This window comes from Aethina tumida, chromosome 5 (assembly GCF_024364675.1).
Source record: "Aethina tumida isolate Nest 87 chromosome 5, icAetTumi1.1, whole genome shotgun sequence".
Taxonomy (NCBI): Eukaryota; Metazoa; Arthropoda; class Insecta; order Coleoptera; family Nitidulidae; genus Aethina; species Aethina tumida.
Genome location: NC_065439.1, coordinates 5,700,844 through 5,772,932, shown reverse-complemented (window position 1 = coordinate 5,772,932; position 72,089 = coordinate 5,700,844). Strand labels below are relative to the sequence as shown.

General features: G+C 36.4%; 2 protein-coding genes and 4 long non-coding RNA genes across 6 annotated transcripts; 3 read left to right on the top strand and 3 right to left on the bottom strand.

Annotated features, from left to right (window-relative positions):
- Positions 1 to 36,227: 36,227 nt before the first annotated feature.
- On the bottom strand, positions 36,228 to 36,652 carry LOC126265541 (uncharacterized). The gene is made up of 2 exons (XR_007548034.1): positions 36,603 to 36,652; positions 36,228 to 36,536 (listed from the first exon to the last, which is right to left on the bottom strand). It is a non-coding gene; the product is annotated as an uncharacterized LOC126265541 (long non-coding RNA).
- Positions 36,653 to 39,168: 2,516 nt separating this feature from the next.
- Positions 39,169 to 43,008, bottom strand: LOC126265519 (uncharacterized). Its single transcript, XR_007548007.1, has 3 exons — positions 42,673 to 43,008; positions 42,263 to 42,428; positions 39,169 to 39,845 (listed from the first exon to the last, which is right to left on the bottom strand). It is a non-coding gene; the product is annotated as an uncharacterized LOC126265519 (long non-coding RNA).
- Positions 43,009 to 43,682: 674 nt separating this feature from the next.
- On the top strand, positions 43,683 to 45,880 carry LOC126265524 (uncharacterized). Its single transcript, XR_007548014.1, has 5 exons — positions 43,683 to 43,916; positions 44,127 to 44,252; positions 44,459 to 44,585; positions 45,047 to 45,142; positions 45,868 to 45,880. It is a non-coding gene; the product is annotated as an uncharacterized LOC126265524 (long non-coding RNA).
- Positions 45,881 to 52,169: 6,289 nt separating this feature from the next.
- Positions 52,170 to 54,467, bottom strand: LOC126265585 (uncharacterized). The gene is made up of 3 exons (XM_049967494.1): positions 53,668 to 54,467; positions 52,459 to 52,621; positions 52,170 to 52,377 (listed from the first exon to the last, which is right to left on the bottom strand). The coding sequence occupies exons 1-3, from the start codon at positions 54,167 to 54,169 to the stop codon at positions 52,170 to 52,172; spliced, it is 873 nt and encodes a 290-aa protein (XP_049823451.1). The 5' UTR covers positions 54,170 to 54,467.
- Positions 54,468 to 58,255: 3,788 nt separating this feature from the next.
- Positions 58,256 to 59,297, top strand: LOC126265507 (intermembrane lipid transfer protein Vps13-like). The gene is made up of 2 exons (XM_049967261.1): positions 58,256 to 58,597; positions 58,661 to 59,297. Exons 1-2 carry the CDS (start codon positions 58,439 to 58,441, stop codon positions 59,027 to 59,029), a joined length of 528 nt encoding a protein of 175 aa, XP_049823218.1. The 5' UTR covers positions 58,256 to 58,438; the 3' UTR covers positions 59,030 to 59,297.
- Positions 59,298 to 71,105: 11,808 nt separating this feature from the next.
- On the top strand, positions 71,106 to 71,998 carry LOC109608261 (uncharacterized). The gene is made up of 4 exons (XR_002192283.2): positions 71,106 to 71,338; positions 71,400 to 71,618; positions 71,673 to 71,763; positions 71,821 to 71,998. It is a non-coding gene; the product is annotated as an uncharacterized LOC109608261 (long non-coding RNA).
- The last annotated feature ends 91 nt before the right edge of the window (positions 71,999 to 72,089 follow it).

Genomic DNA, 72,089 nt, shown 5'->3' with positions numbered 1-72,089 from the left:
AAAATCTTAAAACTAATGCACATCACCATTCACTTAACTACACAGTCTTGGTTCTTTGCAGTCTATTTTATTACACAGTCTTTTGGATGGTTGTCCTGGCAGATGAGGGTAGACATGAGGTTCATTGGTTGGAATCGCTGGATGATGTTTTTCCAAAAAAACGGCCTCCTCTTTCGGTGCTGATGCAATCACTTCCTCTAGTGTGATTGGTTGAACTGGTTGATCTGCCCTTGACAATTGGATCAAATATTTGTGCACAAGATTCTGCCATAGACTCGACAATAGAATCTTCTTCCTTTTTGGATGGTCCTCTGTTAACTTTTTTAGAGACAAGTAATTGTTGATTACATTTGTTATATATATTACTAAACAAAATGCGGTATAACAGAAACTACAAATTGAGAATATATTTCCCATCCATGATAAGAATCCCCAGACTTCTTCGGCTGCAGATCTGGCTAGATTCTTGAATTCCTGCGGTGTGAACACATTAGGCAAGTAGAAACTATCTGACGTTTGCTTCCCAATAATCCTTCTTGCAATTGTGTTGGTGATAGCCCTTTTCTCATTTGGAAACAATAGTGTTTGCTGGAACGTCTGCATCTCTTCTTTTGTATATATTCCGTGTGAACTTATCGGTGAAATTCCACTCATTTCTATCACGTCCTTTTCTTCTTTGGGATTCAAAACAAAAGCTGGATCAGTCTTCTGGATTCTAGGAGTTATTTCAATCCATCTATTGTCAATGAAAAAGTTTGGAGGAAGTAGAGGTTGGCAATCAATTTCGGTTCCATATGATGTCATGATGTGAGTCAACGATGTCCTAAACATGGATTGGTTTTTGTACGTAACCGGTAGTTCCTGATAACACTTGTCTGTTCTCCTGATTTCAACAATTACAGGTTTACACTTAGCGATATATAATACTTCTCCCATAACTCTGCTAATAAAACCTGTTGATTGTTTAATCAAATTACCCACTGCATGAGGTGTTTGTAATGCAAGGGTAATCCTATTTTTAAGTACCTTTTCCCTGAGACGGCACCTCTGGATTATGCTTTCATAGACTAACTCAGAATTGCTTTTTAAAAATGCTAGTTCCAAGCATAGCATTTTACTGAGATATTGTAATAACATGTCTATGTTTCTGCTTAAGTTTTCCGATGGTTTATAGTAAAACTCACGATTATCATCTCCAAATAGAACCAAAACTCGATTATCCTCTGTCTGCCATGCCATTTCGGAACACAAATCTTGCTTCTTCAGCAGCTTTAGTGCAAATACACGATGTTGGGTATTTACAATGATATACTGGTCGATTGGATTCTGCGTTACAGTGAGAAGAGTAGCATTACCTTCATAAAGTACATCAACGCCATAGCTACTGCATACATTTTCTGGTATGTTCTTATATGCGGCTTCTCCTTCAACATCATCGAAACAGTATTCATCAATAAAAGGGCAAATAGTTCCGGTTTTTAAATGTACTTCATTTCTGTCTACATCAACCGTTGTGCTATAATCATTTAAGGTAATGGAAACAGCTGCTGATACCACAACATCCTTGTAAGTAGTTCCTTGAATTGTGAAATTTTCTCCGTGGCATTCACCTCTTAAATTCAAACTTCCTCGAAGTGTGACATACTTCAGTTGTTCCGTTTAACAGCAGTTGTGACAAAACTCCTGCTCCAATCCCGCTTAAGTCCAGTGTCCGGAAACGATGGGCCTTTATGCAGTTTTCATGCCCAACTAGATGTAGTTGTTTTCGAGTTACGCATGGTTTCAGTAATTGATGAACTGCGAGAAACCTTACAAGAATGAGATTTGAGACAAGAATCAGATGACTGACAACCACTTTTGATGTTAGGATGATTTATTGAATGAGTACTTTTTAAAAGGAAAAAATCATCCGATTTATTTCTTTTCTTGGTCTTCTTTGTAATATTAGCCAGTTGATCTATCTTATCTTCACTTGCTAGGCATAACTTCAGTCGATTCACATGCACTTTGTCTGTTTTCTTCCATGTATTTCTTGAATATGAGCCGCAACATCCTTAAGATCCGTGATCCTGTAAGGTCCTTTCCATCTTTTCATTAGTTTTCTATTTAATCCTTCCTTATCTGAAGGATCATACACATATACTCTATCGCCAACTTTAAATGTATGTTCTACTGCTTTTTAACATATTGTGTACTCTTACTAATATTCTCCATGGCATTTCTGTGCGCGACTTTCATTCTAGCTAGAAACTCTGAAACATAGTTGTCATCGTAATCATACCTCACTCGCAGAGGTTTGAATATTTCATCGTACGGGTAATCCATATCCCGTCCAAATAACAAATAAAATGGACTTTCCCCTGTGGCAGTGTGTGTCATGGAACTATAAGAGGCAAGGGCAAATGGCAACCAATCATCCCAATCTTTCTGATCATCTCTGATGTAATGAGAAAGTAAATCCTTCAGTGTCCTATGAAATCTTTCTAGAGCTCCATTGCATTGTGGTCGATATGCCGTCGTTTTGAGATGTTTAATTTGTAAAACTTCACAGACTTTTTCAAATAGTTTTGAAGTAAAATTGGCACCTAAGTCGGTAAGTAATTGTCTAGGTGTTCCATGTCTTAGAATAACACCCGTCACAAAGGTTCTTGCTACTGTGTCTGCTTTCTGATCAGACATTGGAAAAGCTTCAACATATTTCGTCAACGCGTCCTGAATAGTAAGAATGTATTTGTTACCTTTAAATGTAGTAGGCAAAGGTCCCACAACATCCATTGCTATTCTGTAGAACGGTCTAGATGGAATACTAAATTTTTGCAAAATTGTAGGTTTCAAATGTGACGAAGTTTTTCTTTTAGCACACGGTACACATGCATTCACATACGCATTGATATCTTTTATCATTTGTGGCCAATAAACCTTTTTTCTTATCCTGTCAATTGTCTTATCTATTCCAACATGTCCTGAAATAGGTAAGTCATGATAAATGTTCAGTATGGATGGTATCATTATTGATGATTGTTTTCATTTCTTTTGTATAGTACTCCATCAATATCGTAATAAAAATCTTTTTCTTGATTTTTCCTGATCTTCTGGAAAATTGATTTTAAATTAGGATCTTCAAGTTGATATTGTTTAATCCGTTTTCTATCCCATACTGGTTCCCAAATTTCTTTAGTATTTATATTACGAAGTACTCTTATCCTTGACAGTGCGTCTACATTTAAATGTTTTTTCCCTGGTCTGTATTCAATTGTGAAGTTATACTCAGACAATGCTAATGACCACCGCATTAATCTATTGCTCAGATCTTTCACAGACATCAGCCATTTGAGGGGTTGATGATCACAATAAACTACAAATTTTGTTCCATATAAATATGTTCTGAAATATTTTATTCCCCAAAGTAATGCTAAACATTCTCTCTCGGTTGTTGAATAATTACATTCCGCCCTCGACATTTGTTTAGAAGCATATGCAATTGGAAGTTCTTTTCCATCATGCATTTGACATAAAATAGCTCCCAATGCAAAAGTTGACGCGTCTGTCAATAAAATAAATTTCTTCTTAAGATCCGGATACTGTAGTATCGGTTTCTTAATTAAACAATTCTTTAAAGATTCAAAAGACTCTTGATGTTGTTGAGTCCAGTTGAATTTAATTTCCTTCTTTGTTAATGAAGTTAATGGAAGTGCTGTGGCTGCTAAATTATTAATGAATCGTCTATAATACCCTGCCAATCCCAAAAATGATTTTATTTCAGTGACATTTTTCGGTACCGGAAAATTTTTAACACAATTAATTTTTTCTGAATCTGGTTTAAATCCAGCACTAGTTATTATGTGACCAAGATACGGTCGGCGTCAGATCTGCAGTTGCACCTTGAAGGCTATATTCGCTTGCGACGAGTGTGTGAGAGTGGAGGGGATAGTAGTAAAAACTGTGCGAGTGTTCAATTGCGACACAGTAAATAAATGTTTTTAGATGTGTTATTGCGACAGATTCGCATCATTAATATTTGACAAATTAAGAAAATTGCTTGTTCACGTTATATATTTTGAATCGAATAATAATGTATACAACTTTTTTATAGTTACAGTTCTTATTGCTTAATTCGTATAATAATTGTTGTTCTAATTCTAATATATTTATTCTAAAACGTATTTTACTCAATTATCATATAATATGTTGGTAATTAAGAATTATACTCTATCATACGAAAGTTTTTACCATATCGTATTCGTATTAAAAGTTAAATGTATAATTAAAGTAAACAAATTCAAAAATAAGAATGTATTTAACAAAACTAAATATTAGTATTAAATGTCTATTTGAACAAAATATATTATGAATAAATTAATGTAATAAATAACTCAAATATCCACTATTGTTTAAAAGTTTAAACACCGCCTAAAAATTCATATTATAAATATTAATTTTAATCGCAAGGTAATGATTAGGGAAGCAATTGAAATCCATAAACACGGAAACAACTTCAACAGAAAAGAAGCATTGAAGCTGGGTAAAATATGGGCACTACTGCTCAAAAACACCAAAATCGCTAAGCAAGTAAGTACGGCCAAGGAACATAACGAAATTTCTAGAACATCAATTCTCTAAGTTGTCACTTAGTTGTCAATCAGATCTCAAAGTGACATGAACCAAATCAGACCTTTGAAGATGCTAACCATTCCAACAAACGTCGACCAATAAACCCAAACAACTATAGATACGAAAATAGTAGTTATTAGGGTTAATTAGAATTTTAAATTTAATAAAATAACAAGGTTTTAAGTTTATTTTTCCGAACAGGATACATTAATCTTTCACGAATTTTAAAAAGATATTAATCAAAAATTTCATGATAATAAATCATCATTGTATTTTAAAATGTGTAAATATATTAAAAATATTTATAATTTTGAGAGATTGATGACCAATTAACATGTTTAACTGTTAGACAATTAGATAAAATGAACTCATTTATAATGGATTTTAAAACAAGAGAGAAATTTTAATATTGGAAGTAAAAAAGTATCGAGTAAACAAGTAGTATAACCCTGAACTACATGTAGTGGCACACTTCCTCCGCTACATAATAAGTTCACTAAGAAATAAAATAAACAAAATTAATAATTCATGCTTTTCCCCAACGTTTTCACAATTTTTCTTACAGATACATTGAGCTGACGACATATCTCTGTATTATTAATCCCTTGTTCGTGTAAAAATATAATTCGCATTCGCGTTTCATCAGGAATATTGCGAGGCATCTTTTCCTTTCGGCAGTGCAACGTCGACTAATTGTTTTTTAATCAGTTATCAAAAACACACGGAGTGTGCAGGGAGTATGTGGTGGGGGCCGGCCGACAATGCACCGCAAGCGATTTTGAATTCGAGGTGTAACTGCAGATCTGACGCTGACTGTACTTAATTTCTGTTTTCAAAAATTCACATTTGTTCCTATTTAATGTCAATCCTGCTTCTCGTAGTCTGTCGAAAACAAGCTGCAATTTTCCAATTTGCTCTTTTATGTTGTTTTTGGAGAATACAATTATATCATCGAGATATACAAAACAATGGGTTCCATGTAATCCAGTCAGAACAGAATACATTAATCTTTGCCATGTTGATGGTGCATTAACTAATCCAAATGGCATTCTATTACATTCATAATGACCCCAAGGAACAGAAAAAGCTGTCTTTTCCTTATCTCTTGGATGTACTTCTATCTGCCAATATCCTGACTTCATATCCAATTTGGAGAACAATTCAGCTCCTCCTAATGAGTCAATAGTATCGTGGATATTCGGAATAGGAAAGTAGTTTCTTTTCGTTACAGCATTTAACGCTCGAAAATCTATATTTTGTCTCTCCGGTTTCAGATTTCTTCTCTACCAACACTACAGGCACGCTCCACGGACTTGTACTCGGCTTAATAATTCCATCTTTAAGCATGTCCTCTATATGCTCCTCTAAAATCTTTCTCTTTGCCATTGGAACTCTGTAGGGTGCCTTCGTTATGGGTTTATCCGTCTCAGTAACAATTTCGTGTCTAACTTCGGCTGCCAGGCTCACACCATCCGTTCTTGAAGCAAAGATATCGAAATTTCATTCCAAAAATTGGTTCAACAAAGAATCTATCTCCACTGACTTTCCGACCACCTGCGGGCAACCTGTCAAATCCTGTACCCATCGAACAGGAACTCCGCGCGAAGCATTTACTTTTCTTTCCTTATATTCCCAAGGAGCACCAAAATTACTACCCTTATCACTAGAAGGCGTAGTCCTACCAAACTCTCTACCTTTAAAGAGAGAGCGTACAAAATTACCCGGAAGTGCCAAGTTTGTTATTGGGGTATGTCTTTTAATTGTCTGAGGTATTGGAGAAACATTAAGAAATCTAACAACAATAGAACTATTTTTACTGTTTGTTTTTTCTGGTATTTGAACTATTGAATCAACAAAAACAACGCCTGTTGAAAGATGATTGAGCGGTTCACAAATCATAGTGCCAGGTACTTACGACCCGGGCATCAGCCTTAACACTAATATCGCAACCATGAAATGCTGGAATAACCAAGTCTTCAGATAATCTCACCACATTCGGGTGTTTGGAGCTAATACCAAATGTACAGGAATCAAGATCGGCCAAATCTTTACCAACATGAGAGTCTCGAAGAGAAAAACTATTATTAAACCTGATATTGTTAGATTCTTTTGGGCTATTGAAAACCAGATTTTTACTGTGTGGCACTTCAGAAGACTTTCTAATGAGAGAAGATTTTTGCTTGATCTTCTCCCCGTCAAGAAACAAAGACACTGAACGTTCATTGAGCAGATAGTCTTCTGCTAAGTTACAATTGACTGTAACTTCCCGGCATAACTGTGACGCTTCCTGCAGGTGTCTTTTGTACTCATGCAAACCAAACAAATTCCTCTCGAAATCCAGAACAGGCTTGAACTTTTCAATAAAATCCATTCCGAGTAATTCCATCTGTTGGAAACTTTAAATTCCTATCACAAATTATAAAAGTATGACTAATTTCAGAATATTTACACTTTAAATCAAATCTCAAACTAAGTGTAGTTTTTCCCAATTTATTTAACTTTTGACCAGAAATATCTGTAATAATTGAACTTTTTCTATTTTATGGTGAAAAGTTTTTAAGAAATTAATTTTTACTAAACTAACGCAAGCACCTGTATCAATTAGCCAACTAGAAGGTTTATTATTAAGGAATAAAGTTATATATTTAGCATTTTCTGGATTTAATTTTAGAATTGTGTTATTAGTTTCTAACTTCTTGTTCTTCGATTGTGACCTTTCCTTAAAAAATTGCAATTTTGAGTCTTTTGTCTGGTACTATTACACTTTTTACAACACTTTAATGGACAATCTCGACTATAATGACCTTTTTCACCACAATTGTAGCATACATCAAATCGATTAGCAGGACGTTTATGGGAAAATCTTGATGTTGATTATTTTCATATTGCATTGTATTAAAGTTATTGGGTGGATGCTGATTATATGAATGTTGATTGTGCGAATGTTGATTATGTGAATATTTATTATTTGAGTATTGGTTATTCGAATACTGATTATGTGAAGGTTGTTGAAGTCTCGGATTTTGATCAATAAAATTAACTTTTTTATTATTGTTATAATTATGATTAAAATTTCTGCTTCGACTATTATTTTGTTCTAATATTATTCTTGTTCTAGACATATTATCTTCATAATCATCGTTCTCTTGTTCTTTTTCGAATCTACTCATTATTTCTTCTTTTTCACATGCAATTTTGAGAGCTTGATCAATGTTTAATAATATTCCTTCAGCTCGAACTTGATTTGCTATTTTAGTCTCTATTCCGTCTAAAAATTGTTCTGCAATTAGTGCTCTTTTGTAATAGGCGAATTCTTGGACTTCAGTGTTTGAATTAATATCTTCAGCTAATATTTTTAATCTACAGGCAAAAGCGCCTAGACATTCGCCAGCTTTTCTTTTACATTTGCGTAAATTTGCCTTTGCTTGTGCAAAACCAACTTTTCTTGGGAAAATGCTGCCTAACCAATCACTCATTTCAGAAAGTGATTTTGGTCTTTGATATGTATCAATCATATGATAGTATTCTTTAGCGATGCCTTTTAATTTTAACTCGGCTACCGGTACCATTTGTCTCTGAGTCCAGCTGTTTTCTTCGCCAAATAGTCGTATATTGTTAATGAAAAGTTTATAATTGCCTTCTCCATTGAAGTCTTCAATGTGGGCTAAATTAGTACCTATATTTAATTAACCAGGAGATCCACGAACCAATATTGCAAATTAATTAATCATAAAATTTCCGAAAATATTATTTACCAAATACAAACGACCGATGAATGGATCGGAGTGTTTCCCCAAGAAACTTCAATAAAACTTCAATGTAACCTACAAAAATCTACCCAACTGGTCCAAGGAACTTACTTAATGACGTTACCAAAGAACTGTTATGTTTCCACGCCAAATGAAGTTGTCTCAACCGAAGAGAGGTTATTTAGTGAAAACGACGAATTGTTACAATTTCAAATAAATAGGCCGAAAGTCCTCCCCATGAAGGTCAATATTCATGCCGATTATTTTAAAACAAAAACCAAAGAACTACCTGCAGTATCTGAAAACTTCGATTACATAGAAACATTAGATTTTCACCGACGCATCAAGATTTGGACGATTGTTACATGGTTGCTATGTGCTATCATAGGACTCTGATTGTTGTGTAAACTTTGTAAAGTGTTATGTACCCGAGTTTTCATGTGTCAACGATATATCACACCGAGGGAAGAAGCAATCTCGATGCACACAGTTTTCATCCCTCGAGCATCGTTTTAAAGAGTGAGGAATTACCGAATATATAAACAATAACCTCCTTGTCTTTTATGCATGTGTTGCACTTCTGTGTTTTGTTCAATTAGCACGAACCTTTCAGTAAAGCGTAGGCTTGTAACGCTGCCTAATGCAGTACTAGAGTAGTCGTACACATAATAATCTCAATCTTTGTGTATTTTTAAAACGTATTTTACCGCCTAGAACCTCATAATTCACTTAATTTTTTTTCTTCTTAGATAATAAGCCACAGACGAACTTTTGAAAATAAACTCGGAACTTAAAAAAGACAACTTAACTTACCTTTAGATAATACTAAAGACAATATTCCAAAATTTTTAAATATAATCAAACTAGATGCACACTAATCAAATTCTAAAATAATATTTGTATTAAACATTCCGACAGTCCAAATTGAATCGTTTAAGTTATATCATTTATTTTCCCTTTCTTTAAAAGATTCCCGAACCAAACTCTTTCACACCATTCTGAATTCCCATAAATAATCACCTCCGATTTTAATCGACAATACGTGGAGTGGTAAACGACATAGACAAATGTCAAAATTTGGACAAAAAGACAAAAATATGCAAAGATATCGTTTTATACCCTGTGGATAACAATGCCATTTGTGAGGATAAAATCCTATTGAACCCAACAAAAACCCCGGAAATGTGTGGAGTCTCAACATTCGATTATCAAGATTACAATATTCAGCTTTTAAATCCTAATAAATAGTGACAAGTAATCCATACTCCAACCGAAACAGAATTTATCAAAACTAATGTTATTATCAAACTAAAACCTATGTGTACAGGATACATAGGTGAAGTTAGAATTTCATCTAACTATGAAAGAGCAGAATCTAATTACTCAGATATTATAATAACACCACAGGTACCTTTTGAATGCTGTCTATACCTACCGAAGCAAGAAAAACTTCCATAACTAAAACCTTAAAAATCAATAAATTCAACTTGTATGAACTTAAACTGGCAGAAACAAAATTAAATCAATACCAAGACCAACTTGACGACCTAATCAATGAAACAGTCATCTCAAAACATTGGCCGTGGTTCACTTACTTATCAGTAACTATTGTCATTACTACCATCGTTATTTATATATGCTGCAAAATAAGAAGAAAAAGCAGCAACCGAATAACCTCTTCGAGTCAACCTCCACCACCGTCTGGACCAGCAGGGAGGATTCAACCCCTTCTTTCGAGATCACGACGAAGATTTCTATTTCTATTTCGCGAGTGTGCGATTCTAATATCGAAGAAAATGAACTGTCAGAAGTGGTATTTAATGACGATAACAGCGTTAAATTTGTGCCTGTTTAGACTATGAACTATTATAAACTTCTTTATATTTTTTTTATGATTTTTATTCTTCGTTAGAATAAAGCTCTTCTAAAACGGGGTTATTATATCAGATAGCTAAGCAGTTATATTGTTTATTTACGCAGTAGAATATACTATACTCCTTTGTATATTGTTAAATATTTCTTAATTGCAATTTAGATGATTATTACAAGATCATACTCTAGAATTAGAACATCTTAGTCTGTAAAATATATTTTCCTTTGTTAAATTAAGTTATAAATAAGAGTAGCTTACTGTATTCATTTTAATTCATTCCAATATTAGACTTTAAGTTTATATTATGATTTCTACTTTATCAATATTATAAATAAAAAAAATCTGCGTTTTTTTGACCTCATTTCAAAGAAAAACCCTCGCATTAAGCGCTAAGCAAGGTGGCGGAGCAGGTTATTCGGACTCGGCTTGAGGAATTTATGGCTGACCAGCACATCCTGCCGAACGCTCAGTTTGGATTTCGTCGAGGCCATGGTACCGGTCATCAGCTTTTGCGAGTGACCGAGGACATGGCTGGAAGGCGTAACAAGGGGCAGCATGGTACCATGTTGCTCCTTGATGTCAAGCAGGCGTTTGACAGGGTCTGGCACGCTGGTCTAATACACAAACTGGCTTCGTTAAACTTTCCTTCTTATCTGATCGGCACTATCCGCTCTTTCCTTTCCAACCGCTCCTTTCGTTCCAGGGTTGGAAGCGAGTTCTCTTCTTCGAGAACTATTACCGCTGGTGTCCCGCAAGGCTCCAAACTATCTCCTACTCTCTTCAATCTCTATTGTAGCGACATACCATCTTGTCCTAGAGTTACTATGGCAATGTATGCCGGTGACGTTGCCTTAATTAGCTCCCACAGATGCATAGTTTATGCGGGGATCCATATTAGGAACTTCCTGCCTAAACTGCTCTGTTGGTACTCTCGATGGAGATTGGAGATCAATCCTTCTAAATCCGAAGCTATCTTCTTCTCAAATCGACGAAGGTTGCCACCTAAATTCGATATCAATGATCACCAAGTTGAGTGCAGTCCCAGCGCCAAGTACCTGGGTGTCATACTTGACAAGAAACTCAGTTTCTCTCGCCAGGTCGCTTTGGTAAAAGGGAAAGCTCTAGCAGCCTTTGTTGCTTTGAAATCTTTCTTCCTTTCTAAACGTCTTTTCTCTTCTCTTAAGCTGCGCGTTTTTAACGCGACAGTCCGCTTTCTCTTCACCTATGCTCTTCCTATATAGGGCACCGCCGCTCCTTGGCTCATTAGGTCCCTGCAAGGGACCTACATGAGGCTAGTGAGGTCGGCCCTTGGTGTCCCATATTATGTTCGTAACAGACAAGTCTGTTTCGAATACAACATTTCCTCTCTTTTGGAGCTGCGGCGCAAACATGCCCTCAATCTCCGGAGATCTATCTTTCAACACTCTAATCCGGAGATTGCATGCTTGCATGACATCCAACCCTGTGAATCTGACAGATGCAAGAGACCTTGTCTCTTGGCTGTCTAGACCTCTGCGTCCCTCTGGGACATCTTTTCTTTAGTATGTGGCGGTTAGCCGCAAACCTCTTTAATTTTTTCCTTCTCTCTATTTTCCTAAACCTATATGGTTATACTCTTAGGCCATGATCTTCGGATCGGTGCCCGGAGAGGAGTTTTTAGTCGGTTAGTCCGACACTGCCTTCGACTTCCACCAGAAGGCGTCTTGTTTTCCCCTCTTTGACCCAATAAAAAAAAAAACTCGCATTAAGTGGTTAATTAGCGCCCCGAAATAAATCGACTTCCATGGCCTCCACGATCCCCAGACCTCAATCCTATTGAAAATCTTTGGGGTTTGACGGTTCAAATGTGAGAGAACAGAAATGAGCGCACCGAAGAGGAACTGTACAACTATTGTACGCGTGTGTGGGAGGAAGCAAGAGGGCGCAATTATTGCCAGAACTATGTTGCTTTCATGGACCAACGGCTTCAGGCAGTAATAGATCGCAACAAGATTAATTATCGATTATTTATCGTGGCAAAAGAATTACAGAAGTTTTTCCCATTATATAAATTGTCAAAAAATTCATATAAATATTTAATTGAAACTGTAGCACCCGTGATCCAGTATGCAAATACAAACTTTTTTTTTTTCATATTAAGAAATAATTTTAAACTTTATATAATAAAAAAAATATTTCTAAACTTTTATCTAATAACAAAAAAAATTTGTAAATTTTATTATATAATAACATGAAAAATATATCTATTTCTGTTCTGTTGCCCTTTTTTATACATCTTATATCTTAAATGTACGTCCTTAAAGTTTAATTGGTCTAGTATCATGCTATGTAAAAAAATTAGATCAGAACAAAATATATTTTTTATATTTTAATATAAAAATGTGCATTTTATAAATTAAAATGCTCTATTTTTTTAAAAATAAAAAAATGTGTATTTTATTTGCTTGGCGTTTTTTCCACAAATTGTGCGATTTTTTGGTGTGTGTTTACGTGTTGAGTTAAAGTGCTATAAAAGACATATTAAACTATATTAAAGTTCATTTTATATACTATATATATATATATATATATATATATATATATATATATATATATGTTAGCTTACGTCATCTTCACCGATGGACCGATGCGACGGGCTCACATCTATTTAGACTATTTTGTATTGTAAACAAATCTGAAGGATTTGTTTATATTTGATAATCGGGGCAGTTTTTAAGAAAGAACCGGGCAGTCAAGCTTTAGATGTCGAGGGTTAAACTACGTTTGTTGTAATAAAGCGTATTATTGTGAATTTAGTGTTTTAATCAAACTAAAAAGACAGATTAACAGTCGCTAATCTATCATCAGAAGTGGGATATCTTCTCGTGAATTATTTCCGGAAGAAAGGACCTAAAAAAATAATTTTTTTTTTGTGTTTCTTTGTGAACAAACAATGGCAGACAATAGTGAAAAACGCGACCGCGCAGTGAGTCCGAACGTTGTGAACAGAAAGGCATCGGAGAAAGACAATGATATGGCGTTATTATTCAAAATACAGCAAGAAAGTAACAACAATTTCCAAAAACAAATCATGGAAATTTTGTCGACAATGGCCAACGCCCAAACTACTCAAGCAACATTGAGGGTGGCTGCGCAGACGCAACCTGTTTCCGCTTCAGTATCAGAAGGTGTAAGTGCGGCGGCGGCGCAGTTTCGACTTGCAAGTTTTGACCCAAATGATACACCGTTTACTATGGTTGAGTGGATGGATGATGTTACTAGGATCCAACAGGAGCTGGAAATATCCGATACTCTTATTGTTTTAAAAGCTGGTCATGCTTTACGAGGACGTGCAGCACGCTTTTATCAACATTGGAAACCTATTGTTAGAGATTGGGCTTCTTTTCGACGAGATTTTGAAATTGCGTTTCCTGAGTTAGGTACTCCTGCTACTCGTATCAGAAATTGTTTAGCAATTAAGAGTTCAAGTTTTGATTCACTAGTAGAATACGGTAACGCCAAATTAACAGCAATTAGAAGATTTTATTCAGACTTTCCATGGAATGTTGTGTTAAGTCTTGTTGAATACGATATTCAAAACACAGAAGTGAAAAATCGAATCTCCTTGCTAGCTCCTACATGTGACTCTGAACTATTAAAACTGTTGGCTACCTGTGATGCGAATAAATTGAACGCTGGCGAGAGCGTGAATTGTCACGAAAACGACCGTATAGCTTTCGTGATCAGCGTTCGTTTCAAGGAAACTGCAGAAGATGTCAACGCTATGGACATAAAGCAGTGGATTGCAAAAATGCGGAAAAAGTACAAAATATGTCGGAAAAGGTACAGCCGGGTCCTTCTGGAGTACATCAAAGAAATTTTTCGTCTGGCAACAACACCTCAGCAAATAAGAAGTTTTGTAACATCTGTAGAATGAATGGCCATTCAGAAGATACATGCTATAGTAAAAAACAATGACATGGGCATCAAAACGAGTGCTCCTGGCAAAAAAACACTCGTTTTATCCGTTCATTTCCATCAGCTACGGTCACTAACAATTCCATGATCAGTTCAATAGCATACTTAGTAGACACAGGTGCAGATGTCTCAATACTTCACGAAAAAATAGCGAAAGCCTTAAACTTGCAAATTCAACCGGATTGTCAAATACTGTCTGGTGTAGGAAATTGTGTTATGAAGCCTCTGGGTCGCAGTAGTGTTGTGATCTGTACACCAACCATGACATTAGAAATTGATTTTCTAATTGTGCCAGATGGATCAATTCCGGGATGTGATGTTGACGCTTTAATTGGACTTGATGTTTTAAAACGACCAGGTATTAAAATTGAATTTAATGCAAACAGTGTAGACATTGTATATGATCATAGTGATAGGCAACGAATTTGTGCTATATACGCGTTTGAAGAAAATGACTTGAATTTGTCAGGAATGGACGAGTGGGTTACGAAAGAAATAAAAGAACAACCGAATGCCGTTTGATCTCATAAACTCCCCATCGTGTTATCAAAGTGCCATCGATAAAGTCCTTGGACCACTTAAAGACGATATTGCGTTTGTTTGCGTTGATGATGTGTTGTGCCCCTCTCGAACCATTCAAGAAGGTCTTAAGAATTTAAGAAAGGACATTGACGCCCTTAAATATACAAAAATGTAACTTTTTCCAAACATCTGTGAAATATTTAGGTGTGATCGAAAAAGGACTGGCTGGATATTTTAGACATCTTGTGAAAAACTTTGCAACTTTAACAGCACCGATATCTGCACTGTTACGTGAGGGAAAATCTTTTGAATGGACATGTAAATGTGACCTATATGACCTTACATCCTTTCTGTCCTTATCGGGCTCTTTAAGGAGCAGAATAACATTACTTGATTTCCAATTGTTAAGAAATATACACTTAACAATACATTCATTAATCAGCCCCAATAGATATTCGGAACCAACACACAGAAGACATTCTTCCTGCAATACCTTCCAAACCAGAAGTCTTTTTATCATTCATTCGAACAACTGCAATTTTTACTTCTTCCTGACTTACAGGGTTCACCTGATTTATAGGTCACTCTGACACTCTGGCAAACGTCCGTGAAAATTTTTATGACAGGTTGGGGTATTGTACCACTGCGTATGGAGACGTTTTTGAACACCTTATTTAATTGTTTTTAGTTTATTTTATTTTCCAATATCTCCTCACTGTCTTCCGATAGTGCCTCGGTGATGATTGGAAGCAAAAATTCATTTTTTTCACGACTTAGTAAGGCTTGTCCTAACGCGATTAAACTTCCTTGCCCATCATACATGCAATTTAATTGTAAAAATTGCTTGTAAATAAATGCCATCGTGGATTCAAGAAGTAGTAACGTTCTTAATTAAATTTGTGCGTAATAGTCCGTGTTAAGGCCAAAATGCCTTGTACACACAAAAATTGTATTTAGTTTAATGTAATGTAACCCATTTGTGTTTATGCGCACGGAAAAGGCGCAAGAGGTACCTCTGCCGGCGTGCAACAGCGAGTCGGCCTGTAGAGATGCGTGCGAGGTGCACGAATGTTACAATATAATTCTTTGTTTATGCAAATAAATCCATTAAATATCAACAAATCTGTGTGTGTCAGTAGCATCGACCCAAACAAAAAGAAATACAGTCCACTTAGAAGCCAGAACACAACAGTCCGAAACGGGAGGCAGAATTTGAGTTTTTTTTGATAAGTTTGCAAAGGCTCGAGTGCAAATTAATAAAGAATAATAGTACACGGTGGTTAACTCAACATCAAGCTATTGAACGTTTGTTGTTGTGCTGGCCAACTATAGTAGCTTATTTAGCTGATATGACAAGCAAAAAAGGAGAAACAAAAATACAAATTACAAATAACATTGATGTTATATCTGATAGATAAGCACATTATATTATTTATCTGCGCATTAGAAATATAATACTTCTTTATGCATTGTTAAAATAGTTATAGTTGCAAATTGTACGATAATATATTAAAATTAGAACATCTTAGTCTGTAAAATATTATTCTTTGTTAGTATAAGTTACAAATAGGAGTACCCTACTGTATCGCATTAATTCCAATTCCAATTCTGATTCTAATTCATTCCAATTCCATCTTCAATATTCATTAGACATAAGTATTTTGTATTCTAACTTTCTGTTCAACTAAATATAGTAATAAATTGTATAAGTAAAATAAAAGTTTTTAAAAATATAAATAAGTGTCGTGATTCGCAACATTGATCCTAGAGTAAAACAAAATTCTGAGAGAACATTGCAAGACTGGTTTACAATTATTATTTCTCATGACACTAAAGCCTATGTGTACTTTTAATTATTTTAAATTATTTTAATATGCACAATGCCTTTTTTCAGTCAACGTAACCAAGGATTCATTTACTGTATAGTTTCACAGAAATGTTGCTGATCTCAATCCTTCGACGTTTCCTCAAATCTGGTTTATTAAGGCATTTCGACTGTATAACACAAATAAAACTCGATGTTTTCACCAGTCATTAAGAAAATATCGATTGTGGTGAAGAATGTAACAACATCGTCAATAATTTGCTTGTTAGTTCTGAAGAACAACGAAAATTAGGAACAGAGATTCAGTCGAATTGTTTGAAATTTTACATTTCAGCTGCTATAGCGATTTTGTCACATTTAGACACACTAAGCGACAGTGACGGCTTTTTGGCAAAATTAAAAATTTTTGATCCTGAGAAAATTATCGATAACGTTTCTATCGATAATTTTAATACGATGTTAGCTGTATCTAAAATATTGAATGTAGACATCGACAGAGAAGAGTTATATAAAGAATGGTGCGATCTTCCTAAACATATTTCTCAAAAATGGTAAAAGAACTAAAAGATACAAATTTCGATGAGGGATGGAAGCATATTTTGATCTTAGGTAATGAAAACAATCATGTTTATTTCAGTCATTTATTTAATATAATTAATGCTATTCGATAGTTACCTAACTCGAATTCTGATGCTGAAAGAACTTTTTCAGTTTTTCCTGATATTATTATAAAAAAAGAAACCGATTGGGTAAAGAGACAATAGACGTATTAGTAACGTGTAAAATTAAATATCCCGACAACGTTGCCACTTTTCAGGATTGATTGCATTTTAAAATTTTTACTTTTAAATGTCTATAGTGAATTTAAACATGAATGTTTAAATTTTTACAATAAGCAAGTTAGCGAAAAATTAAAAAGTAACTTGATCTTAAAAAATTATGAGATGAATATTGAAACCGAGATTGATACTGAAACTAGAACATCTGTCTCCTGCTCTTACTCATCTTCAATTATTCTAGATATTCTGCTGATGAATATGTACCATCAGATACCTCAAACGACTCAGAAATCAAATATAAAAATGAAGAAACCTTGAAAAATATCTTATATATTATATGGAAGTTGGGCATTTTTCAATACATTTATTTGAATTGAATAAAGAAGAAGAAATTGTGCAGCAAATTTTAAACATGCCCGTTAACAGTCAAGATAGAAGATTGACTATAATTTCATTAAGAAAAAATGAAATTTTATTTGGAAATAAGAAAAACATGAAATAAGACCCATCAGAAGTAAATACTTAATTTACACAAAATATAAATGAAAATTATTCTGAAAATGAATATTATCCTTGTGTAACCTGTCTTTGCTATTTTAAAAAATCATATTTATGGAGGCACAGAAAAAAATGTCAGGTGCCTGAAGTGTGCAGAGCCACATCCCACGCACACCTGCACCAAATCAAGGATCAAGGAGGATATCCCAGGTGGAGAGGCGGACACAACAACAGCGCCCGACCGGAGTCCAACCACAGCCACAGGAGAACTACTGGCAGAAAAGGATGGCCTCCAAGACAACAGTACAAAACCAGGAGCACCAGGAGCAGCGCCTCACACCCGAGAACTTCCCACCCTTGCCGATGAGGAGAGGGGAGAACAACCTGGTGTCGTTCAAAATGAATAACTTTTCAGAGTTCGGCCGGCTGAGCAGAAAGGTCAACCTCGGGGGTCTTCTAGAGGCGGCCCCTGAGCTCAACCGACGTCTCCGCAAGGACCAGTCATCCACAGAGAAGTTTATGGTCTTCATGGCAAATATAACATCCAAGCTCAAACGCTCAGCGGCAAGTCTATTTTTTCAACCATTGATCTTGTGCGGGAGTTCAACCAGATACCAGTCGCGGAAGAAGATATTCCGAAAACCGCCATCACCACACCGTTTGGACTGTTTGATTTCAGATTTGTGACGTTTGGACTACGTAATGGAGCTCAGACGTTTCAGCGTTTCATCGACGAAGTACTCCAAGATCTCGAGTTTTGTTTCGCCTATATTGATGACATTCTTGTGGCGTCATCATCTCACGAGGAGCACCTACGACACCTGGAGATTTTATTCAAATGCCTGAAGAGTTACAGAGTGGTGATAAATCCGGGAAAGTGTGTATTTGGTAAATCTGAGGTGAAATTCCTCGGCTACCTAGTATCAAATACGGGCACTAGTCCATTACCCGAAAAGGTTAGCGCAATTCGTAGCTTCCCGCAGCCACACACCGTGAAGCAACTTCGGCAGTTTCTCGGCATGTTAAACTTTTACAGAAGGTTTCTGCTGAAAGCGACACATATTCAAGCACTGCTAAATCAACTTCCGCAAGGTAACGAGAGAGGAAAGACGCCTGTTAAGTGGACACCAGAGGCTGTCAAGGCTTTTGAAGTTACAAAGGAGTGCCTAGCGCAAGCTACACTCCTTGCTCATCCTGCATTGGGTGCACTGATGCATCGGACTTTGTGATTGGTGCGTCATTGCAACAAAAAATCGATGACGACTGGCAACCGCTAGAATTCTTCTCGAAGAAGTTGAGCCCTGCTGAAATGAAATAAGGCGCCTACGATCGAGAATTGCTCGCAATCTACCAAGCCGTAAGGTATTTTCGCCACATGGTCGAAGGAAGAGAATTCTCAATCCAGTGCTCGCCACGTCAATTTCGTCACCTGGACTACATAAGCCAGTTTACCACCGATATTCGACATATCTCGGGAGAAGACAATGTTCATCATGCCCTATTCCGAGGGGAGCAGGTTTTGCTTAACTATGGTGGATCGCTACACTCGTTGGCCGGAAGCTGTGCCCATGTCTAATCAGGAAGCCTCAACGGTACCTCGTGTGTTTTATGACACTTGGATCGCACGATTTGGTACACCATTGCGTGTAACAACGGATCAGTGCAGACAATTTGAACCATATCTATTTAAACACCTTAATAGTTACTAGGTACGACTCATCTACGAACAACTGCCTACCATCCAGCAGCAAATGGCATGGTAGAACGTCTACACCGACAGTTAAGGGCAACGATCATGTGTCATCGACATAGCACATGGACACAAGCACGGTACTACTAGAGATCCGCATCGCATGGAGGAGCAATCTTGAAGGTACTGCAGTCGCTTTAGTCTATGGACAGTCGTTACGTCTACGAAGATTTTCGTTTTAAGGATCTCCACACGGCAGACCAAGTGTTCCTGCGCAATGATGGTCCTAAAGCACCATTACAACCGTCATATGAGGGACCGTACAAGGTGATTAATCGAAACAAACAGACATTCACCTTGGGACATCCGCGGACGTCATATCACCGTGAATGTACATCGTCTTAAACCAGCACATACTCTCTCAGAGAATATCTCAGATGAATATTTGCATACCGATATGGGAAATACGTATATTTTTGTACCAGATAGACCAGCAACATTGGACACTACGGTCCAACCAGGCCCGCCCAGTGACAATTCCAAGAGGAACAAGGATACAGTGCTGCCAGATTCCAAGACACACCACAGGAACCAAATCAACAACATACATTACCATTACCAACAGAAACAAGTTTACGCAGATCGAACAGAAGAGTTCGATTCGTAGATAGGTGCCAAGCCGTAATTTTCGTGAACTTCATCACTGGTAGGGGGTGATGTAGGGCCCATGCTCCACGCAAATTCCGTGAATTATATTTTACTGTGTTCTTTAGCGTTTATTAGGGGAAATGTGTTGTTAGTTTTAAGCTCACGCTGTCCGAACCCCCGAAAACTGTTTCATTGGTGTCAGAAGTGCGATGTGAAAATTTTGAAATAAATAAATAATGGCTGGTAAAGTGTTTTTAAAGGACCTGAAAGTGGCGGACCTCAAGAAGGAACTCGAAGAACGTGAATCAGTGTTACAACAGAGACTTCGAGATGTTTTGATTCAGGAAGGTGAGGATGCCGATACATTTTTGTTTAATGTTGGGTGTGATATCCAAACCATGTTATCACAATTAGAAAGTAATATGGAAAAGAAATTACTGGAAAATTCCAGTAATCTAGAAAGTAACTTAAAAAAGAAATTACTAGAAAATTTCAGTAATCTAGAAGAAAAATTACTGGAGAGTATGAAAGAGAGGCTGATGGAAGACACTAGTAATATAAAGACTGATCTAATGGAGGAACTAGAGTGAAATATACAAGAACGTTCTCAGCAAGTAAACGAGGATGTTCGAAATTTGCAACAAAAGTTGGAGGAAATCACTCAACAGTTAGAACAACTACCAGTAAGACAAATTTCTACTAACGTTCTGGATATAGAAAAGGATAATAAAATTGAGGCACGACCATTACATGACAAACAACGTTGTCATAAGGAAACAACCGGAAAACTTAAGAGAATGGATGTTGAGAAGAAACCTGTTGAACCACCAACATTTGAAGGTAAATTTCCATGGGCACTGCGGGGCGATACTGCCGATGTTCTATTGCAAATGTCTGCCTTGGAAAGAACAAATTACGTACACTTGGTGAACCGGTTAGAAATGAGATTTGGGCAAACACATTTGGAGTATAGTATAGCATTCATCGATGGATTAAGAGACCGAGAAACTAGCAGGGCTTTGACTCTAAACCGTCCCCGTCGCCTTGTGGATCTTATCCGTGACGCTATTTCGAATAAATTAATTATTTTACAGTTCTTGCCTACGGATGAAATGATCGCTGATTTTTTTACAAAGTCTTTATGTTTATCAAAGCATACAAAGTTTTGTGCTGCCTTGGGTCTAAGTTTTGATTGAGAGTTCTCAATATTTTAGTTAAGTGGTAGTGTTAAAAATAAGTAACTGAAATATTTTTGAAAGCGACATCTAAGCAAGCAGATGTGTTTTATTCTTCCCGAGATAATATATCAAAATCGACAGAATCAAACATGTAATCTAACATTTACTATAAATAAATTTTGCATAGTATCATACCGATTGTGTGTTTTTAATATATATATATATATATATATATGATAGATTAGCAACTGTTAATCTGTCTTTTTAGTTTGATTAAAACACTAAATTCACAATAATACGCTTTATTACAACAAACGTAGTTTAACCCTCGACATCTAAAGCTTGACTGCCTGGTTCTTTCTTAAGAACTGCCCCGATTATTAAATGTAAACAAATACAACAACAAAAGTTTAACCATCGACATCTATGATGACGTAAGCTAACATATATATATATATGTTAGCTTACGTCATCACCTTCACCGATGGACCGATGCGACGTGCTCACATCTATTTAGACTAGTTTTGTTTTATAAGCAAATCTGAAGTATTTGTTTACATTTAATATTCGGGGCAGTTCTTAAGAAAGAACCAGACAGTCAAGCTTTAGATGTCGAGGGTTAAAGTACGTTTGTTGTAATAAAGGGTATTATTGTGAATTTAGTGTTTTAATCAAACTAAAAAGACAGATTAACAGTCGCTAATCTATCATCAGAAGTGGGATATCTTCTCGTGAATTATTTCCGGAAGAAAGGACCTAAAAAAATATTTTTTTTTTGTGTTTCTTTGTGAACGAACAGACAATAGTGAAAAACACAAACGCGCAGTGAGTCCGAACGTTGTGAACATTACCGAAAGTGCATCGGAGAGAGACTAGCAGCAAGAAAGTAACAACAGATTCCAAAAACAAAACATGGAAATTTTATCGACAATGGCCAACGCCCAAACTACTCAAGCAACATTGAAGATGGCTGCGCAGAAGGTTTAAGTGTGGCTGCAGCGCAGTTTCGACTTGTAAGAATTAGAAATTACATTTGAGGAATATGACTTGAATTTGTCAGGAATGGACGAGTGGGTTACGAAAGAAATAAAAGAACAACCGAATGCCGTTTGATCTCATAAACTCTCCATCAGATTATCAGAGTGCCATCGATAAAGCCCTTGGACCACTTAAAGACGATATTGCGTTTGTTTATGTTGATGATGTGTTGTGCCCTGCTCGACCCATTCAAGAACGTCTTAAGAACTTAAGAAAGGACATTGACGCCTTTATATTTAAAGTTACAAAAATGTAACTTTTTCCAAACATCTGTGAAATATTTAGGTGTGATCGAAAAAGGACTGGCTGTATATTTTAGACATCTTGTGAAAAACTTTGCAACTTTAACAGCACCGATATCTGCACTGTTACGTGAGGAAAAATCTTTTGAATGGACATGTAAATGTGAAAATGTACAATTGACTTCTTATCCTATTTTCAACATTTTTGATCTGGAATTGTCAACCGAACTACATACAGACGCGAGTTCGCTTGGATTGGGTGCCATACTTATGCAAAAAGACTTAAATAATGTGCTTCATCCAGTGGCGTATTATTCTAGGCGTACAACTGATTGTGAATCGCGATATCATTCTTATGATTTGGAAACTCTAGCGATAGTGGAAGCCACTCAGTATTTTCGCACATATCTGTATGGTGTAAAGTTTACAACCTATACAGACTGTAATTCAGTAAGGGCTACAGCACTCAAAAAGGAACTACACCCCCGCGTTGCAAGATGGTGGATAAAATTGCAGGACTTTAATTTTGATATAGAATATAGACCAGGACATAAAATGGCACAAGTCGACTATTTAAGTCGAAATACAGCATCTCCGACAAAACGAATTTTAGCAGCACGAATTATTGCTAACAAACCAAAGACAATTTGTGAATATCAATCAGAGGATGTGTTTTGTCAGACAATAATAAACAAAACGCATCATGAGACGGGATATATAGTGAAAGACAATTTAGTGTTTTTACAATGTTCAAATGATGGTCGCGAACGTTGTTTTGTACCTGTAGCAGCTCGACTAGAGATAATGAAACTGTATCATGATAACTCGTCTCATATTGGTGCTGATAAAATGTTAATGAAATTAAGTGAAGACTTAATATGGCCACGCATGGGTAAAACAGTACGCAAATATGTTGCAAATTGTAGATCGTGTGTGTTGGGTAAATCTTTTACTGGAAAACGGAGTGGATTGTGTCAACAGAAAACGAAACCTTCAAGTAAAATGGATACGTGGCATATTGACCATGCCGGACCTTTGGTCAAATCTAATAAATGCACTCAAATTTTAGTGGTTATAGACGCTTTTACTAAATTTGTGCGATTTTGTCCTATTAGACAAAAAAATGCCGAATGTACTATAAAGGCATTAGATGCATTATTTATGGAATTGGGTCGACCAAAACGAATAATAGCTGATCGGGGTACAGCATTTGTAGCGAGTAAATTTCGAGAATTTCTCAATAATAAGTCTGTTGAGCTACACCTAATTGCAACTGGAGTTCCACTTGTCCATTACCTCTAGGTAATGGACAAGTGGAACGCGTTATGAGAAGTTTGTTTAATGCGATGCGTGCTGTGTTGAATGAAAAAGACGAAAATAAATGGACAAAAGTGCTACCTGATATTGAGGACGATTTTAATGTAACTGTGAACAAATCGACAGGATTCGCGCCGTGGATATTAATGTTTGGTGAAAATCGACGTCTGAGAGCAACTAGCGAACTGTTAAATGGTGTACCAATACACAGTGATGTGGACGCTGAAATACTTAGACAACAAGCTCACAGTCGCGTGTGCGAAGTAACCAGTAGAACAATTACAAACTTTAATAAGAAAAGAGTGCCGGCAATACCATACGCTGTTGGTGATAAAGTTGTTGTTGAAAATAGTCAGCTGTCGAATGGAGGAAAATTGAAACCAAAGTATCACGGACCCTTTGAGGTAACGCATTGTTTACCTAATGAGAGGTACGCACTCCGAAGGATTGGCAGCCGAGGTAGAACTACAACAGCAGCGCATGATCAGTTACGAACCTGGCCAGATACAGAAATTCTATAAGGTATGATGGATATAGATTTATTTAATAAGATTGATGTGTGAATGTGTGTAAAGGTCCCTGCTTAGTAGGCTGTTTAAGGTCCCTGTGTATCAGGTTATATGTGAAGGTCCCTGCTTAGTAGGCTATGATTAAGGTCCCTGCTCGGCAGGCTATTTTTAAGGTCCCTGCGTCGCAGGCTATGTTTGAGGTCCCTACTTTGCAGGCTATGTTTAAGGTCCCTACTTTGCAGGCTATGTTTAAAGGTTTGTGTTCTGGGTCTGTGAGACAGCGGGTAATAGACCTGGTAGTGGTTGAACCGCCTTTGAGCTCCTGGCTAGAATATGGTATCTTTTAATAGCACTTGAGAGTCATGGGTGTAACAGACCTGGTAGTGGTTGAGCCGCCTCTGAGCTTCTAGTGATTGTTAACTGTACCGCATAACAGTCTATTTTGTTAAATGAAATAAGGTTTAGACTTAGTTCTTCGAATATATTTTGAGCTTGTACTGCTGTTATAATGTTTACAGATTACCGGTGTCAGGTGAATCTTTGCAAAACTGCGGAAGGTGCGAGGACGCCCCACATGTCAGGAAGGCCGTGTTAGCTTACGTCATCACCTTCACCGATGGACCGATGCGACGTGCTCACATCTATTTAGACTAGTTTTGTTTTATAAGCAAATCTGAAGTATTTGTTTACATTTAATAATCGGGGCAGTTCTTAAGAAAGAACCAGGCAGTCAAGCTTTAGATGTCGAGGGTTAAACTACGTTTGTTGTAATAAAGCGTATTATTGTGAATTTAGTGTTTTAATCAAACTAAAAAGACAGATTAACAGTCGGAAAGCTTGTCATATTTACTACCTAGACCACTATATAATAAACCCGTAGAAACGTTACATTATTGTATAGTCGTGAACGGTACGTAATGTTTAATTTAGGACTATTAACATATGAGCAGAATATTCATTTTTTTTATCTTAGGGATGCTTTCTAATAGCCCCAAACTCAAGAGTTTGTAATAACTGGGTCATAACTGATAAGTTATGCGTTTCCAAAGTAAATATGATTAGGGAAATTTGATATCTTAAATGAATTTTTCATGTTGGTTTAGTTTGGGTCTTATACATGTGCCCTTAAGTACGTCAGAGTGTAAATGAGGGTGGGAGGAGTGTCTGGGCTACTGGACAGTTTGAGAAACGAGTGAGTGAGCGAGCGAAAAAAGTGAGTGAGTGATATTTGGCGGTTCGCCGGAGAGGCGAACGACTATGCAACGCAATTTTTACTCCATCTCCACGCCGGCGACTCGCCGTCCGCCCGCCAGGATGAGTCTCTGGCGAATCTCCGGCGAACGACTATGCATACAGCCGTTTTTTTTTTTGTTTTGGAACGAGAGAATGGAAAATCTTGCTAGACGCCTCCTGAAACTGGGTCGGCGGAGGCAAGTGTCCGATTCACACGGACTAAAAACCACTCTCCGGGCACCGATCCGAAGATCATAACCATGCGGAATAAGCGAACCGAAGTCGCGGTGAACAAAGGGGGGTATACTTCGGTACTGTTAGCGGACTGACCGCTAATTTGGGGAAGATGTCGCAATGGACGCTTAGAAATCGGGATCGATAGCCAAAAGGAAAGGCCTTTTGTACCTATCGGATCCTCGGGGGAGTATGTCGCGCAGACTGGAAATCTCCGGGTTGGGGTGTTCGGGAAGCGAATTCCAGAGATTTACGGCGTATCTATGTCTGATTTCCGTAAAGGTTGGAATATTATATTCGAGGCGGACTTGTGCGTTTCGAATATAGTAAGGAATGCCCAGGGCAGATCTCACCAGGCGCATGTAAGTTCCTTGCAAGGAACGAACATGGCACGGCTTAATCGTGCCCCAGATCGGCAAAGCATATGTAAATATGTTGTGCACCACCGCGTTGAAGTCGCGAAGTTTGGTGCTTTGGGAGACTTTCTTCGCATGAAAGAAAGGTTTGAGAGATACAAACGCTGCCAGGGCTTTTTCCCTGGTCAGCTTCTTTTGGGGGAGGAACGACAGCTTTCTATCCAGGATTACTCCCAGATATTTAGCCGACGGACTCCATTCTATTTGGTGGTCATAGATATGGAGTTTGGGGGATTTTCTGAGACGTTTCGAAAAGAAAACGGCCTCAGATTTCACGGGGTTGATGTTCAATCTCCACTGTGTGTACCAGGAGAGAAGTTCGGGGAGAAAGTTCCTTATCTGCACCGCAGACGAACGAATCGTTTTGTTGGAACTGATGAGGGCAACGTCGTCGGCGTATAGTGCCTTTACGACGCTAGGGCGGGTGGGCATGTCACAACAATAGAGATTGAACAAGACGGGAGAGAGACGGGAACCCTGCGGGACGCCAGCCGTGATGGGTTTGGGGGTGGAGAGTTCCTTACCGATCCGCGTTCGAAACGAACGACCGGACAGGAAAGAACGGATCGTACCTACCAGATATGGAGGAAATTCCATGTCGGTAAGTTTATGTATCAGGCCATCGTGCCAGACACGGTCGAAGGCTTGTTGGACGTCAAGGAGGAGCATGGATACATGTTTACCTTGGTTGCGAAGGCCGGCGATGGTTTCGGTCACCCGCAGAAGCTGGTGACCGGTGCCGTGTGCAAGCCTGAACCCGAACTGATCGTTCGGGATCAGGTTGCGTGCAGCCACATGATCGTCGATCCGAGAGCGTATGACGCTCTCGGCGACTTTGCTCAGGGTAGAGAGGAGACTGATGGGTCGGTAGCTGGTGGTAAGGTTGGCAGGTTTGCCAGCCTTGGGGATGGAGATCACGGTGGCTTGTTTCCAAGCCGCCGGGAAGTGTTGGAGGCGGAGGATGGCGTTAACTATGTTAGTCAACATCGTGATGTGGAGGGGTGGGAGGAGTTTCAGGGCATGATTCGGTATCCAATCAAGTCCTGGACTCTTGCGGTTTTTTAGGAGACGAACGAAATCGGAGATTTCGTTCGGGGAAGTGTGACGGATGTTCGGATTGGGTACGGGATGGACCATGGCATCGATGGCCTCAGAGATGTCGCGGTGTTCCACCACGAATTGGGGGTCGCTGGGATTGGGGGAGCACTGGGCTTCCAGAGACTCAGCGAATGCTTCGGCTTTGTCGGCGTCAAGGGTGAGTTGGGTTCCGTTATGTGAAATGGGAGGATATCTCGTGCGGGCACCACGAATGGACTTCACGACTTTCCACACTCGTCTAGGGTTAGTTTCGGCCTCGGCTACGAAATCGTGAAACGAAGCGCTTCTGATTTCACGCAGCCGAGCTTGAAGTTGGCGGTTTAAGGCGTTATATTCCGCCTTAAGTTCAGGGTCCCTGGAACGCTGCCATCGTTTACGAAAACGATTTTTCCTTTTGACAAGGATCACAGCGTCCAGTGGAAGTCTGGACCGGGCACGACGGGCGGGTACGAGGGTGGTCGCGCGGTCGATTGCTGCAATGATGTCGCCGGCAAGTTTGGAACTGCTGGAAGAAACTGGTAGTGAAGCCAGTTTGTTTTCTTCCGGAGGGGGTCGGATTGGTCAAAATCGGACCGGGTTTCCATCATGACCGGATTGTGGTCAGAGGAGAGGGCAGCATGGTTGACGATGTCAACCGTGAAGGGGATGTTTTTGCATAGAAAGACAGTTAGGATGTCTGGAGTTAGATCCTCACTGTCCGGAAAATGGTTGGGAGTTTCGGTTGTTTCGATGACGAAACCGTGGGCAAGGGCAGATCTGAGAAGCGATCGCCCGTTGGTGTTGGTGGAGGAACAGTTCCACGCTGTGTGTTTGGAGTTGAGATCACCTGCCACTATCGTCGGAGAATCGGACTGGAACAGGGAGGGCAAGTTAATTTCGGAAACACTCTCGCTTGGGGGAACGTATGCCGAAATAATTCGGACACGACCGTATTCTGAGCCGGTGTAACCGGCACGACCTGAGAAGCAGGTTGCGGAGTGGCGGTGGCCGCCTGGGCGTACGAAACTCCGGGTGTCACCGGTTTGGCTGCTCGAGGGGTTGGGGTGGCCTTTTTGGGGGCCGGGGAGTTCTTGGGTTTGGGTGCCTTCGGGAACCCGCGGTATGTGGCACGGTGTTCGCTGCCACAGTTAGCACATCGTGGCTTGGCGCCGTCCACAGATTTCTTGCGGCATTCCGCTGAAATGTGTCCGTGTGCGCAGAAGCTGCACACGAAGTCGGCGAAACAGTAGTTGTTTGTATGGCCGAACTTTAAGCATCGGCCACACTGTGGAACGACGGCGGACTTTCTCTTCGCTTCCACCGTTACGGAGAGGCCCGCAACGACGTGGACGTCGAAGATCAATTTGGCCACCTCGGTACGGTGCACCGACATTAGTGGCCAGATGTTTTCGCCACGGCGCATTCGATGCACCTTGACGACAGGGAGGCCCATATTGACCAGTTCGGATCGAACCTGGTCCTCAGACACAGCCTGATTAACGCCGCGAATGATAGCAACGAGTTGCTTATCTTCGGGCAATTGATGGGTGTTGTAAGGGATGCTTCTCTTTTCGAGAAGTTTGGTAATGGCTCGGTGGTCCTGCACTCGTTCGGGGATGATCCGAACGCCCAGGGAGGTGTTTTTAGCTTGCCGGTAGCGGATGTCACCACCGGCGAGCTTCTTTTGGAGTGCGAGCCACACAGAGTGGATAGGTCGCGCACGTGGATAGGGACCGTCTTCTCAACGGAAATCTCGTTCCGAGAGTTGTTGCTCTCGGAATCAGAGGATTCCGTCGAAGAGGCGGAGGATGCATGATTTTTGCGCTTACGCGCGGGAACGGGGGCAGGAGGGGCACGGGGAGCCGCAGGAGTAACGGGAACATCCACCGACATCTCGGAATCAGAGTCGGAGCGGGCTTGGGTGCCACAGCTGGAGTGCTGTTTTTGGGATTGGGGGGCGGTTGGGTGCCCTTGGGGGCGGTGGTAGGCTTGGGGGCGGCAGCTGGGGGGTGGGCAGCCGCCAGGGTACCGGCCGATGATTGGCCGGCGATGGTATCTTTCACCGAACGAAGTTCGGCGAACAGCGCCTGGATTTGTGCATTTTGGGCCACTATTTTGGCCTCAAGGGCCGCAATAGTGTCCCTTTGGGCACTTATGATCTCCTTTTTCTTGGGCATGTTGCCCAAGGTCCAGGAGTTGCGCGGGGTTGCTGAAAAACTGCCCGTAAACGGGTTGTTTACGAACAGAAAAAAGAATTAATTGGATGACTAGTCGGATTAGTCATCCACTAAGAAAAATAAATTAATGCCAAATTAGCCTAAAAGGCAGTAACCATGCAGAAATTAACGATAAAGTACCGAAAAGTCAAAGAAACACGGCGTAAACAATTTTGTTTACGCCGGTGAATACCCTGATTATGGAATTCGGTGGTTGGGTGCAAAAAATGATTAGATATGTTCAAAAAGAAAAAATACTTGATGTAAACAAGTTGTTTACACCGGTAAATACCCTTTGTGAAATTAAAAATAATCCAGAAAAAACGGGAAAAACGTGCAAAATTAAAAATAAAATTGTACAGAGGGGTAGATAAGGGTGAATATAACAGGGTGAAACGAAAATATAATGATTTGGATCAATATGTCCGCTGAAATCACTTTCTAAACAGAAGCAGCACGGAGGTGTTGTCGGCGTGGGGTCCGGTCGGAAAGTGATACAGCCGATTTTTTTTTTTTTTTGGGACAGAGAGGGAAAAGTGTAAACCCCTCTCCGGGTGCCGATCCGGAGATCATGACCAATCGGGAACCATATGTGCAAGCACATATGGGGGAAAGGGCGTATATATACATATACGGGTGAAGTTGAACCAGAAGACGGGACTGACAAAGATGCCAGCCCCCTGTCAACTGGTTCCCGGAAGAACAAGCCCAATCTGAGGAAGGTCCTAGAACCTCCCTGGGTGAGGATTGGGCTTGCAGTTGATCCGTTGGCTTCCCGCCACCACTGGCTTGTGGAGCGGTACTGCCCGATGGATGACAGCCGATAGAGTATCCGATCTATACCGTACGAAAAATGCTCTTCGTGTCTGGATGTTGTAAGAGATGGATGCACGACAAAGAGAGAAAAGTTTTGCCCGGTAGTAAGAATCCCTACTCTCAGAGACAATGCGCCGTGCTGGTGCGCGCCGGCGCACAATGTAAATTAATCTTTGCGAATGCATTTAGTAACTCTCCGTATGCGTAGGGATGTAGTTCGAGTTCTTCGGATGCTCCATTTAAATTCCGTAACTTTGTATAATTTTCAATCTGTAAAATGAAATATTTTTTGAGGGTATATCAAAAACAAAAATAAGTATTCTAAAAATAAACTACTTTTTTCAAAATAAAAATGTATCCCAAAAATTAAATAAAATATACTAAAAACAACGTCTGCGGAGACGAACCGCATGCTAAACGCAGCAAAACCAAATGATCCCCTCCAGTCAGTTCGGCCCGCCCACATAATTGCATGTATATCTTTCCTTTTTGTTTACAAAGGGGTATTGATGTTCCGTCTCAATATGCGAGTAGACACGCTCATCATTTTTGATACGGTATACACTTACTACAGCGCGCCATCAACTGGTGACTTTAAAGAACTAATTTGTATAAAAACAGTACTATATATGTCCATATTAAGCCCACGAAAAGTTTTGAGGGGGGGCATCTTGTATCGTTATTCATCGATTAGCGACAAAATACACGTAAAACGTTGTTTAGCCCGGTTCTGGGCTGAACAACGTCATTTTGGGCTACACAAAGTGCTATTTGTATATAGAACGGGCTACACAATGACCGTCTATACGTCTATATATATATATATATATATATATAATATAAAAATGAATCGCAAAATGTGTTGGTAAGCGCATAACTCAACAACGCCTGGACCAATTTGGCCAATTCTTTTTTTAAAATGTTCGTTGAAGTCCAAGGATGGTTCTTACGGCGAGAAAAAATCGAATAATTGCCGGGAAAACCCTAAAAACAGCCCTTTTCTTTTTCACATACAAAAGTTTTCTAACTAAAACGTAGAATCAATTTGAGCTTTATTGCTATTATATAAAGTTCATATTAAATTACAAGCACACACTGTTATGTAGGTGTGTTCCTAACGTCAAAAAGTAAATTTGCACTTTCTTACCGCTATACAAAGTTCAAATTCAATCATATCTATCAAAACAGTGTGCGTGTGTGCGTTGGAGCCCAGAATACGCTGTTGGAGGATTTAATGTCGCGTTCCGAAACTAAAAAAAAGTGATCGCGGACCCGACCAAATTGAATAGTCACAAAATATAATAATAACAACTTGGTCGGTTTCGCGATATTATTTGTTTTGTTTTACTTTCGGCAGGCGACAAAAAAAAATAAAACATTGGTATGGCTTTAAAGGATTTGACTTCAAGTCATATCACATTTAAAAAAAAACAAATTAAAAAAAACAACTGTCAATGTCGATTTGCCGCCTTTGCCGGTGTTGTTTTTCTTGGATTTTCTGTTATACTCTACTGAGTGTGCTTTTGTTTTGTTTGCAGTGTTTTGTTATCTATGCCTCCTATAAGACGAGGCAATTTAAGTAGAAGAACACGAAATGCTACAAACCAAGCTAATTACCGATCTAATCGTACTGCACAAGAACGTGACGACCGAAATGAACATGAAAGAATTAGGATATCACAAACACGTGAAGCGCGAGCACGACTTTCAACTAATAATCGCGCAAATTTGAATCGAGCTGCTTTCAGTTACGATGTGTCAATTGACTACAGTAACTACCAATGTGTTGTTATTGGTTCTATGAACTCGGTTTGCTCACATTGTAAAGCATTAAAATACAAAAACGAAGCCAATGGATTGTGTTGCGCAAATGGTAAAGTAAAATTAATACCATTGAATCCACCACCAGAGTTATTGTACTCATTGGTTTCAGGAATAGGAACAGATTCCATACACTTTTTGAAAAATATCCAACAATATAACAATTGCTTTCAAATGACTTCATTTGGGGCAACAAATGTGGTTCGGGAAAATTTTATGCCAACTTTCAAAGTATGTATTAAAGCAGTTAATCATAATTATTTTAGCGAACAATATCTTCTGATATATAATTTATAATAACAAATATTATTTAAGTTTGATCACTGACAATACATAAATTTATTCTACACATTGCTTATTTATTTTATTTTATAGTGTTTTTGGTACAAATATAATATATATATTTTTTAATTTACAGATACAAGGCCAAATATATCACAGAGCAGGTTCATTGTTACCAGTGCCAGCTAGCAACTATGAATTCCTGCAAATTTATTTTATGGGCAATTCACAACAAGAAATAGATCAGCGTTGTGCATATAACAATTTAGTAAAGAGGCCTATTGTAGAACAATTACAAACTTTTTTTCATGAACACAATCAATTGATTATATTGTTTAAAAGTGCACTTGATCTGATGCCATCTGATAATCACAAAATTGTAATCAGAGCTGATAAAACACCTGCGGGTCAACATGCAAGACGTTTTAATGCGCCAACTATTGATCGTTGTAGTTGGAGAAAACTTTGAATCCCGTGATATTGTTTTACATCGTCGGAATGATCAATTACAACGTATAAAGTAAACACACCGCTCATATGATGCACTGCAATATCCCATTATATTTTGGCAAGGTGAAGATGGCTATGATTTCCCAATAAAAATGATCAATCCCATTACAGGTAATTAAAATATTAGTAATATATTATGTATTTTAATTTTATATTTCAATGTTATTAAAACAAAATATATTTACAGGTTCTGAAATCAACAAAAAAGTAAGTTCAATGAAATATTATTCATACCGCCTAATGATTCGGGAAAATGTAGACAATCACATATTGAAATGTCGGCGATTATATCACCAATATGTTGTTGACAAGTATGTTAAAATTGGAACGGAGAGATTAACATTTATCAGGTTGAATCAAACTAAACTCCGATCTGAAGAGTATATTCACCTTCGAGATGCGATTAATACAGATGGCAATGCACAGAATGTGGGACGGATGACAATTCTTCCAGCAACATACATCGGAAGCCCTAGACATATGCACGAATATGCACAAGATGCCATGTCGTATGTTCGTCATTATGGTACAGCAGATTTGTTCATCACATTTACATGTATAGAAATCAAGCAGGAGTTATTCCCTGGGCAATCACCCATTGATCGTCATGATATTACAGCCAGAGTCTTTAGACAAAAGTTGAAATCTTTGATGGATTTCATCGTAAAACATCATGTGTTTGGTGAGACACGCTGCTGGATGTATTCTGTGGAGTGGCAGAAACGAGGATTGCCACATGCACACATTTTGATTTGGTTGGTTGAAAAGATAAGGCCAAATGAAGTTGATGCAGTGATATCAGCTGAAATCCCTAATGTACAAGTAGATCCTGGATTGCATGAGGCAGTTATCAAAAACATGATACATGGTCCCTGTGGAACTCTTAATCAAAATTCACCGTGTATGATGGATGGTAAATGTTTGAAACGATATCCACGGACATTAATATCGGAAACAATTACTGGTAATGACGGTTATCCACTGCATCGTCGCCGATCGACAGCAGACAATGGAAGATCAACAATTGTAAAAATAAATCAACAAGATATTGAGATAGATAATCGCTGGATTGTTCCATATTCACCCATTTTATCAAAGACCTTCAAAGCACACATCAATGTTGAATCTTGCCATTCAGTGAAATCTATTAAATACATTTGCAAATATGTAACCAAAGGGAGTGATATGGCTGTGATTGGAATTGGTGCAGAGAATTCCAATGATGAAGTTACTCAATACCAAATGGGCCTCTATGTTAGTAGTAATGAAGCAATTTGGCGAATATTTTCTTTTCCAATTCATGAGAGACACCCTTCTGTTATTCACTTAGCTGTGCATTTAGAAAATGGACAAAGAGTGTATTTTACAGCAGAGAACGCAGGTCAAAGAGCTGCTCAGCCACCATCTACTACATTAACAAGTTTTTTTGAGACATGTCAAAACGATAATTTCGCACAAACATTGCTATATTCTGAAATGCCAAAATATTATACTTGGAATCAATCCTCAAGGAGATTTATACGACGGAAACAAGGAAAACCAGTACCAGGATACCCAGATGTATATTCCACCGATGCGATTGGTCGAATTTATTCAGTACATCCAAACAATGGTGAATGTTTTTATTTACGACTGCTATTAGTCAATGTACGTGGCCCAACATCATTCCAACATTTACGAACTGTTGATGGTGAATTGTGTGGATCCTACAGAGAAGCCTGTCAACGTTTACAATTGCTAGAAAATGACGCTCATTGGGATCAAACTCTCAGTGATGCTGTAATATCTTCACACGCTCATCAAATACAAACATTGTTTTCTATAATCATATCTACATGCTTCCCATCAAACCCAATTGATTTGTGGATCAAGTACAAAGATTATATGTGTGATGATATTTTGTATCAAATACGGAATAGAATGGGAAATCCAAATATGCAAATCAGTGAAGAAATTTACAACGAAGCATTGATTTCAATTGAAGACATGTGCTTGATGATGTCAAACAAACTATTAATTCAATTAGGCCTGGCCGCACCCAATCGTCCAATGCATGATGCTTTTAACCAAGAGTTGCACCGAGAAAAACTGTATGATCTCAACACTTAACTCAATTAATTCAAACAAATCTTCCACTGTTGAATGAACAACAGAGGTATGTATTTGATACTCTTATGAAAGTAACAAATGATGAAACTGGGATTTACTTCTTAGATGCACCTGGTGGTACAGGAAAAACTTTTTTGATTTCATTAATATTAGCAACAATTCGCTCACAAAATAAAATTGCACTTGCACTCGCTTCGTCGGGAATCGCAGCAACTTTGCTTGAAGGTGGTCGAACAGCCCATTCAGCACTAAAATTGCCATTAAATGTGCAAAGCAATGAAACTCCAACCTGCAACATTTCGAAGAACTCTGCAATGGCAAAGGTTTTGCAGCAATGTCAATTGATCGTTTGGGATGAATGCACAATGGCACATAAAAAATCTTTGGAGGCTTTAGACAGAACCTTAAAAGATCTACGGAGCAATCAGAACCGATCTGGTGGTGCAATGATTTTATTAGCAGGAGATTTTCGTCAAACATTGCCAGTGATTCCACGATCAACGCCAGCTGATGAACTCAACGCATGTCTAAAGTCATCCAATTTGTGTAAATATATCAAAGTACTTCATTTAAGCAAGAATATGCGTGTTGAGTTGCAAAATGACCAATCTGGAAACATATTCTCTAAACAACTCATTGACATTGGTAATGGCAATTTTCCTATTGACATGTTGACTGGATGCATTAACTTTCCTCAAAGTTTTTGTCATTTAACTCAATCAAAAGAAGAACTCATTCAGAAGGTATTTCCAGATGTTGCTCAAAATTACAGAAACCATGATTGGTTAAGCGAACGAGCTATATTGGCAGCCAAAAACATTGATGTAAATGAATTAAATTTCAAAATTCAAGAACAAATTACAGGCGAATCGAGGATATATAAATCAGTTGATTCGGCAACTAACCAAGACGATGTAGTTAACTATCCACCGGAATTTTTAAACTCGCTGGATTTGCCAGGATTGCCACCTCACAATCTTCAATTAAAGGTTGGATCGGTAATTATAATGTTGCGAAATATCAACCAACCGCGCCTTTGCAACGGCACACGGTTAGCGATAAAAAAAACTACTAAACAACGTGATAGAAGCAACTATATTGAAAGGAAAGTATAAAGGAGAAGATGTTCTCATACCGCGCATCCCAATGATTCCGACTGATGTGCCATTTGAGTTTAAACGACTACAGTTTCCAGTGCGGCTTGCTTTTGCTATGACCATAAACAAGTCCCAGGGGCAATCATTAAGTGTTTGTGGTATTAATTTGGAAAACCCATGTTTCTCACATGGTCAATTGTATGTTGCCTGTTCCCGTATTGGAAAACCATCAGATTTGTTTGTCTATGCGCCAGGTAATCAAACAAAAAACATCGTTTATCACAAAGCACTACAATGAAAATAGAATTGATTTTTTTTGTTAATAATTATGATTTACATGATTAAAATTACTTACTTTTAAATGCTTATAGTGTTTTATTTAATTATTTTTAATTCACACCGAATTATTACCAGGGTGACGGTTCGGATCAGGATAATTTTTTGTAAAGAATATAAAAAAGGTAGGAACAAAACACTGCCAGATTACAAATTTTTTTGACAGGACGAAGTCTGTCGGGTCACCTAGTATATATATATTAAATATATATTTTCATTAATATGTAGATAAGTAAATGATGAACATATAGTCTAAAACTAACTAATATATAAAATTAAACTGAATAACTTATATAAATTTTTGGTTTTCAGCATTTAACCAAGAAACTAAAAAGCGTCCTACCAAGTTGAAAGTTCCATAGTACAAATGAAAAACTAAACTAGCATGTCATTTTATGAGGAAATGACATGAAATGAATCAGAAATGTAAATATATAAGGTCAGTCTCACTTGTACTATAAACAAATTTTGCATAGTATGATACCGATTGTGCGTTTTTAAAAGCATAATTACAATTGTTGAGTTTTGTATTGTAAAATTGTCGTGCATGTGTTATTTTTGGTAATTTAAATATGATCAGTTATCAGAAGTTACCTCCAAGGTGTTTTTTCTGTTTTAAATATTGTCATAATTAGTATCAATCTACAATATTTTTCACTCACAATAAGTTAGTATATAAATTATAACACACTATATTGGAAAACTAATTTCAATTTTTTGTTTTCAGCATTTAACCAAGAAAAAACTTTCCACCAAGTTTTAAACTGTCATGTTATTTTATGAGGAAAAAGAAATAAATATAAAAGGTCAGTTTCACATTTACTATAAACTAATTTTGTATGGTATCATACCGATTGTGTGTTTTTGGTATAATTACAACTGTTCAATTTTGTATTGTAAAAATATAAATTGTTATTAATATATGGATAAGCAAATATTGAGCATATAGTCTAATAAATTTTAAATTTTATTTTATCGTACTAAAATATATCTTACAAATCTTACTGGACAATTATTTTTGGGTATATTTTTACTTCCAAGGTTTCTGTTTAAATGTTGTCATAATTTGTATCAATCTACAATATTTGCCACTCGCAATAAGTTAGAACATAATTTATATTATACTATATTTTTAGCTCAACTATTATACAAAATTATTTTAATAAATTGAAAAACGAATATGTTTTCAGTACTTAACCAAGAAACTAAAAAGCTTCCTACCAAGTTGAAAGTTCCTTAGTACAAATAAAAAATTAAACTGGCACGTTATTTTATGAAGAAAAGAAATGAATTGAATCAGAAATGTCAGTCCCACATTTACTATAAACAAATTTTGCATAGTATGATACCGATTTTGTGTTTTTAAAGGCACAATTACAACCATTTTGATTTGTACTGTAAAAATACAAATTTTCATTAATATATGGTTAATATATTGATAACTAAATGGACATATAGACTATTAAATTTTAAATTTTGTCTTATTGTACTTAAAGTTATCTTATAAATTTCAACTGTTTAAAATTGTTGTGCAAGTGTTTAATTTATATGTGTATGATAGGCAATTATTTTTGGCCATTTAAATACCATCAGTTATCACCAAGGCGTCTTTTCTGTTTTAAATATTGTCACAATTGGTATCAATCTACAGGAACTAATTCCAACAAACGTCGACCAATAAACCCGAACAACTATATATATGAAAACTATAATCACGAAAGCTTCAACCTTTACAATCTACAATATTTTTCTCTAACAATAATTGTGTATGAATGTGTGTGTGACGGATACAGGATTCGGCGAAAGTGCTTTCAAAATTGAGTCTCAATTTAAAAAAAAAGAACAGCCAGAAAAAAACGAATGGTTCGGTTATGAACATATTGATGAACCTATTTAGTCTTTTGAAATGCAGTACAGAGTTAATTTTTATAACACAATGATTAATGCTATTATTTTCGACACGATTTAAAGTGCTCAATGAATATTTTAAACAATTTAGTTTTATTTATGATATTATTATAAGTTATTTAAAGTTATTTAAATTCTATATCAAAAGACCTTCTCAAGTATTGTAATGATTTAGGTACAATAGGCAATAGCCTTTCGAACTATATGAAGAACTCCAACTTTTAAAAACGAATTCACTAGACTCTATCAACGACGCGAAACAACTCATTCAGTACATTTTGGAAAATAATTTGAAAGAAATATATTCAAAAGTTAAAATTGATTAAGACTTACTTGAGAAGCACGATGAGTCAAGAGAGACTATCTGCGTTATCAGTTCTATCAACTGAAGCTGAAATAGCAGCTAGTGTTAGCTATAACATAATGCTGAAAAAGTTCAGTGAGGCCAAAAGCCGAAAAGTTCGTCTATTTTAATTTCTATTTGTGTAATTTTTGTCATCATTTGATTAGCAATAAATCTCGTTTATTCATATATTAGTTTAACTATAATTCGGCTTCTGTAATTTAACGTTTTCTTGACTGGCAAAAAAGGAGGCTTTCAAAGAACTGAAGAAGTCCAACCAGATCGAGGAACAAGAACGTAGCAAGCGTTATAACTAACGTCAGTGTTTGTTTTCATGAAACAAATTGCCTAAATTATATGTCCATAGAACGTCATTTTGGAAGTGACGGCATATCTTTAGTGATCATCAAGAGTTTAAGAAGAACAATTCATTTAGCAATTTTGAAATATGAAGGAAATGCTATAACAAATTAACAACCATCACTGCAACTGTTTGAATAAACTGAAACCAAAAACCATTGCACGTATATTAATGAACCCAGTAATAACATACTCCAATGTTTGAGGAGCAGCAGGTTATAAACCTTAAACTGACACTGTTGTAAATTTTACGATTTATGATTTAAAAAATAAAACTGACAACTTCTAATCTGCTTAACAGATTTTTATGTTTTTAAGAAATGGTGTCCAAACTTTATAAAGTTTTATGGTTTCTTACTTTCTATTCTGATGATATTATTTATGTGTTTGTAGATCTCAATTGCTGCAATGATATCCACTTGTTGAGGCAAGAAGTTATGTTTCATGGAATTTCATGTTTCTATGTAACAATGCATGTTCAGGTCCAGAATGTTCAGTTTTAAATATTCATCTCATTGAACATTCTTCAAATGGATGCAAACTTTTTATCGTGCATTATTGTACAAAAATTCTTCAGTTAACTAAAGTTAGGACTATAGATGAAGAGAACTGAAATGATCCTTGGATGTCAGACCACATGCCACACCACACCTGAAACAAAATTAAATAATCTTCAGTCAATATTTCACAATATTAGTTTAGTGTGGGAGTCCTCATTGAATATTTTATTCAGTAATTCAGAAATCACAAAATAATTTAAAATATTTTAATTTGATTCTCGTGATTTACACGTGACTACTATTAGATTTTATTTTCTACTAGTGCAGGTTCACACAATAGGATTCAAATTTAACAAGTTCTACAGGGTTTCCCAGAATATGTGGGCAATCTACTGGATTCAGACAGAACACATAAAAATAATAGGACAAGTTCCTACATTTTTTCCTACGACCTTCTTTTCGTTTGTTTTTAAATAACTTTTGAAGTATGATAATAGGTAGAATAGAATAATTTTTTAATATGATGGTAACTAAGTAAGTCTCCTTAAAATAGGCAGCTTAAATTACATTCGGCTTATTTAGGTTGACAGGGACGAATTAGTCCTAACACATTAATGCTATTTTTTATCCTGTATGATAAAGGCACAACAATAATATTTTTAAACTGCATAAACCTTAAGCTAAAAATAGGAACGTTTACAAAAATATTATTGATATTGTGAAGCTAGTTATAGAAATTAAGTTATTAATTTTGAAAAATATATGAATAAATTAAAATATATTAGTTTAATTGAAATTAATATATTTTTTCAAATATGATTAAAGAAGTATTAAAATTAATTTGAAACTTTCAAAATTCTATTAATTTGGAATCATTGTTTAAAATTTTGAACACGTTCAAAAATATTGAAAAATATCTAAACTACCTGGTATTTTATAAATTAATTTTTAATTATAATTTGGTCGTGTTCTGATTTTTTGTAAAGCATTTGGGTTATAAAAAATTATTTAATAATTATTACCATAAACAATGAAACTAAAATAAAATAAAATAATATTTCGTTAATTATGCTTTTTATTCTGACCTTTGTTTTGAAGAGAACTGCAGAAGTTGCTTGTGATAAATATTCAATTAAAAAATAAATAAAATATCTACTCGTCACCTAATAATATTGGTTTAAGTTAACTGTGAAGAAATCAGTATCAAAAATTTACTTTTAAGCATGCTTAAAGTAACATAAAAGACCAATAAATAATTAAAAATTAATAATAATAAAGAAAGGAGGAAAATCAAATCACTAAATTGTTTTGAAAACTATGGTACCACTTTTTAAATATGATTTTCATAATTTTACATAAGAAATTAGTGGACGAAAATCATGCATCACAAATAATATTAGACAATTTAATTATTAATTACACGAAATGTACTAAAGAGAAAAAGAAAAAGATTTATTTAAGTCACCATTACTATACACTATAAATTGTCGCATTAATATATTTAAGTCATAGTGTAATATGATGCATCATATTTTATATCAAAAATAAATATGAAATAATATATCACCCAGTTTAACACCAATAAATTCTTATAAATTGTTATTTATAGTGGTTACACATGGCATAAAACTAAAAGATAATAACCTCTTGCAGTACTCACAAAAATTATTATGGATCTAGTGTAAAGTTGGCACTAAACACAAGTTTAATACATTGAACCTTAAGTGCAGAATAATGAGAATTATTGATTGAATACTATATTTCACTTTTATATCATATATCCTATTTAGATGGTTGTTGTAAGTTACATCTTAATCAATAACTCCACATATTGTAAGATGAATTTATACTGACCTAATATTTTGATTTCAGACTCATTGGAATATGGATAAACACAAATAGAGAGGTTTAAATCTTACTATAAGTTTACAAATACGTTTATTTGCTTTAATAGAGTTTTATAAATATTTTTTGAAAATTAAAATGATTTGGAATGAACAAAATAACAATATTACAATATATTGATTATACTACATCTTAAACCAATAACATTTTCGCAAGTCTGATTGTACAAGATCTAATCATTTGAAACATTGCCATTTCTCAACTAGAAACGAAAAAGGAAGTGTACAGTTAATATTTTGTATAAACAAATAAAATTATTCATTTGTAATATCATGTTTCAACTGATTGTAAGAACTAAATCAAAATATTTGTAAAAACTTTCTTATTTAAAATTTATTACAAACCAGTATAATTACTGATAATGTAGTTCTTTTTCATGTATAAAAGTAAATAAATATTTAAAACCTATAAACAATTTGGAATTGACCTAAGTGAGAACATTGGCGAATAGAATATTCAATTAAGATTTTATTTTAACTAGTTCAATTATAATAAATAGGAAATAAATTTTATCACTCAATTCACAGCAATAAATTCTTATAGATTGTTGAGACATATATGTTATTGTAGAACACCAATGTAACCACATATTGTAGTGTAAGAGTAGATTAATATGAATTATTAAGTATTATTATACTTTGATATAGTTTCCTATAACCTAACCTCAAATATCCTGTGGTATATGTGTTTTTTAAGCCACATGTTAACTGTTAAGTCACATATGTGGCAAAATCGATGTAGTTATTCATCTAATATTATGACTCCTGACTCATTGGAATATTGAATAACAATTGCATTGATTGGTCCTAGGTTTCTCAGATATTGACATCTAAAAAATAAAAATTAGGAATATAATAGAAATAAATCTATTTGACAACCCCAAAATTTAAAATGTAAGTAAATCAATTTGATTTTTTATTTGTTATATTTGTGATGTTTTACACAGTATGCATTAAATAAAAAACAATATGGAAAAGTAAACAATAATTAACCAACCTATAAATCATTCTATAAAAATTATCTTGTTACAAATTCGCAAATCATACAGCAGATGAATTATAAATTTTACCAACCTGGATAACGGAGTACATGTTGAGCAATTATAAAATGACGAATGGCCAACACTTTTATTTACTGGCCATGGGTCAAAAAATTTGTCTGTACATATATTACACATTTCACGAATCTTCCAAAGGCTACACAGATTTCATCTGGTGTCACAATTAAATTATTTTTACCAAGTGGTTACTTATTGACTTTTGTTACACTGAACCGGTCTGTCGTCTACCCTTTATTGAATATTCAGAAGAATATTTAGTAAACATTTTCTTGTTTGACTACACATTTTAGTTTGAAATTTAGTATTAATTAATTAACCAAGCATAATTATAGCAATAACCTTCTAGAATCCGCGATTTTAGGAACATTTTCTGGCGCATGCGGTAATGGTTTCGCGCTTCTTGAAATATTCGAATTGTTTTTTGTAAAAGTTTTGTGTTCTTTGTGATTGAATAATTGTTAAAATAGTGTATTAATTTTTTTTTGCTTTTTTTAGTAAGTATATTCCTTCTCCTAATTTAATGATTATTGTTCATTAATTAAAATATTTTACATTACAGGTTATATTCCCGTGGTGTTTCTAAAAACAATATATTATTCTTATTCTTCTGGTAATTACATTCTTAATTTTTTGGTATGCTCATTTAATGCATTTTACTTTACAAATTATTTTCATTTTTAAAAGATTATATTTTTATTCCTTTGGTAATATCATTTATAATCTATTGCTACTCGTTTTTTTAAGTTATTTTACTTCATAGATTTACTTGAGTGCTGTGTTTCTAAAACATTACATTTTTATTACCATTATTTATTGGTAAGTACAATCTTAATTTATTTTATTTTATAGATTATCGTATTGTATTTAATTTAAAAATGTGTTTTTTTAATTAATTTTAAATTTTGTAGAGTAGTTAAAATTATATTGTTATCAATATTATTGTCCATTCAGTTTGCAAGCGAAACACTTCGATGTTATACTGGTGGCGTGCTCATTGGGTAAGATATAAAATGGCGTTTTTGGTCGTCCGCTTGTGCTTTGTTCAGTTATTCATAATAAACCATGTATATAAATTATAAGGTGCTTTTAATGACAACAATATTATTATATTAAGTAACCAATACTGAATTTTTAATTATAACATACCAGAAAGAAAGAAGCTTTCCACTGGTTGTAAGTTTCTTAGGACAAATGAGAAATTAAACTGGCATTTACGAAGAAAGGAAATGAAAATAATCAGAAACGTAAATATAAAAGGTCAGTCTCATATTTACTATAAACTAATTTTGCTTTGTTTGATACTGATTGTGTGTTTTTATAAGTATAATTACAACTGTTCAATTTTGTATTGTAAAAATATAAATTTTAATTAATATGTAGATAAATAACTGATGAACATATAGTCTAATGCATAACTAACTAATATTTAAAATTAAATTGAATAACATATCAATTTTTGGTTTTCAGCATTAACCAAGAAACTAAAAAACTTCCTACCATGTTGAAAGTTCCTTAGTACAAATGAAAAACTAAACTGGCATATCATTTTATGAGGAAATAACATGGAATGAATCAGAAATGTAAATATATAAGGTCAGTCTCACATTTACTATAAACAAATTTTGCATAGTATCATACTGATTGTGTTTTTAAAAGCACAATTACAATTGTTGAGTTTTGTATTGTAAAAATATAAATTACCATTAATATGTAGATAAGTAAATGATGAACATATAATCAAATGTATAACTAATATATAAAATTAAATTGAATAACTTATATCAATTTTTGGTTTTCAGCATTTAACCAAGAAACTAAAAAGCCTCCTACCAAGTTGAAAGTTCCTTAGTACAAATGAAAAACTAAACTAGCATATTATTTTATTAGGAAATGATATGAAATGAGTCAGAAATGTAAGTATGTAAGGTAGGCCTTACATTTGGTATAAACAAATTTTCCATAGTATCATACCGATTGTGTGTTTTTAAAAGCTCAATTACAATTGTTCAGTTTTGTATTGTAAAAATATAAATTTTCATTAATATATGGTTAAGTAAATGTTGGACATATAGTCTAAAAACATTAAATTTTATCTTATTGTACTTAAGGTTATCTTACAAATTTTAATTGTTCAAAATTGTTGTGCATGTGTTTAATATAAATATGTATGCAGAGCAATTATTTTTGATTATTTAAATATGATCAGTTATTACAAGTTACCTCCAAAGTGTCTGTTTTAAATGTTGTCATAATTGGTATCCATCTACAACATTTTTCATTCACAATAAGTTAGTATATAAATTATAATACACTATATCTTTTAACTTAACTATTATCTAATATTATTTTAATAAATTGGATAACTAATTTCAATTTTTTGTTTTCAGCATTTAACCAAGAAAAAACTGTTCACCAAGTTTTAAACTGTCATGTTATTTTATGAGGAAAGGAAATGAAATGAATCAGAAAAGTAAATATAAAAGGTCAGTTTCATATTTTCTATAAACTAATTGCATGTTATCATACTGATTATGTGTTTTTCTAAGTACAATTACAACTGTTCACTTTTGTATTGTGAAAATATAAATTTTCATTAATATGTGGATAAGCAAATATTGAGGATATGCTCATATGCATATTACACTATATAGTGCAATTTAAATTTAAAAAATTAAATTTTATTTTATCGTACTAAATGATACCTTACAAATTTTAACTGTTTGAAATTGTTGTGTACGTGTTTGGTATAAATATGTATGCAGGACAATTATTTTTCTTACTACCTCGGTCGAAAGTACGTATTTTGCTCCCCGGTTCCGCGGCAGAAAATAGTATTTTTCTGTCGTGGAACCGGGGAGCAAAATACGCACTTTCGACCGAGGTAGTAAGAAATAGTATTTTACACTACAAGGGAAGAAAGTTTAAGATTCCTGCACCGCGCGCCATGGCAGGGCTCTCAAACTTTCTTCCCGTGTAGTGTATACTATTTTTCTTACTACCTCGGCTACGCCTCGGGCAGTATGTCGCGCAGTGCAGGAATCTCAAACTTTCTTCCCTTGTAGTGTAAAATACTAATTTGGCTATTTAAATAAGTTACTTCCAAGGTATCTTTTCTGTGTATATTGTTCAAAATTATTTGTCACAATAAGTTTAACTTAACTATTATACAAAGTTATTTTAATAAATTGTATAACTAATATGTTTTCAGCATTTAACCAAAAACTAAAAAGCTTCCCACCAAGTTGTAACTTCCTTAGGACAAATAAAAAATTGAACTGGCATGTTATTTTATGAAGAAAGGAAATGAAATGAATCTGAAAGTATATAAGGTCAGTCCCACATTTACTATAAACTAATTTTACATAGTATCATACTGGTTGTGTGTTTTAGTACAATTATAACCATTCAGTTTTGTATTGTAAAATTATATATTTTCATTAATATATGGATAAGATATAGATAAGTAAATGTTGGACATACTGACTAATAAATTTTAAATTTTACCATATTGTACTTAAAGTTATCTTACAAATTTTATCTGTTCACAATTGTTGTGCAAGTGTTTAATTTAAATATGTATGGTGGGCAATTATTTTTGACTATTTAAATACGATCATTTATCACCAAGGTATCTGTTTTAAATATTGTCACAATTGGTATCAATCTACAGGAACTAATTCCTACAAACTTTGACCAATAAACCCGAACAACTATATATATGAAAACTATGGTCACAAAAGCCTCAACCTTAACAATCTGTAATATTTTTCTCTCACAATAATTTAGTGTATGAGTTGTATTATTCTGTATTTTTTAACTTAAATGTAACTTGAAATTTTAGCAAGAGAGAAAATTAAATGAATTAGAAACACAAATATAAAAGGTCAGTTTCACATTTACTATTAACTTATTTTGTCTAATATTATATTCATCGTGTGTTTTAAGAAGCGCAATTAACCGTCCAGATTCCTATTGTAGAAATAAATTTTGATTAATATATGAATAATATATGTATATAAAGATATTGGACATATAGCGCAACAATTTTAAAATTTTATCTTGTCATATTTAAGCCAATATTACAAATTTTTACCCTATATATAGATTATAATATATTTTTTCAATTTATCTATTATATAAATGATAGATTAGCGACTGTTAATCTGTCGTTTTGATTTGATCAAAACAAATTCACAATAATACACTTTATTACAACAAACGTACATTAACTCTCGACATCTAAAGCTTAACTACCCGGTTTTTTCTTAAAAACTGCCCCGATTTTGCTCGTTATTATGCTGATTGTGTGTTTTTAAAATTACAATTTAACTGACCATTTTTAATTTTTTAAGCTTAATATTTTAAATTTTATAATTTTGTTTTAATTTTATTTTTTTAATATTTCAAATAACAATTTTAATTCTTTTAGAAAATTGATTATCTATAAGTTTAATGAAAAAAATTGTAATGAAAATATGTAGAGCAACTGTTTTAGTAAATTTTTTAAGTATTTTAATTGTCACAATTATTTCCAGATTAATTAGAGAAGAATTTACTCCGGGGTTAATAGTTTAATTGCCATATTTTGATATCCTTTTCTACAGACTTATTTCAAACGGAATAATTGAATTTCTTCATTTCAGCTTAAAATTCTCAAATTACGCTATATAATTTTCAAATTTGTCTAGTTTGATGATTTTTGTTTATATAATCAATTAAATTTCTTACATTTTCACTTTTATTATCGGATTATGTTGAAAAATTACACCAATTTAAAATTTTCATAGTGAATATCTAATTTTAAAACATTTTAACAAACTTGAAGATATTTTTCAAGTAATTTAAATTTTTTCAATTTTCTTCTAGTTATTTTTGGCTTAAAATTGTAAATTTTCAAATTTGTTTAGTTTCAAACATTATTTGCTGAAATTTGATGATTTTTGTTTATATAATTAATTGATGTTGTTTCATTTTTATCTTTATTTTCGTAGTTGAAGTTGAAAATTTTACTAATTTAAAATTTTCTTATTGTATATCAAATTTTGTGTAATGTAGTTATGTTTTTAACAAATTTTAATATATTTTTCAAGTAATAGGAATATTTTAAAAGATTTTTCAATGATTTTTGACTTTAAATTGTAAAATTACAAAGTAAAATTTGTCTTATTTTACTTTGTAATTTTACAAAATTTTACATTAATTTCTATTAATTGTTTAATTACTTCTAACATAAAAATATTAATTAACATTAAAATTTAATAAATTTATATTTTTAAATTTACATTTAAAAATTATCTTTAAACATTTTGTATACATTCTCAAATACTTTTATTTAAAAAGATATATTAATTAATTTCTATGAATTGTTAAGTTCAGTTAATTTCAAAAATACTAAATAAGACTGAAAATGTCTAAATTATTATTTAGTTTATACCATAAAAAATTTATTTATACTTCTTTTAATACTACTGTTAACTATAATAATATAAATAAAAATTTTAGATTAGGAAAATACATCCTGCGAAGAAAATATTTCATTACGACTACCTTCGAGTAGTTCCCCATGACTTTTAAATAGGTTATTTTATTTTCTCTTTTAAAAATTAGTATTGAAAATATAATTAAAATTAATCATCTTAAAATATTGTAACAAATTATACTCAGTTACTAAGAACTAACTGGTTCTAAAGTTTTCAGTGTGTTATGATTTTATTTTTTATGTTTTTTTAGTAAATTTGAAAACAATAATTCAGGTTTATTATTTTATTTTTAATATTAATTTTTGATACACCATTTTTGAATTGTGAATTAAGACATTCTCTCTACAGTGACTTCCTCTTTAAACATTTAGGAGTCATAATTGTAACTTGAAGAGAGTTTGTTATAGACTAGATATTTCAGGTTGTCTTTGACTCATGTTATCATTTCTCTCCAGAATCACAAAGAAATTTAAAATTGATTAAGAATGGTTATTTGTGTATCTATCCCAGAACGTTTTGTTAACTACTTAAAATTTTGAATTTTGACAATATATCAATAAGTATATGATTAAAATATGTTCTAACGTTTGTGATCTTTTTGTGTTTTAGGTATTAGGATCATTTACTCGGAAACTACTCATCGATTTTACTTTCTTCAGCCACTCGAACCAATTGATTATGTCAATGTACTTGCACAGCAAAATAATTGGGATATCTCGGGTTCGAACTCTTAGAACATTAATAAAGTCTATATTAATTTGGATATTGACATAACGACGAGGTGCTGCCCCAGTTGTGTACTTTCATAAGTAATTTTATGTATTTAGTTTGCAAATTTGTAACAATGTAATTTATTCCTTCAATAGTACATATCCACTTACTTGTATACTTGTTCATTTGTCTCAACTAAGGTTTATAACCTGCTGCTCTTTGAACATTGGAGTTGATGAATTGACAATTATAATAAGTATCTAAAGGCTGATTTTAGTTTAAAATATAATTGTTAAAGGTTATCCATTACAGTTGTTATGGTTTATATATCTCTTATGTGTCAGTTGGATTTAAGATATTTTCTATTTACCTTAACAAGGATTCAAGAGTTCCTCTTTAATATGTTTTTGGTTTAACATATGACACTCATTATTCCCTTGTATTTTATTTTTTATCCTATTTACTATGTTTATTACTGACTTCGCAATTTCCTCTTTTCGATTTCGCTTTGGAAACGTTGGTGCTGAGGTGTGTAATCGATCGTCTTTTGAGTATAGAGTTGTCCTCATGGGGTAATAATGTATGACCTATTATTCTGGCGTATGATTCAATGATTTCCGATTGCACATAATTAGTTTTTGTTTCGTTCTTTGCCGAACAAAGTGTAATTGCTTTTGCTTTTCCTGCTATAGTATAGGCCCATTTGTTATCTCCTCTGGTCTGAATAAATTTGTTGACTTCTGTTTTGCCCTCATACTCTTATTTCTAGTATATAATGACGTATCGACGTCATACAATTTTTGATTGTTGTATTTTTGGTTTAATACCAGGCAACCAAAAAAGTTCGTGTAGTTTTGAAGGTTTTAAAATAACACAAAAATGGGTTAAACTTTATTCTGAAAAATAATCATCCTCGGAAAATGTTACATGTTCCCATCTAGACACAAGATCATACAAGTCGGAGATTTAACGTGCTTTACCCGCCTTCCGGCACAAAAACACGGCCCCCCATGGGACATGGGATTGGAAGAACGTCCAATCAACGCACTATGTTAAACATAGCTACCGAACACTTTCGATTATGCACTAATCTCCGGCCTCTCGGTGGGAGCGGAACCTATCTAAATTCCTTCCTTACATAGCGCGTAAGCTCGCGATATAAGCACCGATTGCCACTACGAGTCCAATCCCAAAGGTCGGGCGGTATCTAGTAATACCGGGGCACCCGACCCACCCATAGTACCAAAGTTTACATCATTGGTGTGATGTTCGCATGCTACTGCACACTACTGTTATGGCGTTGAGTGCATCACCAAGCCCTGTATGGCGCCCCAGACTTCGCTGATCATCAGCTAGCTCCGTCAGTGACGCACATTGTAAGCCCCCTACGTTTCTCGCACGCACAAGTCACCTAGAAGCATTCCAGCACACTTGGCCTCACAATCCGCATCGTGAACACGCGGTCAGTCCACTCGGTTCTGCCACGGCCGCCGCAAGGCAACACATGGATCGAGCCATCTTCCACAGGCAACCGTCCATCGACACTCGTGTCCACACTACTTAGTACACTCTGTAGCAGTAAACTAACCGCTACTTCGTATACCTCACAGTTCGCACTAATTCACTAACCGGCGCACTCCATGGCAGTAAACCAACCGCCACTTCATACGCCGTCCAGCGTCTACACCATGTCCACACCACACGGCACACTCCATAGCAGTAAACCAACTACTACTTCGTGCACCGCTCAGCGCACACATTCGTCCTCCCCAAGCTATACACTCCATAGCAGTAAACCAACCACTACTTCGTGCACCGCTCAGCGCACACATTCGTCCTCCCCAAGCTATACACTCCATAGCAGTAAACCAACCGCTACTTCACGCATAGCTCAGCACCCATGACACACACTACCTGTTCGCCTATACAGGGATTGATATCAATCCACTGCACAACGCAAAACACCAGTCACTGTCACCATTGCGTCATAGCACGTTACACGATGACACATGTCACCGCTTCACGAAAACCACTCAGCGTTCGGCACACACCAGATTGCTTCGCACGCAAACCGCAGTTCTACGCGCACATCACAGATTCCGGTCACTGTCTATAGTTCAACAGATTCTCAGTTCAACACACTCCAGCTTGCACCCCAGCAACAGTCAATGCATACGCCGTCCACTCCCCAGTATAGGCGCCGCATAGCCCGCACTATCAGACTCACTCGATTCCCACTAGTCCATCTCCCATTTATTCTGCCGGCAGACACACTCCATACAGTCTTCCACACGCACTACCACCACACCACATCAGTCCACCGTGTCTGGGCACCCACGGTTTCGCGTCAAGACCGTTCATTACCAAATCATATCCGTGTCGGAGTTCACGCCAGTCCGTCATCGTAAATCAGTCCGGTCCCCTTCATAGTACACAGTTGGCCACGCTTAGCTTCCCAGTACAGGTACTAAGCCCCCTCACCACGGCAAGGTGCTGGCCGCGAGGGGGAGACACAAGATCATATATCACATTTTTGTAAAAATCTTGCTTTTGGAAATTGAAGAAGTGTATCATCTCGTTTTTCAAAACAACTCTATTTTCAAATCGCCGATTCCACATGTGGTCCGAGACCAAAACCAGGTGGTAGTCACCTGTGGCAAGGTCTGGTGAGTACGGAAGGTGATATAGAACTTCCCATTGTAGTCGCGCTATAGTTTTCTGGGTGATTCTTGTTGTGTGTGGTCCTGCATTGTCCTGCTGACTACTTTCCCTAGTTATGTAAGTAACAATACATGAATGACTCAGACATGCATCTGACCTCATTCACAAAATACCGCTATTAGTAATATTTTAAAAAATGTACACAAAAATAATATTTACTTGCTATAATTGTAATGTTTTTTAAGTTTATGTTCTATTTATAATCTTTTGTTTTGTTTCTTTGGGTTTGGAACATTTGTCATTGCTTTGTTAATCACATTCTCTAATTTGTTTTTTAATGAAATAGTTGCAGTATTAATAGCGAAGAGAGATGTAACTGGTGTATCTTCATCTTCAAAATCAAAATCTTCACTGTCTGGTTCATTACTTTTAACTCCTAGGCGTTTTATAAGGGGAATCAATATTTTTGTAATAGAATGTATAGTTTAGTTTGGCACGCATCTAGCCGGTAGGTCCCTCGCCTTGGTACAGGTGTGCGATCTTCGGGCACCGGTATTATCTGTTGCAGTTGAAAGTTGCGTGGCCCCATTGATGGCATCGGGTGACCCTTCGTTCCGATTTCCTTCTTTCCCAGAATATTCTGGTATTCAGGATGTGTCTAACGTTTTGGTTCGTCCATTTTAGTGTGATCTCGGGGTCGGAACTGGGTTTTCATTTTGTATATGTTGTGTATTTTAATACTGTGCTCTTCGGCGAGTCCTTCCCCCATTTCTCTTGGTTCGAGTTCGTCGTCGAACCGTCGCATCAAGAACGCGTGGGTTTTGTTTGATGGTGTTGTGTATGTTTGGAAGGCCTTATCGCTCTCCCTAAGTTATTCTTTGTGTACTTTATGGTAAAACCCTTTGTGAAGTGCCTCTTCAGTTCTATCATTCCCTGGTCGTGGTTGCCTGGAGAATGATGGAAGAAATTCTCGTGGTTTTCTTTGTTGTGCTAGTTCCCCCAATTTTGTCATTGCCCTGTTGTTGTCATTGTCGTTGCTGATGCTTTCAGATACCGTGTCCACCTCAATAAGGCCCGCCTTCAGCGAATCATACCTGTTTTGGGTTTTTACTGAATCGCATTGTGAAATTTGAATTTTTTTAAATAAATACCCAGCTACATAAGCAACACCTTGAAAGGAACTACTACAATTAAATAATTTTCAACATTTATTAAATCTGACTCGAAAATACAAACATTCGGGTTCGAAACAGACTTTACGGAATCTGAAATAAATTTGGAAAATGCCCCTAAAGAATCACCACCATCATCTTTTGAATTATTATTAACTATTATAGGAAGACTTAATTTATTTAGAACTACTGTTTTTAGAGCTGCAATAAATTAGTGGCATGTTGGTTTAGTAATAAAGAAACCGTGTTGAGGAACTTGGCCAGAAGACTCAGTGACAGCAAATTTTAAATTACTATATTTATCATTATACGATTGAGAAGAATTTAGATCTGAATTTAAATAAAAATCATGGTGTTATGTTTATCAGGAATCGGACCCAAATCGTCTTCATCTGATTCTACTATCAAACGCTCTTGAAGTTTACTATTTTTATTACATTTGACACCCATGCCATTTAAAGAATCGAATAGAGTGTTCATCGTACATACAAATTCTGCAGTATAAGTAGTATATGCCGGCAATTTATTATTAGGACCCATGGAAAAAATACAAGAAGAAACAGAATGACTAAGTTGATGAACTGCAAAAGAGACTTTCATTTTAGTATATAAATTTTTAAAATCGAAATGCTGATCAGTTAATTTGGGACACATTCGAAAATTACCATTAGACTTATCTAGAACATAATATTGGATAATATATTCAAATTTAACAAATTTATCTTTTTGAATTCGATGTCACCACGCAAATTCTCGTGATTTATTATATCAATAATTTTATGTAATGCAATAGAAGACTCACAAAAACAAAATATTTTTTTACATTCATAACATTGGATTAATCCGTTTAGAAAATCATGTACATCCATCGATCCATTGAAAATTTGATGTACTGAGTCACCTCTCGACGTTGCCATTTTGGGGTGAGGGTAAAGAAAATAAATAAATAATTTGAATATAATGTTTTACAATTTGTTGTGGTACACAAATATTTTCCGTGTTGGACTTGGTTGAAGCAGCTTGGGCCGATGGTGTGGAGATCGTCCGCGAGTTCGGCAAGTTCGTCCAGCGACTTCTTTTTGAAGAGAAGCAGCATGCGTCGCGTTTGCGCCGGCAACAGGTTTTGCCATCTTACGCGCAGCACCTGATCTCCGACGCAGTCACCGGCGAGGCTGCGCATCTCGCGCAACAGTTGTGACGGCTTTTTGTCCCCAAGCTCAATACTCGTGATGAGTTCATGGAGTTGCGCGTCAGGAGAGTCCAGAAAACGCGCCAGTACAGCTTGCTTCAGAGTTTCGTACTTACCGGACTCGGGTGGTGCGCGAATTAAGTCCGACACCTCCTGGATGCTTTCAATATCCAGGGCTATCACTACTGCGTTGTAGCCCGAATTGTCCGAAGTGACGCGGTGCACTTGAAATTGGATTTCCGCCTGGATGAACCAGAGGTCCGGATTCGTGCGCCAAAATGTTGGCAACTTACACATAGCGATGGCGCTGGGCACGATGTCTGCTCGTTGTCGCTTGCGGCTCTTTCGGCGTCCTGGTTGGCTGTTGGATACAAAACAATTGTTGGTTCGGAAAGCGATCCACGAAGATAACGTTTTCGCTTAATGAATATATATTGTGGAAGATTTTTTTCAGTTACCATTAACTTTGTGGAAATAACACATGATTTTTTAAACATTTTTTTAATAACGGCACCAGCTACATATGGTGTATAACAGGGGTTGGCAACCTTTTTTGGCCATGGGTCAAAATCAAACATGTGTGGAACCGAATGTGGACAAATATTGAAAACCTCCAAGGGGGAACATGCCCAACATGATATCATGAGAAAATGATTAGTATTTTTTAAATCGTTCCGCAATTACTTGAATTTATCCCTCCATATTGTTGAACTTTTAAAATCAATCATTTCTAAACTAAAATTGTCAATTCTTTGATATTCAAAATACTGCAAATTTATAATATTTTCTTCTATTTCATCGGGCTTTATTATAAATGTAAACATTTCTCCATGTTTCTTAAGACTTTGAAACCGACTTTTATATTCACTTTTAATGACCGAAATCCAACTTTCGAAATTATTTAGATTGCGTTCATCGATATTTTCTTTTTCATATTTCCTTTTTAACAAGGGAAAGAAATGAATTTTTTTAGTTTTTATGTCAGTTTCAAATAATATCAATTTTGAAGTAAAACTCTTCCACTCCTCATACATTTTCAAAATTGTGTGGTTATTTCCTTGGAGTCGTACGTTGAAATCATTATAATGGTTCATTAAGTCTGTTAAGAACAAAAGTCTTAAAAACCATTGTTTACCATTGAGTTCGAGATCATTTCCACCGATTTCGTGAAGAAATATATTATCATGTTTACGCTCTCAACAACTTTTTCCATTACATCTTTAAGTTGTTGTGTAGATGCCTTGGCACTCTGAGGATTCTTGTTTTTCTCGTTATTTATCCTTTTCTTACAATCAATCTATTTGTGGCCTGGTTTTTTGAAGTAATTACAATTGTAAGGAAATCTTTGTGTTGTTTTTCCTTGACCTTTCTAAGAAGTAAAAGCTGTTGAGATAATCCACTATTACTTTATTTTTTATCATTTATTTTTGAATCTTCGTCCAAGAGTCTGTTTTTCACAAAGGCAAGTGTTAAATGGTCACAAGCGGGTGAGTCAATTGCAGTTACAACGTATTTTGAAGACATGTTAAGTAACAGATGACAAACAATGTCTAATTCCTCTAGTTTTCCACTACTTGAATGCAAATTTCATTTCATAGATGTTAAACATATAGAAAAATAAATTAACCGTAAAACATCAACCATTGATAGATTATATTTTGTTTTGTTGGTTGCTTTATCTTAATGCAAAGTCTGATGTCTCCGTCCTCCTTAGTGTATGGACGCAACAACTGCATACACCGTCAGTTGGCATCGGTCGACAGTCACCGCCAGCTGAGTCTGTCTGTTTGCGTCTGTCCTGCCGCCCCCAAATCTTGACAATGTCGCTTGTACAGGTTTCGTTTGAAGGTCTATCCTCTTCACGCATTCCGGTGAGTGGTTACACTCGCTACCAGTGTCTAGGTACACGGATAGCCCGTTTCCTTCTGGTGTAACGCCCCATTTGTGGTACCCAGGCACAGACATTTGGAGAACGTTGATTCGCTGTACATCGAATCGTGGTTTAATGTCTCTCCTCTTGGGACACCTCTCTGCATAATGTCCCCGTTCCTTGCAAAGGCAACAGACATCGTTGGTCCTGGACCTTGGGCAGTTGCGTCCGATGTGACCTACCTCAGTGGCAGTTAAGACACCGTCTGAGATCCGAGCCGGATAGTCGCCTTGGTTCATGGAATGGTAGATGCGGCCTCGGGCCCTGGAAGGAATGGTTCCGGTTTTATTGATGGCGTCGCGGCAACGGCTGTGGGTGGGAGCACAACGACGTCCTTTCGTGGGAAGTCGAGGCGCCTTCCGTGGTCCTAGTATCTAATTTTGACACGAACCTGTTGTACAGTTCCGTCGGGGTTTTCCAGTCCAAGGCATCTGCATTTGGTTGAAGATGTGCGGGCAATCCTCCTATTAGGCACGACACTCTTTGTTTATTATCGGCACAAGCTGACCACGTCACGAAAGTATTCCATATACGTCTCATTCGGTTTCTTCTTGCGTGCAGACACAGCAAGCAACTGTGAGTGGAACTCCGTCGTCCTCGGCATCCAATATGGCGGCTTTCCAGTCCTGCCAACTTCGGACGCGATCCACCTGGTTAAGGAACCACTGTTTCGCCACACCTTGCAGCTGCATATGTATAAGCAATACTTTCTCCTCGTCACTCCAGCCATGGATACGTACTACCTGGTCTAGGAACGAGAACCATTGCCGCGCGTCACGACAAGAGCCGCCATCTTCGGTGTCTAAATCAAAGATCGGCACAACTTTTGCGGCAATCATAACGTTGAACCGACTTGGGCCGCCATTGTTGGTGACGGGTGACGGGCTGGCGTCCTTTGGTTCTTGACGCATTTTTGCACTTAGACTAGACATTCCACTATGTGATACTACTCGAATCGTACCTTGAATTGCATTCAGAATCCGCACCTCGAGATCCTCAATTAGTCTGTCCAAGGGACCGACTTGGCGTTGAATCTCCTCTTGGACTCGCTGCTCTATTTGGTGGTGAATCTGCCGATCATCGACCTGGTTCATCATGTTGTTTAAATATCAATTGTTTTTTATATGTTTTCATTAAGTTTATATTGGAATATAATTTTCGTTTTGTCCCAATACTTAAATCTTCTTGTCTTATCGTTTGCAATATTAGTTTAATGTTGACATCAATTATTTTTTTTTCCATTTTTCAATTTGTGTTTTACCCATTATATTTACTGCATGATTAATTGTTTTAATTATTTCATCGCAAACATTACTAATTTTACAGATATTATTATTAATATTATTACAATTATTGGATATCATATTTTTACAATTAAAATTAAATAAATTAATTTTCAATTATTTCAATGTCAACCGTATTGTGAGGCAAGTCCGCTTTATATATAAGCGAATATTTGTCAGGTTTAAATTTGGAGATTTCAGCCTCTACAATGGGAACTAACCTTTTGGGCAGATATATCATTTCCTCATCCAATTCGACTTGTACTGTTTTTCCATATATACTGTCCACTATATGCATATCGCTTATGAAATATTTTTTTGTTTTTCCAAACTTATTGGTGAATATTTCTTCAATTGAACCTTCGAATTAATTGCGTTTATATTCATTGTTCTACAAATATTTATTGTAACTAAAGAGACATACCAAACACAAAAAAATACTTATATTTTTATGTTGATAACGCAGACAGATAAACTCAAACACAGACAATTGCAAAATTCATTTCTAAAATGTGGTCAATTTATATCTGCATCCCCCCAGATGATACCTACCATTAAAATTTTTTTTTTAATATAAATTTAATTTTCTGTGAATGGGAAAGTAGCGTTCAAAGGTGGTGTCTGTGAAAAGACATATTTAAATATAATAAATTATGGGCATCTGAGTGTTAAAATTGAAGAATTGGTAGTTCAAAATGCTGCTTGAATGAGAAGAAAAAGCATAATAAAACACACAATTATAATTATTTAAATACATATATTTCAATTATTATTAATTACACACAACCTTCAATGCTTCCTTTGACATGAAAAATGTGCATATTTATCCCAAATACTATCACTTATGTCTATTAATTCTTTAAAATTAACTAATCCAACATTACTAATGTAAAGGACATAATCATAATTATTATTATTATTATTATTATTATTATTATTATTATATTTCTGGCAAGTATCTAATAATTAGACACAACCACAAGAACGGTACAGTGCCAAATTTAAAAGTTGTTGTTGTTGTCTCTGTGAATATTTGACTGCGAATGCAATTATTACTTTAGAACGTACCGGTTTGCTTGTTTGTAATTTTTATCTTCTTATGCAAACCTGTTTATTAAGAGCAATGATCGAGAAACGACACCAAGAACAAATTGACCTCAATATTATAAGTATAGCGTGTGCTGTGTTGACTCTAGTCATTGTTATCTGTATATTCATCTTCTATAACTTTTTCTGCCCACTCAATTGCTTTACTTATATCTTGCATGTTTGTTGTGTTATTGTTATTCCTTAGTTTAATATTGATGGGATGCAAAGGGTGCTGCTGGCCCAGAGCAGGCCCAGTCGTCGAGCATGATGGAGCTCATCCAACAAGACATCAACGTACAGATCCAAGGCTTTGGTGTGTCCCTGGTGAACAACACCATCAGACAGGAAATATTGTACGTGGCCATCGCCAGCTCGGGCATCATCTGGGAGACGTGTAAGCTCAAATCCAAACGATTCAAGCCGGTACTAATTAATTAAACCATCAAATCATTAATCAAACCTCTGACGTTAATTCTTTCTGTGCAGGTGCCCAGCAAGGACACCGAACACATCGAGGAGGCCTCCCAGTTGTACCAAAACCGTGTGATGGCTGGCGATAAGCCACCGCATCGAGTCTCGACCGACGGCAAGACGGAAATCGACTTCGAAACCATGGAGTACTACAAGCCGGGCAGGAGGAACATCAGACGTTGCTACCAAACCGGATTGTGGCTTAACCTGAAGACCAGTTCCAATCAGATGCAGCTGCACGTCAAAGTTAACAGGATTCAGATCGACAATCAGATGTTCGATTGTCTGTTTCCGGTTATCCTGGCCCCGGTACCGCTACCCAAGAGTGTTGCTGTTGCTCCGATGACTCCCCATCATCATAACAATGTTCCGGTTGTTTTCTAATATAAAGCAGTTTATTTTTAATACAGTAACACAATGATTTTTCTTTCTCCGTTAATAGTTGTTCTAATTTGCGAATCGTTTCACTCACTGTTTCCATGATGATGCTTTAAGTTTCTTAATTTCATCAACAACTTACGTTTCAGTGCATATAAATTAATGTCTTGTTGAAGTTTTCTTAATATTCCCAAATGTAGTAGTAATAGTAGCAGTAGGATACATCAAAAACACAATGAGAAAAAAATCAATAAAGCATCATGTATTTATTGAATTCGTTGAACTTTTGTTTCCTCCCTACCACACACTGTAAATATAAAAATATTAAAAAAAAATGTTTGCGATGAAATAGTTAAAACAATTAATCATGCAGTAAATATAATGAGTAAATCACAAATTGAAAAATGGAAAAAAAAATAATTGATGTCAACATTAAACTAATATTGCAAACGATAAGACAAGAAGATTTAAGTATTGGGACAAAACGAAAATTATATTCCGATATAAACTTAATGAAAACATATAAAAAACAATTGATATTTAAACAACATGATGCCACGAGATGCGATAAAAAAGAAAAGAAAATCGTGTTTGCTGGCAAATGTTAAATACATGCTTTAATTCTCGCATACTAACAGGTATAATTATTAATTTGCAACATAAAGATATTATTCATTTTTTCAATGACAGCTTTCTTTTATTTAGACGTAATATTAAAAAATTGTTTAAAACACATAAAGTAGTGGCGCATTTGTTAAATCTAATGGGGAAAGTGAAATTAAATTTTTCAATAAATGAGATTTTGGATTTAGGGTCTGACTTAAAAAAATGGTTTGTTGAACATATTGTAGATAAAATTTTGAATAAATTAGAAGAGTTTCAAGAACGTGATAGTGGATGGGCTTTAGAAAGGATTTTAAACCTTCAAATAAATGTGAATAAATATGAAATGGGAAATGGTGGTTCATCCTTTTTGCAACTACCTAAATTCATAAAAAATAGAAAAGCTTGTATTAATGTTCAAAATTCATATGAATTTTGTTTTGCATGGTCAACAGTTTCAGCTCTGTTTCCACCTCGAGGTAAACCATATAGAACATCCTCATATCCACATTTTAATGAAGTTTTAAATTTAACGTGTCGTCTGACTGAAGAAAAATTATATAGACATGTTAATCTATTAATATTTCACAATAAATACAATCAATCTGAAATTGATAATGATGATGATGATGATGATAATTTACGATATCATTATCCAATCAAGTGCACATTTGCGATTGATGAAATTATTTTAGTAATACAAATAAATTAAAAGACCACATTGAATATTGTAATAAAAAAACAAATATAAAATAAGTTTTCCAGATTATAAATATTGTTACGAAAACTTGACGGATCGGCGGTCCGTTACTAATTTGCGCCATCTCGACGTCGGAGGGGTTGATCAGGGAGACCGCACAGAATCCGTGAGGGAGCCGGAGGGTAGAACGGACAATACCGTACGCGTAATCCGAGAGAGGGTGGAGGTACCACCCACACAAGAGGGCGCGTTGGCGTGGGACGCGGACCGGGAGGGACGCGCCACTTTTACCCTCACCGTTGCTTTGTTCGATTGACACCCTGTTCACAAATAAACCCTTGTTGACTTGTATCATTTTATCATTTCAACAAACCCTCGTTTTAACATATCAGAAGTGGGATACACCCGCAGAATTGTGAAACGTAGTTGTGAGTGAGTTGTGTGAAAAAGTTGTACCGAACCACCGAATACAAAATGGCGTTGAGGAAACAAACGAAAAAAACTAGTGAGCGTCAGGCTGCATGCACCCCGTCTGAACTAACGAACGTGCCGAACGTCCACGTAGAAGAGGTCGGAGAGCTAGAAATGAGGCGAGAACTGTTGAACCAGGTCGAGGATCGGCGGATTCACCACCAAATCGAGGAGCGTGTCCGAGAAGAGACTCGACGTCAAGTCGGTCCCTTGGAGAGACGAATTGAAGAACTCGAAGAACGGATTCTAAATGCAATTCAAGGTACGAATCGAATAGTATCGCATAGTGAAATGTCCAGTTCAAGCGCAGAAATGCGCCAAGAATCAAGGGACGCCAGTCCTCCACCCGTCGCCAACAATGGCAGCCCAAGCCGGTTCAATGTCATGATTGCTGCGAAAGTTGTGCCGATCTTTGATCCAGACAGCGAAGATGGCGGCTCTTGTCGTGACGCCCGGCAATGGTTCTCATATGTAGACCAGGTAGGACGTATCCATGGCTGGAATGATGAAGAGAAAGTGTTGCTAATACATATGCAGCTGCAAGGTGTGGCAAAAAGGTGGTTCCTTAACCAGGTGGATCGCGTCCTAAGTTGGCAGGACTGGAAAGCCGCCATATTGGATGCTTTTCCGAGGACAACGGAGTTCCATTCACAGTTGCTTGCTGTCTCTGCCCGTAAGAAGAAACCGGAAGAGACGTATATGGAATACTTCCGTGACATGGTCAGCTTGTGTCAGTCCATAGGGACTGATAATAAACAAACGGTGTTGGAGGACTGCCCGCACATCTCCAACCAAATGCGGACGCCGTGGATTGGAAAACCCCGACGGAACTTTACAACAGGTTCCTGTCAAAATTAGATGCCAGGACCACGGAAGGCAGTTCGACTTCTCACGAAAGGCCGTCGCTGCGCTCCCGTCCACACCCGTCGCCGCGACGCCATCAACAAAACCGGAGCCATCCCTTCCAGGGGCCGAGTATGCATCTATCGTTCCATGAACAAGGCCGCCGCAGAGACAAGAGGACGACTGACGATGTTGAACCAAGGCGACTATCCGGGTCGGATCTCAAACGGTGTTTTAACTGCCAGGAGGTAGGTCACATAGGTCGCAACTGCCCACGATCCAGAACCAATGATGTCTGTCGCCTTTGCAAGGAACGGGGACATTACGCGGAGAGGTGTCCTAAGAGGAGAGACGTTAAACCGCGATTCGATGTACAGCGAATCAACGTCCTCCAAATGTCTGTGCCTGGCTATCGCAAATGGGGCGTTATACCAGAAGGGAACGGGTTATCCGTGTACTTGGACACTGGTAGCGAGTGTAACGTAATCTCGCCAGAATGCGTGAAAAGAATCGGACTTCAAACCAAACCTGTACAAGCGACACTGTCCGGTTTTGGGGGCGGCAGGACAGACGCCAACAGGCAGACCCAGCTAGTAGTAACTGTCGACCGATGCCAATTGACGGTGGATGCAGTTATTGCGTCCATACATCTTCCGAACGTAGATTTGCTGATCGGTCAACAAGTGCTGAACGATGGGCATACCCATATGGAAGTGAAAGGCCAGGAAGTAACCTTGTCCTGTTCCACGGACCAGGAGGCGCAGGCAGAAATGGACGTCCAATTGGAAACACCACCAAATGCTTATTTTTGAAGACACACCTAAATTTCTTAGGTCACCAGGTACGACAATTTATTGGGTTGGCTAGTTATTTTAGGAAATTCGTCAGAGACTTCGCTACAATTGCCAGACCGCTAACTGAACTGACAAAGAAAGACGTAGAATGGCAGTGGGGCACCAAACAACAGGAGGCTTTCGAACAACTGAAACAAGCGTTGTGCTACAGACCAGTATTGGCTATCTACAAACACGGATTAGAGACAGAGGTGCACACGGATGCGAGCAAATTGGGACTAGGAGGAATATTAATGCAGACTCAGGACGATGGGACTAAAAAGCCTGTGATGTACTACAGCCGAGTCACAACTCCTGCCGAACAGGTTTATCACAGTTACGACCTGGAGACACTAGCAGCCGTGGAGACGATCAAAAGGTTCCGAATATACCTAGTCGGAGTGCCATTCAAGTTGGTTACCGATTGTGTCCCACTGAGAGCTACTTTTGAGAAAAAGACATGGTACCCAGAGTCGCAAGATGGTGGCTGAGTATCCAAGATCTAGATTTCAAAGTCGAATACAGGCGAGGAATTAGCATGCGACACGTAGATGCATTAAGCCGGAATCCAGTGTCAGTAGGTGCCATCATTGGAGAAGAGGACTGGTTTTTGACTGTACAATTACAAGATGAGAATGTTCAACACATTTACAGATTGCTGGAGAACGGACAGGCTGATAAACAGATGAAGAATGACTTCAAAACGAAAAATGGACGGCTCTACCGGAAAACGTCAGACGGCGACCGACTTTATGTGCCCAAAATGTCGAGGTTCAGCTTACTGAGGAAGTGTCATGACGAAGTTGGCCACCCAGGTATGGAGCGGACTATGTCTTTGGTGAGAGAGAATTACTGGTTTCCGCAGATGAGGAGATTCATTAAAAAATACGTTGAGGCTTGTATACCATGCGCGTTCAGTAAAGGCACATACGGTAAACAACCTGGACGCCTGCACCCGATCGAGAAGATTGACAAACCGTATGATACTGTACACATCGATCACCTAGGCCCGTTTGTACGAAGCGTAAAAGGAAATGCATATCTGTTAGTTGTTGTAGATGCGCGACGACCAAGGAGCTGCCAGCGAAATTGATGTTCGCTTTCACTGGAGGAGCCGTCTACGGAGACTTATCAGCGCGGCGTGACGAATTGGATCACACTCGGGAGGACACAGACGGTGGAGATCAGGCGAATGACCAAAACGTTGAAATCCAGACATCACGCGGTACAGAGGAAGCGGTTAGCAAACCACCAGTAGAATCGCCACCACCAGAGTCTACCAAAAGTCGAATGATGCTGCACGGCGAAGGGCGTTTACAAGAGGAGAGAGACAATAGGCGGCGCACCTATACAAGGGCGGCGGACCCAAAGGATTACCTGGCGGGGTCCGGTCAGGCGGAGAATGATCATAATACGGCGCAGCTCAGGAGGAGCGCACGCATTGGACAGCGGCAGGTGTTCCATCGCAGTGGTGTGTCAAAGAACGAAGTGGCGGAAGCTATGCATAGACGGCAGGAGGCCAAAATCCGATTAGACAGACAGTGAGAAAAAATGAGAGAGAGGTATAATCGAAAACATCGAGATGTCGACAGGTTCGTTAAGGGCAATTTAGTCCTCTGGAGAGAAGGAGTCACACACACCATTGCACGAGGCGTTAACAGCAAGCTTGCACGGAGATATCAAGGGCCCTACAAAATAGTAAAAGTATTGCAAAACGATCGTTATGAGATAACTTGCCTTCAAGGAGCCAGAGGTTACAGAAATCGGAGATTTGTGGCGGCGGCCGACTCTTTGAGGAGGTATAGTAGCTCGGTACCAGTGGACGCACTGTGTTCGACTACTCAAGGTGGCAATCATAGTAGATTAGACATGTTGCATGATTTCAGTAGGAGTAGAAGCGAGAGCGACTAATTGTTGGAGTAAAGGAGGGCGTTAGAGAGTAGGAGATCGTGGTAAGCTCGAATTAATGAGGACATTAATGTTTCAGGATGGCCGAATGTTACGAAAACTTGACGGATCGGCGGTCCGTTACTAATTTGCGCCATCTCGACGTCGGAGGGGTTGATCAGGGAGACCGCACAGAATCCGTGAGGGAGCCGGAGGGTAGAACGGACGTACCGTACGCGTAATCCGAGAGAGGGCGGAGGTACCACCCACACAAGAGGGCGCGTTGGAGGGACGCGCCACTTTTACCCTGACCGTTGCTTTGTTCGATTGACACCCTGTTCACAAATAAACCCTTGTTGACTTGTATCATTTTATCATTTCAACAAACCCTCGTTTTAACAATATATAAGTTTTAGAAATTATATTAATAAGGAAAAAGTTCCATTCATTATTTATGCTGATTTCGAAACAATTCTGTCACCATTTAATGATGACGATGAAAATTTGATTAATACTAGGCGTAATCAAAAGCATGAGTTGTTTAATGTAGGATTTTATGTTAAGTACTCATATGATGATAGTTTATCATTTTATAAAAGTTATCGTAGCAAGAGTGATTATTGTATGCTCTGGTTTAATAACCAACTGAAAACAATTTCTCAATTTGTAAAGGAAAAAATGATACATATTGAACCCATGATCGACAATAATAATTTATCATCATCATCTTCTTCTATTTGTCATATTTGTCAAGTTCCCTTTATGCAACATTCAATTGTTGTTCGAGATCATTGTCATTTTACAGGAAAATTTCGCGGTGTGGCTCATCAACATTGTAATTTAAATTATAAAACCAAATTTATGATTCCAGTTGTCTTTCACAACTTATCCGGTTACAATGGGCATTTTATAATAAAAGAAATGGCAAATTTTGATAAAATAACTGTGTTGATGAGAATACAAATATTAGATTTAGATTTATCGATTCATTTAGATTTATGTTAACAAATTTGGCAAAGTTGGCATCAAATTTAAAAACGACCCATTCTAGATACGGAATTTGCGAATGTATCTGGTGAAAATTTATATTTGTTATACAAAAAGGGTCATTTTCCATATGATTATTTGGATTCATATAATAAATTGTCGATGGAACATTTACCATCCATCGAACATTTTACAAACCACTTAAACGATTGTAGTAGACTTAGCAATGAGGATTATCTACATTGCCAAAACGTTTGGGTTGCATTTAACATTAAAAATTTAGGCGAGTATTCGGATTTATATTTAAAAACTGACGTACTATTATTAACGGATGTTTTTGAAGAGTTTCGCAATAATTGTCATAAAACTTATAAATTGGATCCTGCACACTATTATACATTACCAGGATATTCCTGGGATGCTATGTTATATTATACTAGATGTTCGTTGGAATTAATTCAAAATGTCGATGTGTTGTTTGCGGAGAGGGGGTTGAGAGGTGGAATCAGTCAATGTTCTCATAGGTATGCGACTGCTAATAATAAATTTTTTCATTTTCACCGATTTCGTGAAGAAATATATTATCATGTTTACGCTCTCAACAACTTTTTCCATTACATCTTTAAGTTGTTGTGTAAATGTCTTGCCACTCTGAGGATTCTTGTTTTTCTCGTTATTTATCCTTTTCTTACAATCAATCTATTTGTGGCCTGGTTTTTTGAAGTAATTACAATTGTAAGGAAATCTTTGTGTTGTTTTTCCTTGACCTTTCGAAGAAGTAAATGCTGTTGAGGAGATAATTCACTATTACTTTTTATCGTTTATTTTTGATTCTTCGTCCAAGAGTCTGTTTTTCACAAAGGCAAGTGTTAAATTGTCACAAGTTAGTGTGTCAATTGCAGTTACAACATTATTGTATTTTGAAGACATGTTAAGTAACAGATGACAAACAATGTCCAATTCCTCTAATTTTTCACCACTTGAACACAAATTCCATTTCATAGATGTTAAACATATAGAAAAATAAATTAACCGTAAAACATCAACCATAGATAGATTATGTTTTGTTTTGTTGGTTGCCTTATCTTAACGCAAAGTCTGATGTCTCCGTCCTTCTTGGGTACTATTATAATGGGACTGGCATAGTCTGATTCACTCTCCCGAATGATTCTATTCTTTAACAGCTCATTGATCTTCTCCTTAACCTTTTCTCGTTTGGAGTGTGCCAGGCGGTACAGTCTTCTTACGACCGGCTTGTTTTTGGTAAGTGTTATCTCCATAGTCGCTAACGAAGTGGCTCCGACGTTGCTTGTGCCTTCTGTGAAACAGTCTGCAAGTTCTACGAGCAAGTCGCCCAGCTTTTTGCGGTCGACATCATCTAAACTACCATCACCCCTTCATGTACGCCCTCTACAACTACTCGATCTCTCACCTCAATTTCGTTGTTCTCGGGTACCTCTCTCCGGTGTACCTTGGTCAGACTGGTTCCTTCGGTGATGGTGACCTCACTCTGCGATAAGTTAGTCAAGCGCACCGTAGCCTGGTCGCTGTCTGGGTGGAACTTGACATTGGACATGGCCAGTAGTTGACGGTGATCATCTAGGATCCTGACAGGAATTGTGGTTTCTCCTTGATGGCGTCCAAGCAAGCGAACTAACGTCATCCGCGTGGCACCTGGTCCGAGGCGAAGCTCTCGCTCTAGTTGCCCAAGGTTCAACACAGGTTGACCGATTAACAAATCCACATATGGGAGGTGTATGGGCACAAGAACTGTATCCACCGTCAGTTGGCATCGGTTGACAGTCACCGCCAGCTGGGTCTGTCTGTTTGCGTCAATCCTGACGCCCCCAAATCCTGACAATGTCGCTTGTATAGGTTTCGTTTGAAGGCCTATTCTCTTCACGCATTCCGACGAGATGACGTTACACTCGCTACCAGTGTCTAGGTACACGGATAGCCCGTTTCCTTCTGGTGTAACGCCCCATTTGCGGTAGCCAGGCACAGACATTTGGAGAACGTTGATTCGTTGTACATCGAATCGCGGTTTAATGTCTCTCCTCTTGGGACACCTCTCACCATAATATCTCCGTTTCTTGCAAAGACGACAGACATGGTTGGTCCTGGATCGTGGGCAGTTGCGTCCGATGTGACCTACCTCCTGGCAGTTAAAACACTGTTTGTTTATTATCAGTCCCTATCGACTGGCACAAGCTAACCACGTCACGGAAGTATTCCATATACGTCTCATCCGGTTTCTTCTTGCGTGCAGAGACAGCAAGCAACTGTGAGTGGAACTCCGTCGTCCTCGGAAAAGCATCCAATATGGCGGCCTTCCTTCCAGTCTTGCCAACTTAGGACGCGATCCATCTGATTAAGGAACCACTGTTTTGCCACATCTTGCAGCTGCATATGTATAAGCAATACTTTCTCCTCGTCACTCCAGCCATGGATACGTCCTACCTGGTCTACGAACGAGAACCATTGCCGCGCGTCACGACAAGAGCTGCCATCTTCAGTGTCTGAATCAAAGATCGGCACAACTTTTGCGGCAATCATGAGCACGAAGTATACATATAAGGAGTCCGAACGTAATGTTAAATAAATGGTAGCATTTTAGGGGACAGAATTTTTTGGCGGTAGAGCGCGCCAGTTTTGAAGAAGTACTTGTTTAAATCCTTACGCGGGTAATCTTGTTGATACTGACAGCTCTGAAAATATTATTTCGAATGTGAAATAAAATGTAAGTTTCAGGAAATTTTTAGGAACTTCTCAAGCACTTCCGTTCCAACGATACCGAAAGTATAAAGTATAAAGGGATAATCTGCAAAGCTAAAAAAATGTTATTATTAAATAAATAAATACAATTAACTTGCACCAAACTATATTATTAAAAAATAAATTAATGTTATCAACAGGTTTTTAAGAATTAAAATTATAGTTCATTTTTTGTCTCTACGTGTAAAATTATTAAACAAACTATAAGTAAAGTCAAGAAATTAAAAATAGTTTCTGTAAATTAAGTAGTGAATATAAAATCTAAAATGGTTAAATATGCCTATTAATTTTTGTATTTATTAATCGTATTAACATTTAAATACTAAACAATTTAGATTTGACAAGTACACTTGTGGAAATTTCTCTTCGCAGTAAAAAAGTTTAAATTATCATTTAAGTTAAGGTAATTAATTTTTTTCTTTTAATGATAAACGTAAGTTACAGTAATTTGGAATTCTTTCTATCTTTTTTTGATTTAACTTTTGTCGCTTCGCACTTTTATTAAAACATTTTACAAGAAAGTGGCCCCTTATTATTAAGAAATTGTTAATTATTTTTTTCGTTAATTCTTTTTTATGTTCATCACAGCCAACAAAAATTGAGATATTTCTTTTAGATACGTCATCTAATATCTCAAACATTGTATCAATATTCACTGTCTTTGTGCCAACTACCATTAGTACAATTTCGCGAGCCAGCGCGTATTTACGTGTGATAATAATAATAACATCGGTACGTCCTGAATTTTTGCGCAGCCAGTGGCAGAAAAGAGAACTATGATCTGGGTTTAATATTGTATACCACGAATACTGCGGAAGAGCCTAATCGAGTAGCCTACACATTCCACTATGTGATACTACTCGATTCATACCTTGAATTGCATTCAGAATTGGCGTTGAATCTCCTCTCGGACTCGCTGATCTATTTGGTGATGAATCTGCCGATCATGGACCTGGTTCAAGAGTTCTCGCCTCATTTCAAGCTCTCCGACCTCTTCTACATGGACGTGCTTACGGCCTGATGCTCACTTGTTCTTCAGGTTTTTTTCCTTGACGCCATTTTGTCTTGGATGGTTCTTGGTTTCATAATTCTGCGGGTGTATCCCATTTCTGATGTGTTAAAACGAAGGTTTGTTGAAATAATAAAATGTTACAAGTCAACAACGGTTTATTTGTGGCAGGGGTGTCAATCGTACAAATCAACAATCAGGGTAAAAGTGACGTTGAGATGGCGCAACTTAGTAACGACACTGGTATTGGTATAATAGGATAACATAAAATCTTTTCAATATCAATGAATAATCCATTGTCAGCCCCAGCTTTCTTCCAAATAAATCTCGCTGCATGCTGACTTCTTTAAGAGATTTCAGAGAACTCATCGACGAATCCCTTTTTTTAATTTTTTTTTTCAGATTTGTAAAATTTGAGTAGCATTGTCGATGATATCCTTGATCAGATGATAGGTCTGGTGGTAAAATCACATCACAGTATTTTAAATTAAAGTTTTATCGAATTTTCAATGCTATTCGACATTTATTTAATGTAGTCTCACTAAATGGATTAACCTTTTCAGCACTTTGTTGCTAACATATCACACAAGATACACATTTCATTTTTTCAAACAAACTTTAAGTTACAATTGAATTATATATTCGGTAAAGTTCCCGCAGGCGCACTAGCGTCAAGAATTCTCACAACGTTGCCGTATCTGATATTTTATTACTTAGTGAGATATTTTGTGACATATTCCGACGAGCAGAAAATGTACATTATAACATCATCTAATTTTTTTAAATTTATATTATATTTTCAATAGTTTTCGAAAAATCACAGATAAAGTTATATTTATTATCGATTAAATTTACTGAAAGTTTACGAGATATCCGTTGCTACTAATTGTTTTTTATTTATATAGTATATTATTGGGATTTTATTATCTTGTTTATTTATTTTGAAGATATTCTTTCTTTTTGATGTACTAAATAGATTATGTTAGGTTCGGTTAGGTATTTCTTTTTTTTTTGAAAACATTCTATTTTTGATAAACTTCCTGAAAAAAGAATAGGTTAAAATTTAAAATTAATTTTTCTCTAAAAAGTTTTGATTTTTTTCAATTGACCAACACAGGTTTCTCATTACGAATAAAAATAGAACATTTAAAAAAATATAAGAAATGAAAATGTGGGTTTTTAATGAAATTTTGAAAAAAAATAAGCTTATAATATAGAAAATTTTTTTCATAAAATAAATAAAAATATAAAATAAAACACCCTAATTAAAAATATATTGTGTCTTAATTCAAACTAAAATTGAACTAAAAAAATTTCCGCTTCTTCTATATTTATTCCGCCACACAAATTCATGGAAGTGGAAAATAAACAAGGCTTCTGATGTTCAAAATTGGCGGCGCAACTTTCTTTTTGTCCTCATCCACATGTTTTCGATGTTTTGTGTATAGATGGTGGTATCATCATGATCCATGAATTGTATCTACCCCATTGTATGGTCTCCATCCATCTGATATATGGGATCCGGGTAAAATATACCTATCATGACACTTTTAATTTTAAGAAAGTTCCATGGAAAATCTGCGATTTATTTGGAAATGAGCATGCATTCATCAATTTTAAGCTATTTCCCTGTCCCTCTTCCAATTCCTCCAAATACCCACTTTCCCTCAGTCCACCGACCTCTATTATATTTGCGGTGGAAAAACTTAGATTCATCAATCTCCACCGTTTTGGGCTCGAGTGTTTCCTCATCAAATCCCTCAATAACATCCGGATTGTTTATGAGGTCCACCTCACAAATTTCCCGGCAAAACGAACACCAGTCCACTATCGTGTGGGTGGAATTTGATCCAAGGTGTACCTCCCTCTTAATGTCTTCGTGTGGCATTTCGATGCTCCAACAATAAATTATAATCATTGATTGCAGCAAACTCCTCTCCGGCGAACCGCCAGATATTCTCCCACTCACTCGTTTCTCAATCTGTCTGTCAATTTTTGAGAAATTAACATCTAAACAGTGTAAATTGTGAAAAATAAAGTTTTAAAATGTCAACGAAATATTCAGTTCACGACAAAGATCTGTTTCTCCAAATTTTGGCGAGTCATCCCATTATTGAGGATAAAGAAACCGATCAATTTAATATTGAAAGAAAAAAAAAGGCATGGGCAAAAATTGAACAAGATTTAATGCGGCGGCTGATGAAAAGGTAAGTAATATATATTATTATTGTAAATCCCTGGTAACTTTCTAAATTAAAATATTTACAGAGAACAATCATTGAATTGAAGAGATTGTGGGATAAAGTTAAGAGGAAAAGAAAGAGTGAATTGGCGGAGGAAAGGAGGGAATTAATGGCTACAGGCGGTGGAGGGCATCATTGGCTCCAAAACCTCAGCCAGAAATTGACAATCCTCTCTCTCATACGGATTTCGAAATTTTAAATCCATTTGATTCCGATGGCTTAGTTTTAAGTCAAATTTCGAATGGTATGTAAATTATTTATATTTAATCATTAAATTATATCAAAATAATTTTAGAAGATGGTGCAACTTGTAGTACGAGCAGAGAAGTTTCCAAAGATTGAAACATCAACAGGAAGTGGTGTTGGATCATCCAGTAGGAAACCTACTGGTAATTTATTAATAAATTCATTGTTTTTGGGTAAATTTTAAATAATTTTTTTTTCAGTTCCTGAAACGCGGAGAACCAAAAATGTTGTAAACTTTTAACAAATGAACGAATGAAGTTTATTGAACTGGTGAATGAAGAACTTCAAGAACTAAATAAAGTACGGTTGAGCAAGGCCAAGTACAGGTTGGAGGAGGCAAAGACAAAAGCAGAGGAGGCCTCATACAGTTTTCAGGAAGCTAAAAAAATAAAAAAATATTACTAGAGGAGGAATCGTTTAGAATGGAGGAGCCAAAATGTAGGATAGATAAAAATTAGTAATTAGTTAA

Coding starts and splice junctions, on each gene's coding strand:
- LOC126265507 (XM_049967261.1), top strand. CDS start 58,439: ATGATGGAGCTCATCCAACAAGACATCAACGTACAGATCCAAGGCTTT. Junction 58,598..58,660: donor AATCCAAACGATTCAAGCCG/GTACTAATTAAT, acceptor CTTTCTGTGCAG/GTGCCCAGCAAGGACACCGA.
- LOC126265585 (XM_049967494.1), bottom strand. CDS start 54,169: ATGTGTAAGTTGCCAACATTTTGGCGCACGAATCCGGACCTCTGGTTC. Junction 52,622..53,667: donor CCAACACGGAAAATATTTGT/GTACCACAACAA, acceptor AATGCGATTCAG/TAAAAACCCAAAACAGGTAT. Junction 52,378..52,458: donor TTTCTTCCATCATTCTCCAG/GCAACCACGACC, acceptor AGAATAACTTAG/GGAGAGCGATAAGGCCTTCC.